Source organism: Aegilops tauschii, chromosome 3 (assembly GCF_002575655.3).
Source record: "Aegilops tauschii subsp. strangulata cultivar AL8/78 chromosome 3, Aet v6.0, whole genome shotgun sequence".
NCBI classification, from domain to species: domain Eukaryota; kingdom Viridiplantae; phylum Streptophyta; class Magnoliopsida; order Poales; family Poaceae; genus Aegilops; species Aegilops tauschii.
In genome coordinates, this window is record NC_053037.3 from 392188607 (window position 1) to 392260695 (window position 72089).

The window sequence follows — 72089 nt, forward strand, 5'->3', positions numbered from 1 at the left end:
TGCTTTGAGCAAGGAGATCGAAAATCGCAGCAAAATGAGCTTGAACTCGTGCTTGAGCTGGATGGTGATTTTTTTGGGAGGAAGAAGAAGTGTGTGGGTGCAGGAATAAGTGGAGGGGAGCCACCGTGGGCCCACGAGGCAGGGGGTGCGCCCTCCACTCTCGTGGCCAGGTGCTTGCCCCTCCTGCTGTGTTCTCAGTGCCAGGTATTCTCAAATATTCCAGAAAAAAAAATCATATTCCATTTTCAGGGCATTTGGAGAACTTTTATTTTCGGGGTATTTTTATATTGCACGAATAAATCAGAAAACAGACAAAAAAAAATACTATTTTTACTTTATTTCAACTAAATAACAGAAAGTAGAGAGAGGGTACAGAAGGTTGTGCCTTCTAGTTTCATCCATCTCATGCTCATCAAAAGGAATCCACTATTAACAAACTCATTCCGAATAACATGGAACCGGAGAAATTTCGAATAACACTATGTTACCTCAACGGGGATATGCACATCCCCTATAATAAGAATATCATATTTCTTCTTGACAGTAGGAAGAGGAAATTCAAAACCTCCAAAAATAATCGATGGAATTTTTCCAATAGAGTTGATACTATGAACTTGAGGTTGTTTCCTCGGAAAGTGTACCGTATGCTCATTTCCATTAACATGAAAAGTGACATTGCCTTTGTTGCAATCAATAACAGCCCCTGCAGTATTCAAAAAGGGTCTTCCAAGAATAATAGACATACTATCGTCCTCGGGGATATCAAGAATAACAAAGTCCGTTAAAATAGTAACGTTTGCAACCACAACAGGCACATCCTCACAAATACCGATAGGTATAGCAGTTGATTTATCAGCCATTTGCAAAGAGATTTCAGTAGGTGTCAACTTATTCAAATCAAGTCTACGATATAAAGAGAGAGGCATAACACTAACACCGGCTCCAAGATCACATAAAGTAGTTTTAACATAGTTTCTCCTAATGGAGCATGGTATAGTAGGTACTCCTGGATCTACAAGTTTCTTTGGTATTCCACCCTTAAAAGTATAATTAGCAAGCATGGTGGAAATCTCAGCTTCCGGTATCTTTCTTTTATTAGTAACAATATCTTTCATATACTTAGCATAAGGATTCATTTTGAGCATATCAGTTAATCGCATACGCAAAAAGATAGGTCTAATCATTTCAGATAAGCGCTCAAAATCCTCATCATCCTTTTTCTTGGATGGTTTGGGAGGAAAAGGCATGGGTTTCTGAACCCATGGTTCTCTTTCTTTACCGTGTTTCCTAGCAACAATGTCTCTCTTATCATAACGTTGATTCTTTGATTGTGGGTTATGAAGATCAACAGCAGGTTCAATTTCTACATCATGATCATTACTAGGTTGAGCATCATCATGAACACCAGATTGTGTTTCAGCATCAGAAATAGAAATATCATTGGGATTCTCAGGTGGTTCAGCAATAGGTTCACTAGAAGCATGCAAAGTCCTATCATTTTTCTTTTTCTTCTTTTTAGAAGGACTAGGTGCATCAATATTATTTCTCTAAGAATCTTGCTCAATTCTCTTAGGGTGGCCTTCAGGATACAAAGGTTCCTGAGTCATTCTACCAGTTCTAGTGGCCACTCTAACAGCATAATCATTATTCTTACTATTCAATTCATTGAGCAAATCATTTTGAGCTTTAAGTACTTGTTCTACTTGAGTGGTAACCATAGAAGCATGTTTAGTAATGAGTTTAAGTTCACCTTTAACTCTAGACATATAATCACCCAAATATTCAAGCGTATCGGAATTGTATTTCAACTGTCTACCAAAATAAGCATTGAAGTTTTCTTGTTTGATAATAAAATTATCAAACTCTTCTAAACATTGTCTAGCAGACTTATAGTGAGGAATATCACCTTCATCAAATCTATAGAGAGAATTTACCTTTACTACCTGTGTCGGGTTATCAAGACCATGAGTTTCTTCAATAGGTAATGGATTAAGATCATATGTTTCTTCAACAGGCGGTAGATTAAGACCATGTATTTCTTCAATAGGAGGTAAATTCTTAACATCTTCAGCTTTAATACCTTTTTCTTTCATAGATTTCTTTGCCTCTTGCATATCTTCAGGACTGAGAAATAGAACACCTCTATTCTTCGGAGTTGGTTTAGGAATAGGCTCAGGAGCTGGCTTAGGAAGTGTCCAATTATTTTCATTTGTCAACATATTATTCAATAGAATTTCAGCTTCATCTGGTGTTCTTTCCCTGAAATCAGAACCAGCACAACTATCCAGGTAATCTCTGGAAGCATCGGTTAGTCCATTATAAAAGATATCAAGTATTTCATTTTCCTTAAGAGGACGATCAGGCAAAGCATTATGTAATTGGAGAAGCCTCCCCCAAGCTTGTGGGAGACTCTCTTCTTCAATTTGCACAAAATTATATATTTCCCTTAAAGCAGCTTGTATCTTATGAGCAGGGAAATATTTAGCAGAGAAGTAATAAATCATATCCTGGGGACTACGCACACAACCAGGATCAAGAGAATTAAACCATATCTTAGCATCACGCTTTAATGAGAACGGAAATATTTTAAGGATATAAAGGTAGCGGGTTCTCTCATCATTAGTGAACAGGGTGGCTATATCATTTAATTTAGTAAGATGTGCCACAACAGTTTCAGATTCATAGCCATAAAAAGGATCAGATTCAACCAAAGTAATTATATCAGGATCAACAGAGAATTCATAATCCTTATCAGTAACACAGATAGGTGAAGTAGCAAAAGCAGGATCAGGTTTCATTCTAGCATTAAGAGATTGCTGCTTCCATTTAGCTAATAATTTCTTAACATCATACCTATCATTGCAAGCAAAAATTTCTTATCCATAACATAGCCCTCAGGCACAACAGGTAATTCATATTTATTAGGGGGAGAGTCTTCATCATCACTTTCATCAATATTATCGATAATTTCATTCTCTCTAGCCCTAGAAAGTTGTTCATCAAGAAATTCACCAAGTGGCACAGTAGTATCAAGCATAGAAGTAGTTTCATCATAAGTATCATGCATAGCAGAAGTGGCATCATCAATAACATGCGACATATTAGAACGAATAGCAGAATCAGGTTTAGGTGTCGCAAGCTTACTCAAAACAGAAGGTGAATCAAGTGCAGAGCTAGATGGCAGTTCCTTACCTCCCCTCGTAGTTGAGGGATAAATTGTTGTCTTAGTGTCTTTCAAGTTCTTCATAGTGACCAGCAGATATAAATCCCAAGTGACTCAAAGAATAGAGCTATGCTCCCCGACAACGGCGCCAGAAAATAGTCTTGATAACCCACAAGTATAGGAGATCGCAACAGTTTTCGAGGGTAGAGTATTCAACCCAAATTTATTGATTCGACACAAGGGGAGCCAAAGAATATTCTCAAGTATTAGCAGTTGAGTTGTCAATTCAACCACACCTGGATAACTTAGTATCTGCAGCAAAGTATTTAGTAGCAAAGTAATATGATAGTAGTGGTAACGGTAACAAAGGTAACGGCAGCAAAAGTAATATTTTTGGTGTTTTGTAGTGATTGTAACAGTAGCAACGGAAAAGTAAATAAGCGAAGAACAATATATGAAAAGATCATAGGCATTGGATTGGTGATGGAGAATTATGTCGGATGCGGTTCATCATGTAACAATCATAACATAGGGTGACACAGAACTAGCTCCAATTCATCAATGTAATGTAGGCATGTATTCCGAATATAGTCATACGTGCTTATGGAAAAGAACTTGCATGACATCTTTTGTCCTACCCTCCCGTGGCAGCAGGGTCCTAATGGAAACTAAGGGATATTAAGGCCTCCTTTTAATAGAGTACCGGACCAAAGCATTAACACATAGTGAATACATGAACTCCTCAAACTATGGTCATCACCGGGAGTGGTCCCGATTATTGTCACTTCGGGGTTGCCGGATCATAACACATAGTAGGTGACTATAGACTTGCAAGATAGGATCAAGAACTCACATATATTCATGAAAACATAATAGGTTCAGATATGAAATCATGGCACTCGGGCCCTAGTGACAAGCATTAAGCATAGCAAAGTCATAGCAACATCAATCTCAGAACATAGTGGATACTAGGGATCAAACCCTAACAAAACTAACTCGATTACATGATAGATCTCATCCAACCCATCACCGTCCAGCAAGCCTACGATGGAATTACTCACGCACGGCGGTGAGCATCATGAAATTGGTGATGGAGGATGGTTGATGATGACGACGGCGACGAATCCCCCTCTCCGGAGCCCCGAACGGACTCCAGATCAGCCCTCCCGAGAGGTTTTAGGGCTTGGCGGCGGCTCCGTATCGTAAAACGCGATGAATCCTTCTCTCTGATTTTTTCTCCCCGAAAGTGAATATATGGAGTTGGAGTTGAGGTCGGTGGAGCGTCAGGGGGCCCACGAGGTAGGGGGCGCCCCCCCACCCTCGTCGACAGGGTGTGGGCCCCCTGACATGGATTTTTCTTCCAATATTTTTGATATTTTCCAAATAGATTTTCCGTGGAGTTTCAGGTCATTCCGAGAACTTTTGTTTCTGCACATAAATAACACCATGGAAAGTCTGCTGAAAACAGCGTCAGTCCGGGTTAGTTCCATTCAAATCATGCAAGTTAGAGTCCAAAACAAGGGCAAAAGTGTTTGGAAAAGTAGATACGACGGAGACGTATCAGACTCTAAGTTTCAATCTGGATACATATTGAACGTGGGAGCAATTAGCTATAGTAGCTCCATGCAGAGCATTGTAGACATAGAAATTTGCAGAATACATACGGATCTGAATGTGACAGACCCTTTGACTAAACTTCTCTCACAAGCAAAACATGATCACACCTTATTACTCTTTGGGTCTTAATCACATGGTGATGTGAACTAGATTATTGACTCTAGTAAACCCTTTGGGTGTTGGTCACATGGCGATGTGAACTATAGGTGCTAATCACATTGCAATGTGAACTATAGGTGTTAATCATATGGCGATGTGAACTATGGGTGTTATTCACATGGCGATGTGAACTAGATTATTGACTCTAGTGCAAGTGGGAGACTGAAGGAATATGCCCTAGAGGCAATAATAAAGTTGTTATTTTATATTTCCTTATTCATGATAAAGGTTTATTATTCATGCTAGAATTGTATTGATCGGAAACCTAAATACATGTGTGAATACATAAACAAACACCGTGTCCCTAGTGCGCCTCTACTTGACTAGCTCGTTGATCAAAGATGGTTAAGGTTTCCTAACCATAGACATGAGTTGTCATTTGATAACGGGATCACATCATTAGGAGAATGATGTGATGGACAAGACCCATCCGTTAGCTTAGCATAATGATCGTTCATTTTTGTTGCTATTGCTTTCTTCATGTCAAATACATATTCCTTCGACTATGAGATTATGCAACTCCCGGATACTGGAGGAATGCCTTGTGTGCTATCAAACGTCACAACATAACTGGGTGATTATAAAGATGCTCTACAGGTATCTCCTAAGGTGTTTGTTGGGTTGGCATAGATCGAGATTAGGATTTGTCACTCCGAGTATCGGAGAGGTATCTCTGGGCCCTCTCTGTAATACACATCATAAGCTTGCAAGCAAACGACTAAGGAGTTAGTTACGAGGTGATGTATTACGGAACGAGTAAAGAGACTTGCCGGTAACGAGATTGAACTAGGTATGAAGATACCGACGATTGAATCTTGGGCAAGTAACATACCGATAGACAAAGGGAATTACGTATATTGTCATAAGGTTCGACCGATAAAGATCATCATAGAATATGTAGGAGCCAATATGGGCATCCAGGTTCCACTATTGGTTATTGACCGGAGAGGTGTCTTGGTCATGTCTATATAGTTCTCGAACCCGTAGGGTCCGCACCCTTAACGTTCGTTGACGATATAGTACTATATGAGTTATGTATGTTGATGACCGAATGTTGTTCGGAGTCTCGGATGAGATCACAGACATGACGAGGATCTCCGGATTGGTCCGGAGGTAAAGATTGATATATGGGATGGTATGGTTTGGCCAAGGGGTGAAGCCCACGGGGCTTTAGGTCGGTGCAAAAGTAGTTTTGCGGAGGCCAGGGGGCCAAACGCCGGAGACCCTGGCGTCTGGCAAATGGCGTCTGGGCCAGACGCCAAGGACCGTGGCGTCTGGTCCTGGAAGTCCGAGAAGGACTCTTCCTTGTGGGCAAAACCGACTTTGAGGAGGCTTTTACTCAAAGTTTCGACCCCAGGGCTCAACATATAAATAGAGGGGTAGGGCTAGCACCTGGAAAACATCAAGAAACACCAAGCCGTGTGCCGGCAACCCCGTCCCTCTAGTTTATCCTCCGTCGTAGTTTCCGTTGTGCTTGGTGCTGCGGAGGTTGTTCTTCACCAACACCGTCACCACGCCATCGTGCTGCCGGAACTCATCTAGTACTTCACCCCTCTTTTTGGATCAAGAAGGCGAGGATGTCATCGAGCTGAACAAGTGCTGAACGCGGAGGTGCCGTACGTTCGGTACTTGATCGGGACGGATCGTGAAGGTGTACGACTACATCAACCGCGTTGATAAACGCTTCCGCTTTGCGATCTTCAAGGGTATGAAGATGCTCTCCCCCTCTCGTTGCTATGCATCTCCTAGATAGATCTTGCATGAGCGTAGGAATTTTTTGAAATTGCATGCTACGTTCCCCAACAGCTGTAGCAAACTTGGCTGCGCACTAGTGATCAACAGGGAAAAGGAAAGAGCCAAACTTGTTGTCTGGGGGGTTTGTCTTAGGAAGGACTATAATCCTAGGGGTTATGAGGGGAATTGGACCACAAAACAATAGGGTTGCTTTGTAACTACATAATTGGTCCACAAACTTGATTTTGAAGTTGCACTCACTTGGAGTGACCCTTTGTAACTACATAATTGGTCCAGAAACTTGATTTTGAAGTTGCACTCACTTGGAGTAGCCACTTGAGCTGAAATTTTGTAGATCATGATGATTTGTACTGTGACACCCCCGATTTAACCGTACACTAATCATGCACGCAAACGTGTACGATCAAGATCAGGGACTCACGGGAAGATATCACAACACAACTCTAAAAACATAAATAAGTCATACAAGCATCATAATACAAGCCAGGGGCCTCGAGGGCTCGAATACAAGTGCTCGATCATAGACGAGTCAGCGGAAGCAACAATATCTGAGTATAGACATAAGTTAAACAAGTTTGCCTTAAGAAGGCTAGCACAAACTGGGATACAGATCGAAAGAGGCGCAGGCCTCCTGACTGGGATCCTCCTAAACTACTCTTGGTCGTCAGCGGCCTGCACGTAGTAGTAGGCACCTCCGGTGTAGTAGGAGTCGTCGTCGACGGTGACGTCTGGCTCCTGGGCTCCAGCATCTGGTTGCGACAACCGAGAGGAAATGAAAGGGGGAAAAGAGGGGGAAAAGCAACCATGAGTACTCATCCAAAGTACTCGCAAGCAAGGATCTTCACTACATATGCATGGGTATCTGTGTAAAGGGGCAATATCGGTGGACTGAACTGCAGAATGCCAGAATAAGAGGGGGATAGCTAGTCCTGTCGAAGACTACGCTTCTGGCAGCCTCCATCTTGCAGCATGTAGAAGAGAGTAGATGGTAAGTTCACCAAGTATCATCGCATAGCATAAATCCTGCCCGGCGATCCTCTCCTCGTCGCCCTGTGTGAGAGCGATCACCGGGTTATATCTGGCACTTGGAAGGGTGTGTTTTATTAAGTATCCGGTTCTAGTTTTCATAAGGTCAAGGTACAACTCCAAGTCATCCTGTTACCGAAGATCACAGCTATTCGAATAGATAAACTTCCCTGCAGGGGTGCACCACATAACCCAACACGCTCGATCCCATTTGGCCGGACACACTTTCCTGGGTCATGCCCGGCCTCGGAAGATCAACACGTCGCAGCCCCACCTAGGCACAACAGAGAGGTCAGCACACCGGTCTAAATCCTATGGCGCAGGGGTCTGGGCCCATCGCCCATTGCACACCTGCACGTTGCGTGGGCGGCCGGAAGCAGACCTAGCCTAGCAGGCGTTCCAGTCCAATCTGGCGTGCGCCGCTCAGTCGCTGACGTCAAGAAGGCTTCGGCTGATACCACGACGCCGAGTGCCCATAATTGTTCCCGCGTAGTTGGTTAGTGCGTATAGGCCAGTGGCCAGACTCAGATCAAATACCAAGATCTCGTTAAGCATGTTAAGTATTCGTGAATGCCGACCAGGGCCAGGCCCACCTCTCTCCTAGGTGGTCTCAACTTGCCCTGTCGCTCTGCCACAAAGTAACAGTCGGGGGCCGTCGGGAACCCAGGCCCACCTCTACCGGGATGGAGCCACCTGCCCCTTCAGCCCCCATCTCCGAACAGTATCATAAGTAATGTAACAGTACAAAGTATATATCATATGCCCGTGATCACCTCCCGAAGTGATTACGGCCCAGTAGTATAGCATGGCAGACGGACAAGAGTGTAGGGCCACTGATGGAATACTAGCATCCTATACTAAGCAGTAGGATAACAGGTAAGGGTAACAACTGTAGCAACAATGATAGGCTATGCATCAGAATAGGATTAACCAAAAGCAGTAACATGCTACACTACTCTAATGCAAGCAGTATAGAGAAGGAATAGGCGATATCTGGTGATCAAGGGGGGGGGGCTTGCCTGGAAGCTCAGCCGAGAAGGAGGGGTCGTCAACACCGTAGTCGTACTGGGTAGCACCGGCGTCGGTCTCGGGGTCTACCGGAGAAGAAGAGGGGGAAGAAACAGTAAATACGGAGCAAACAAAGCATCACACAAAATATAACAAGGCAATACGCGGTGCCAGGGGTAATCTAACGCAGGGATAGGTGATACCGGCGAAGGGGGGAAACATCCGGGAAAGTATCCCCGGTGTTTCGCGTTTTCGGGCAGATGAACCGGAGGGGGAAAGTTGCGTGTTTGCTATGCTAGGGATGTGTAGCGGACGAACGGGCTGCGTATCCGGAATCGTCTCGTCGTTCTGAGCAACTTTCGTGTATAAAGTATTTTCATCGAGTTACGGATTATTTTATATTAATTTTTAAAGTTTTAATTCAATTTAAAATATTTATGCATTTTATAAAACTGTATCTTCTACACCATAATTATCTATGTAATATTTAGTACAAACCGAACATTTTTATTTTAATGTTTGAAAACTTTTATTATTTACCAAATTTTGAATTTGAATCGGTTTCGAACTAACGCGAAATTAACAACAGTAATCGAGGTGACGTGGCATCATTTGCAAAGGTTACTGCAGCTTGATTATCCGGGTGTCACATGTACATATAAAGATGTTGTAAAAAATTCATACTAAATGGACATGCCAAAATGGTACTTGCTTCACAAACATCCTCACTGTCCAGAAACTTGCAATAATATTGGGGAGAAAATGGCTTGATGAAATGGTACCAAATTTTGTGGAGAAATGTTATTTGGGTAGGAGCATGATCTAGTAATTTCTCAGAATTAATGAAGCAATAAAAAATATACTTGCTTCACAAACTGAAAATATTAACAGAATCAAAGATTTGAAGTTGTGCTCACATAGATGATTGGATGGGGCTGAAAATTGGAGGAGGGTAATTATATGAGAACATGAAGAGGAATGCAAAATTTCAACTCATTTGGGAACTCCTAGCTAGTACTTCCTTCACAATGGCTCTGTTTGATAGAAACTTTGAAAAATTGCTGAGGAGGATTCACTAGGCAAATGGAGTTGAATTTTGGCATGAGGCAATCATTTGGACATGAAAGAATTCCCAAAAAGTTTGGGAGCAAACATGATAATATAAATGGCACTTCCTTCACAAAGTGCCACTTAGGACAAAAGTGAAGAAGTAATATTGGAGAATTATTTTTGAACTGGACAAGGAAAAGTTTGGGCATATTTGAACAATATATGACCCAAAGAAATTATGAGAATTATTTGGGAGTTTTGTGGAAGACAGAAATATAGGTTGCTTCACGACCTAGGGCAAATATAGTTATTCCTTTAATAGAAAAAGGAATATTCCTGAGAAAAAGAATTTTGAGGTTGAGCTAGAATGGAAATGACATGATCTTGGGAAGAATTTGGGAATGATAAACTACATGGGAGAAGAAGTGATGATGATTTCCTAGGTTTCAAGTCCACAGAACCACTCCAAAAAAAATTAGGGCAAAAACCAAATAAATCAAAAGAAAAAGAAAAGGGCCAAAAACCAGGGTGTTACATCGTCCTGACATCTCATTTGTTGTGTGAACTGAGCCGGTTTGTTTCCAATCCGGGAGATGTGCATTGGCATGCTGTTGAGTGAGTGATGCGTTACTTGCAAGGTACTACGAACTATGGAATTAACTATTCTGGGTACCCGACGGTACTTGAGGGGTATAGTGATTCGAATTGGATATCTGATGCTGATGAGATAAAAGCCACAAGTGGACATGTCTTCACACTTGGTGGTGGTGCTGTTTCCTGGAAGTCTTGCAAGCAGACGATCTTAACCAGATCGACTATGGAAGAAGAACTCACGGCATTAGACACATCATGCGTCGAAGCATAATGGCTTAGAGAGCTTTTGATGGATTTGCCGGTGGTTGATAAACCAGTGACGACTGTCCTTATGAACAGTGACAATCAAACAGTGATTGCCAAGGCTAAGAGTTCAAAGGACAACATGAAATCCACAAAGCACATAAGAAGAAGATTAAAATCTGTCAGAAAATCAAGAAACTCCGGAGTGATAGCGTTGGATTATATCCAGACGACTAAGAATATGGCAGGCCCTTTTATGAAAGGGCGATCACGGATTGTGATAGAAAATGCATCGAGGGAGATGGGTATGAGACCCACGTAAGTTGCCATGGGGGTAACCCAACCTATTTGATCGGAGATCCCGTGAATTAGGACCTGGGAAAACAATCCATCGGTCAACTGAGGAGAGTATCCTTAATAGACTCACTCCGTTGGAGATGCAGTAATACTCTCAATTCTGTAAGGCAGGCTGACTTTTGTCTTAATGTGTTCCAAAGCTTGTGTAAGCAAGATGCTAGCCTACAGAGCATTCTTTGGAGGAACACACCTATGTGAGCCCGACTGCTGGTCGCAGTCTATGAGATTGGGTAATCTCTAGGAAGCTCATGAGAAGGTACGGAGTATGACTAATAAGCTCCACCCGTGGGGTTTAGCCTTCGGCAGCCACGTATCAGCTGACAATAGGCGAAAATTCTGCACGCCAAACTGACAATTCAAGGCATAGTCCATTGTTCAGTTGTGAAGAAGTCTAATCCTATTGCTCTAGGTGGAAGTTCAACTTAACAGTCTCCACTGAAATTTCTGATATATCAAACATTGTTTGGAACCATTGACAAACTTATGTGCCTCGAGATCTGGTGGGGGATTGTTGAATCATAGATGGGCTTTAGGCTCATATGAACAATGATTCCTGGTTAATCTTGAGGCCCATGTATGATATGTCAGGTGGTGGGAAGTTTAGTCCCACCTTGCTAGTTGAGGAGAGTTGAGACCTCTTTATAAGGGTTGCTCTACCACTTGCCATTGGGAGCTTGGGAAGAGGAGTGGTACACGCGCGATCCTCCTCCTCCGCCGCCGCCCGCCTCGCCACGCCTCACCTCGTCACGACGTGCGCGCCGCGGGTTGCAGGAATGAGCCAAGCCGAAGCTTATTTTTGCCGCTCAGGAACAAATTAATTAATCCAGGATTAATTAACGAGTTGCTAACAGGTGGGCTATTGTCCGAGACGTTGGACTGTGGGATGGCTTGTGTTCCCGGGATTCGTCGACTCCGTTCGCGGGTGTGCGACCCTTCTCCGGGAACGACGACTCCCTTCCCGGGAGTGCGTCGACTCGGTCGTGGGCCTCCGCCCAGGCCCACGACTTTCTACCCGACGGACTATATAAGAAGCCTCTAGCCAGTGGAGTGACCTAGTTTGGTTCACTCACTCCCTCTCGCGTAACCTAGCCGACATCTACTGTTCCTCACTTTGTGCTACCTCCGGCGACCCCATCCCGACGACCGCGTGCACGGTTGGTCGGGAGAGCAGGTGCCTCCAAAACCCTATCGTTCGAGATCCTGCCCGGGAGAACGGCAATAAGGTTCTTGGGGAGCGTCTCGACGCGACTGCTCCCGATCCGTCCCAGCTCTGTCCGCCTCTACTTCCACTACTTCACCTGCATCGACACCATGGTCGTTTACTCGTACTTGTGCTAGCCGTATATGTGCTGCTCATACATGGTTCGCTTCTATGTTCTGCACGTGCTAGTATGCTTAGGTATCGCTATGATATGCATACCGTTTATGTCATGCTTACTGTTTACTCGTGGATTAGTCTAATTGGAAAAGTGCTAATATTTCCAACATAAACGAGGCGGCGATGCTCCTTACCGACGAGCGACGACCAAACAATGATGACCCAATCGACGAGGTGAAGGAAAAAGGGAGAAGGCGTCGCGGTGATCCTAACAAGGAGCCAAACTGATATGAGGGATAACCAGACACGACGACAACATCGTCTGGGGCAGCTGTCCGTGACAGCTCTCCGTGGAAGCGGCATAGCTCAATGGCGAGGTCATCATGACAATATTTCCTACAATTGAAGCGTGGGAAAGGTTAAAGGGGTAGAGAAAGAGCTACATGCACAAATAATTGGGCGTACTCACAACATGGGCCCAACAACGTCATCGGCTGCCACGACGGCGGTTCCCGTCGGAGGCGGGGAAGGATGGGTCGCTGGAACAAATTGGCGCGATGAAGGGCTCGGGAGGAGTGCGAGGGAGTATGCGAAACTTGAGACGTGATCGATTGCGCTCAGAGATGACTTGCTATCTCGAGGGAGCTCCTCTGCTGGCTTGGCGCCATGAGCGTGCGTTCTGTGGTGGAGCCGAGCCTCGCCACCTCATTTGAAGGAAATATGCCCTAGAGGCAATAATAAAGTTGTTATTTTATATTTACTTATTCATGATAAAGGTTTATTATTCATGCTAGAATTGTATTGATCGAAAACTTAAATGCATCTGTGAATACATAAACAAATACCGTGTCCCTAGTAAGCCTCTACTATACTAGCTCGTTGATCAAAGATGGTTATGGTTTCCTAACCATGGACATGTGTTGTCATTTGATAATGGGATCACATCATTAGGAGAATCATGTGATGGACAAGACCCACCCGTTAGCTTAGCATAATGATCACTCAGTTTTATTGTTATTGCTTTCTTCATGTCAAATACATATTCCTTCGACTATGAGATTATGCAACTCCCGGATACCAGAGGAATACCTTGTGTGCTATCAAATGTCACAACATAACTGGGTGATCATAAAGATGCTCTACATGTATCTCCGAAGGTGTTTGTTGAGTTGGCATAGATCGAGATTAGGATTTGTCACTCCGAGTATCGGAGAGGTATCTCTGGGCCCTCTCGGTAATACACATCATAAGCTTGCAAGCAAATGACTAAGGAGTTAGTTACGAGGTGATGTATTACGGAACAAGTAAAGAGACTTGCCGGTAATGAGATTGAACTAGGTATAGAGATATCGACGATTGAATCTCGGGCAAGTAACATACCGATGGACAAAGGGAATTACGTATGTTGTCATAATGGTTCGACCGAAAGATCTTCGTAGAATATGTAGGAGCCAATATGGGCATCCAGGTTCCGCTATTGGTTATTGACCGGAGAGGTGTCTCGGTCATGTCTACATAGTTCTTGAACCCGTAGGGTCCGCACGCTTAACGTTCGATGACAATATAGTATTATATGAGTTATGTGATTTGGTGACCGAATGTTGTTCGGAGTCCCGGATGAGATCACGGACATGACGAGGAGTCTCAAAATGGTCGAGAGGTAAAGATTGATATATAAGACGATGGTATTCGGACACCGGAAGTGTTTCGGAGGGTACCGGATACATATCGGATCACCGGAAGGGGTTCCGGGCACCCCCGACAAAAGATATGGGCCTTATGGGCCAAGAGGGGAAACGCACCGGCCACAAGGGACTGGTGTGCCCCCCATATGGGCCGGCCAAGGTGGAGAAGGAAAGGGGAAGGAGGAAAGGACAGAAAGGGAATAGGATTCCCCCTTCCTCCCCCCTCTTTCCTTCCCCCTCCGATATATATGGCAGGGGGGAGGGGGGCGCGGCTTGGGAGGAGCCCAAGTAGGATTCGGTCCTACTTGGGGCGCCTCCTAGCCTCTCCCCTCCCCTCCCATATATATATATATATATATATATATATATATATATATATATATATATATATATATATATGGGGGGGGGCGCCTAGCACACACGAGACAATTGTGTAGCCGTGTGTGGCGCCCCCTCCACCGTTTACAACCCCCGGTCATATTTTCGTAGTGCTTAGGCGAAGCCCTGCAAGGATCACTTCACCATCATCGTCACCACGCCATCGTGCTGATGGAACTCATCTACTACCGCGACGTCTTGCTGGATCAAGAAGGCGAGGGACGTCACCGAGCTGAACGTGTGCAGAACACGGAGGTGCCGTGCGTACGGTACTTGATCGGTTGAAGCGCGAAGAAGTTCGACTACATCAACTGCGTTGAGAAACGCTTCCGCTTACGGTCTACGAGGGTACGTAGACAAACTCTTCCCCTCATTGCTATTCATCTCCATGGATAGATCATTGCGTGTGCGTAGAATTTTTTTGTTTTCCATGCAACGATTCCCAATATCATTAACACTGTTGATAATCGCCATAGTGAATATGAAGAAGGGCGCTAGGCACATGAGGATTACGGTGGCAGCGTGACGCATTGCCGAACCGCAGTCGCCCAACATGCCACCCAACAGGAATCAGCTGCAGAACACTGATAGGTACACCAACAAGATGTCTTCCCACAGGTCCAGTACGTCGCCCGCCCACTCCCAGCCTGCCGTGGTATCTTCTCTTCATCCTCCTCGAATACCATGACGATTGCTTCTCATGCATTCTCTTTCTCTCCGCGGAGGAGAGAAGGAGTACCTCTTCTTGACGGTTTTCTACTAGAGCTATTGCGAACCAGAAGAAGGCTCATCATCATCCTGCGGCCTGGACCTCGTAGTCTTTGCCGAGGGGGTGAGGTTGTTGTAGAGGTTGGCGAGGGCCGATGCGCATATGGCGACCGACATGATGAGGCTGACGCCCACCGGAGGCTGCCAGCTCCTGGTGAGCCCGAGGTTGAGGCCGCACAACGCGTATTGCGAGAAGCAGGTGAGATGGAGCAGCAGGACGACGATCACCATGTGCTTTCTCTCGCTCTGCTTGACGGTGTCGCCCTTGCATTAGGTCTCCTGGAGTGCGGTCATGTTGCCGCCGTTTGGCCTCCGCCTCCTCATATGTCTCCTGCTCCCCCGTTCTCTTCCGTTAAAACCACCTTCATTTATCCCGAAAAACTATCCAATGGGCATATTTATTCAATTTTGTGTAATATTAATGTTAAAATAATATGGTTTTAAAGTTTAGAGGGATATATGATGCATGAGGGAGGATTGAAGTTTTTGTTTTGTTTGAGACATAGGGAGGATTTGAAGGTGAAAAATATATTTCCTCCCTAATAAAAAACACAGGTCCTTCCCAGCCCGTCCGGGCCCGGCCCGCTCGGTCCCCATCTCAAAACCCAACCCGCCCCGTCAGCCTGCGTGCGGCTCGCTCTCCTCCCCCTTCCTCCATCCGGAGCGGCAGCCAAATCCGAAGCAGAGCACCGGGAGCAACACCATGAGCCGCGCGCTCCTTTCCCACATCCTCCACCGCCCGCCTCTCCTCGCGTACGTGCACTCTCGTCCTTGTTCTCTCTCCCGCGCGCGCTCTGAACGCTTGGGCTCTCGGAGCTGACGTTGATGCCTTTTTTTTTAATCTCTCCTGCCGTTCGGGCTTCGCGCGCAGGTCGAGGAGTGGCGTCCGAGGAGGAGCGCTGCCTTCCCGCCTCCGCGCTCTCCGCCTCAACTGCAGCGCGGCTGAAGCCACCGCCTCGGTCGATGAGGCGCCTGCTCCCCCGGTGAGGAAGTAAGCCCCGCCCGCGCCTCTTTCCTCGCCCCTGTGCTGTTCGACGTAATGCGTCTGCTAGGCTCTGCTCCTCCGGTTCGTGTTCTTGTAGTTTTGTGCAGCGCAGGACTCCGGGGGCACACATGATTGCCTGCATTCGGTCGAAGGTTAGGTTACGCGGACGACGCTGCTTGAATTGTGAATGCAATGCTGGAGAGTGTGCTTCAGTTGTGCACCGCGGGTGTATGATGCAATGCTACATCACGATATACCAATGCATGCCCTTCCACATCTGTTGGAGGGTTGGAAATTCCTACGCATGACTTGCTAGAGTTGCTGTTGCCGACTGCAATTCCTGCAAACCGTACAGTGAATACCTGTTTTGGATGGAGCAAGCTGGCCATGCCAGTTAGGCTTCACTTCACTTTTCATCCCACCATAATCATTTTTGCAGTAATCATTTGGTTTTCTGTGCTTAACATGTGTGCATAATGTTAAGTTGAACAGACAAATCAGACATGTTCAATAAGCCAACGGCAAGTTTTCACACTAGCAATGCTGTAAGATTATATATGAATATCACTATTCATTCACTACTAAGAGATCCCTTTTAAGTTCTGCAAAAAAGGGAATTCTTTGACCTTTTTTGTGTCTATATACTACTTCCCCTATTGGGGTCTCATACCAGTATACAAATATCGTTGCAACTCTCTGCACAGCAATAAAATGTTCATATTATTGTTGTGTTAAAATATCCTGATGTTAAATTTGTCCATGTTGATATTTGTATAGCAAGGTCACATTTAGCCCTGATAAATCCATTTACTTGTTTCTTCTTTTCTAATTTAAACAACAATCTATGTGCCTACCCACTGCAGGAAAAGAGTAGTTTCTGGGGTACAGCCAACAGGAATGGTGCACCTTGGAAATTATATTGGCGCTATTAAGAACTGGGTTGCACTTCAGGTACTGCATATTTTAATTTGTAACTACATTGTTCTATCAAACTGCAGTGGAAGTGCTTTGGCTTTACTGTTAGTATCTCAAAAAGGAAAATTTCAAAGCAATGAAACCAGGAAATATTCATCAAACAATATAATCACAAGGCTGGTTCAGTTATGATATTCTTCCACCTTCATCTAGTTGAGATGTGTCAACAATACTATCCAGTGCTAAATTAATAATTCAATGTATCAATGTTTTACATCTTCTTACCTTTATTTTTTGATAATTCCTTGCAGGATTTGTATGAGACATTCTTTTTCATTGTGGACCTGCATGCGGTAAGCATCTCATGGCCACCCTACAACAAAAGCGCAATAAATTTGTCTATAGTATGTAGTTGGTTGTGAATAACCTATTAACATAAGCTAGCTATTGGGTATCGGCATTCCCTTTTCTAATTTATTCAGTGCTTAACTGGGATGCTTCATTTTACCTTGTATGGTTGGATACTCGCCTAACACAAGCTACAACTCGAAGATCTTTGTGTGATACCTGAGGTTCATCGCAACATCTAATCAGACAATATGAAGTACTCCCTTACAAGAAGTATAAAAAGCACAGCCTCTATGTTAACCAAGCAGTGTTAATGCTGTATATCTGAACTACAGAGTTCTCTTACAAGAACACAAGCAGCTGCATAATGTTCATGTTTGACTATTTTATAATGATTTTTTCAAGATTTATCTTCATGATTCATTTGGCTAGCTGTGCCTAGCTTAACATATGATAATTTATGTTTACCACTATGTTAAAAAATGTGCAGATTACTTTGCCATATGATGCACCAGAGCTATCTAAAGCTACAAGAAGCACCGCTGCAATTTATCTAGCATGCGGCATTGATAGCTCCAAGGTCTGCTTTGTATGCTTATGCTCCGTTTTGGTGTTCCTGCCAGCAGATAGCTTTCTGGTGCTGAATGTTTTATGATACTTTGTGTGTTTCCAGGCTTCTATTTTTGTACAGTCTCATGTCCGTGCCCATATTGAGCTGATGTGGCTGCTGAGTTCTTCAACTCCTATTGGTTGGCTGAATAAAATGATTCAATTCAAAGAGAAATCACGGAAGGCGGTGCGTCATTCGCTGTACGATAGCTTCACTGTCAACTTATGTTTTAGCTGAATACCTCATAAATCATCATAGTGCAGAAGGAATTTTAAAAGATGACAGTTCACTTCACAGATAGACATGTTTCCTATGTTGTGCAGATTATTTGGTAGTCGAGAAATAGCACCTTTGCAATTCAGGACTGATATGAATAACCTGCAGTTAAAAAAGATCTCTACACCAATAATATGCATTGATATATGTTCCCTTGTGATTTATAATATCCTACTGAGCAATGAAAGGAAGGGAAAACACTAAATCTAGTGCTCCTTACAGTATACCGATTAAGAATACTGGTGCTCGTTGTCCACTGATGTATGATCATATTTACATGACACCATTCTTGCGAGAGTAGCATGTAATGATGACTAAACCTTAAGTTATAACCTCTACACTTGAAGGATTCAATGCACTGTTGAATCAGGGGTAAATATTCTTCTTGTAATATGTTACTATTTTCTTTGATATGTCATATGGTGTGTCTTATAATTCGTTATCACGTGTTTCGTTTGGTCATCAAGATTGCTTACCTGACACCAAAGTTTTTCTGTACTTTGTCAAAATTGTTAGTTCTAGCACTACCAAGCATTAGTTCCATATTTTTAGTTATCAGATGAACCCAGGTTTTATTTTATGCATGTCAAACGAGTCCGTCTGCAACTTCCATCACGTTGTTAAATTTGTTAGATTTCATTAGAAATGTATTGCATTGCTCATGTTCTCTTAAATTACCAGGGTAATGAAAATGTTGGAGTGGCACTTTTGACGTACCCTGTTCTAATGGCTTCTGACATCCTTCTGTACCAGGTAAAGTTTGTTTGTGTCTTACCATTTTGTTATGTTAGTCCTAGTGTAAAAGCTCGCATTATTAGCATATAATTCAACTTCAACCTTTGTGCTTTTACACTGCATTCCTTGCATTGATCTCAACAATGGCTGGTTTGAATGGTTGCAGTCTGATTTGGTACCTGTTGGGGAAGATCAGACACAACATTTGGAATTAACTCGTGAAATTTCTGAACGTGTAAATAATCTATATGGTGGAAGAAAGTGGAAGAAATTGGGAGGGTGAGAAAGCTAAATTATTCCATACATCTTTTGCGATACCAGTAGCTGTCTCAGTATGATAATGTCATGTCTATGTGTTTGCAGGAGAGGTGGCTCATTATTTAAGGTGTGTGTAGTCATGCGTACACATGGTTTGGCATCACTTCAAGATACAACACCTTGAGCGAAGGGTGTTATGTACTTTTTCTTACGGAACTTTCTGGGTTATATGTTTAGGTTCCTGAAGCCCTTATCCCTCCAGCAGGGGCCCGTGTGATGTCCTTAACTGATGGTCTCTCCAAGGTATCATTTCTTCTAGTCTAAAGTTAATAATACAACACCTTGTATCACTTCTTACCTGGTCACGAACTAAAGTTAATACTTCTCTTATGGTTATTATACTGCTAGTCTAGATGCCTCCTTGATCACATACATAGTATTTGCAGAGCTGATTCGATGCACATATTCTAGTTACTTCCTCAATATGATGTACTCCCTCCGTTCGGAATTACTTGTCGCAGAAGTGGATGTATCTAGACATATTTTAGTTCTGGATACATCCATTTTCGAGACAAGTAATTCCGAACGGAGGGAGTATGTATATGTCTGTACTGTACTACTGACATTCTGTTTATTGACGATAGATGTCGAAGTCTGCTCCTTCAGATCTGTCTCGCATTAATCTTCTTGACCCAAAAGATGTAAGTTCAGTGTAATATGAATTCAATGTTCTGCTTTTGTGTTATTTTCTTTCATTAACTGACCGTGTTTATGTTTATAGGTTTATGCATTTTGATTTGTTCTGATAGATCTCTGACTCTTTGCAGGTGATTGTGAACAAAATCAAACGCTGCAAAACTGACTCGCTCCCTGGGTCTGTAGCCTCTCCTTCCCCCTCTCACCGCAATTTGAATTAATATAAAGCTGTTGGTAACGAATTCATGCCATTCAACTTGTACACTCCAGATTGGAATTCGACAACCCAGAGAGGCCGGAATGCAAAAATCTTCTCTCGGTCTACCAGATCATCACTGGAAAAACGAAAGAGGTCACTTTTGCATGCTTGAATAGTACACCTGCTTAGACAGAACATGAAACAGGGTCTCCTGCACATGGACCAACATCATGTTGTTGATAGAAAACATAATTTACCCATTTGGTTTTTGCAGGAAGTTGTTAGTGAATGCCAAGATATGAACTGGGGGACATTCAAGGCTACCCTTACGGATGCCTTAATTGATCATCTGCAGCCTATTCAGGTCTGATAATCTTTAATATTTGTGGGGTCTGATCATGTTCACCCTATCCAAGTATACTTGATCATTGTACTAGGGATGCAGGCATCGGGCGCCCGCATCATCCGCATCTGTCCACCAAAGAAATTAATACAGTCCGCATAACGCATCAGCCACTAAAGTAGTACGTGCTTTAGTTAATTCAATCTCCAGTGGACGGATGCGAAGATGTGGACGGTCCACACCCTAATTAGTTAACCAAATTATTCTCACTTGTATAACTAACTTAATCTTGCATATGCTCCCTGGTTATTATATTCATCTTTTCACCTTTCTGTAGGTTCGATACGAGGAGATCATGTCTGATCCAGGTTATTTGGATAGTATTCTGCTAGATGGGGCAGGGAAAGCTTCTGAGATAGCAGACGCCACCCTCAACAACGTCTACCAAGCCATGGGTTTTTTGCGCAGATAGCATATGTAGAACATTTCACAACTACGGGTACAATTTTTTATAACTGCACAATGCTAGTCTTGCACTTGTTGGCCTTTCTGCTAGTGGTACTGATAAACATTTTGTTTGATGATACTTGGATTAGCCTTTTGTTCCTGGTTGTTATGGACACTGTTAATAGATATTGAAAGGATTATTTACTGAAATATAATGTCCAAATACCATCTCTGGACAACTTTACAGTTATTTTCTCAAAGTTACATGTGTGGTTATGGTGATATAGCTTATGTGTGGAAAATTTGCACAAACTGTACGCTCTCTGCTAATTGAATCAACAGAGCAAAAAGCTTCATGAAAACCCTCCACTTAGGACTGACGCGGATTGGCTGATGACTCTAGCAACCCTGTGGATCTCATGCTGTACAGATTGCCAGGACTCAGAGGTATTTGCTTTCTTTGCTGTCTGAATGGCATCATCAACACCTGGATACGCTTCCGCTCCATAGTCGTTGTACAGTGAAGGTCCATAAATCTGCGAGATTTCTTTTCCGTAAGCACGATGGTATGTAATGAACCAACAACCGAAACCACAACAGCTTACCATGTGTTTGTACCATGGTCTCCCAGACAGTCCTTCCCTCTCTGTGAATGCCCGTTCGGTCATCATCAGCCGGTCATTCAGATCTCTTACCCTCAACGGGTTGTTTCGCCACGGCGACCAAAATTTCCATGTTTGCAGAGCCTAGTTACCAAGATGAACTTAGAAAGCAAGGGGTTATAACTATGACCCAGCAACAACAGACAGCAATACCTGAAGTTCAGAATCCACTTTCAGCACTGCTCTATTGAGCTGTTTGATCGACTTGTGGATGGGAGATAAGCTGACAGGCATTCCTAGTACTCTCTTATTTATATCCACCGCACCATTCTGCAAAAGAGAGAGCTACTGTCACGATCCTCCAAATTTATACACTCCTAATTGCTGACACAAGATGCTCAGTTATGAAGAAGTTGCTCCATGATTCATGGGAGAGTTCCGAAGGACATGTTACCTCAAGCTCTGTTACATAAGAGCTGTAGTTGAAGGGTAGGATCTCCTCATCTGAAAGCCCCAAAGCAACAAGCCCCCATATGCTTGCCACTACAAGAAGAGATGATTTTAGCTTGAGTTTTGGCTAGTGGGCTTATGCAAGTGTTTTGCAAATGCAACAAAATTTAGCACAACATATTTCGATAATCAACTCAACCGAAAGTATACACGACAGACACTTATTCACTTGGTATAGTTAAGATGTACGCTTCATACGTTTTAGCAATGTCCCATGATACTCCCTAACTTTTTGTGTTGTGCCTCCTGCTGGATAGGCACATACAAGTTCCTGTCTGCAATGGAAGTCCAGAAATGAGAATAGTGGGCAGAGGAGCGCATGGAGACCCATGTTAACATCGAGCTTGTCATCTTAGGGCTGGCACAACAAATTAAAGAGCAGCTCCGAAGACAAGTTGCTTGTGGAGAGGGGTGTAATGTCATGGGTAGACTTGAAGGAGGACGATGAGAATGTGATTTGCTAGGAAAGTGGCACATCTCTAACCGATCCCCAATAACAATTTTCAGATTATTGGGGATGGATGCTTTCGCAGATCCACAATAACCCCATCCCCAATTGCATATGGGCCTCACTTGTCAATGAGATATTTCTTTAGGAAGACAACCACGGAGAAACAGGGTATTGACACGGTGTTCGACGGTGGGCTCCATGGTATTGGGAAAGAGGCACTCCCCCTCTATATTGGGGGAGTTGAGGTGATTTATTGATGATCACCAATAAGATGGGACGGGATTGGTGATCTGTTGGAGTTGATTTTTTTCTAACTCCCTAAATACTACTCCCTCTGTTCCAAAACAGATGACTCAACTTTGTACTAACTTTAGTACAAAGTTAGTATAAAGTTGGATCATCTATTTTGGAACGGAGGGAGTACTACATTCGTTCTGGTTTATTGGTCCTCATTGTATTTCGTGCCAAATTTTGACCATAAATTTAACTAACAAAATGTCTATGCATGTCACCAAAAGTCACATCATTGAAAATTATGTTCAAATATGAATCCAACGATATAATTTTTGTTAACATGCATTAACATTTTGTTAGTTAAATCTTGTGTCAAAAATTGACACATGTTACAATAAGGACTAATAAACCAGGACGAAGGTGGTACATAGGATTGGGACAAAATTTAAGATTTATTGGAGATGCTCTTATATTCTTAGCGGTCAAGTCTGAGTTTTCCCTATAAAAGGCAAACCATATACCCCTCCGATCGGGTTTATTATGCCCATAAGCGGAGGGAGTGTGTCCGTTCTTATAGAGCTCCACCGATCGGGCTGCCAAAAGCGAAGTAACTTTTTGATCTTTGGTTCGTCTTGCGAAGCGTAATAAATTTCCAGCACAACGTGGGCTGTTAAATGGACATATTAGTACTTCTACTTTTTTTTATTGGACATGCATTTCCATGCAAACAACAGACGCGCGTGCAAGCGCTTTTGGCAGTTAATCGTGCGTGAAAACCGAAGAAGCAGCATCTATCCAGCGAATTAATTGATATGTCTTGGTACCTGTTATTTTTGGTTGGGGCTAATAAACCCTGAAGGAGGGAGTAGCTTTGCTAAGGCTGGTCATAGTGGGGAGTAACTTATACTACTGTCATGCATATGACACTAGTCTAAATAACTATCTTCATAGTGCAACATAGTACTAGTGTTATAGAGGACTTCATTTATTAGCTTGTAGACTCATCTTATCTTGGAAACCGCTATGTTACAGTAACATATTATGTTACCACTTCTCATTAACTATATGCCATATAAGCAAAATTTTCTTGGAATGCGCTATGTTACTAGCTAAGTTACTCCCCACTATGACTAGCCTAAGACTAATCACAATGGGAGTAACTTAACCAGTAACATCACACATTTCAATACAAGATTGCTTATGTGGCAGCTAATTAATGAGGAGAGAGGGGTTTGTGGTAACTTAGCTAGTTACTGTAACATCACACATTTTAATGCATAATGAGTCTATAGCCTAATAAATGAACTCTTTCATGATACCACTTATATGTTACTACCCACTATGGAGGTAGTATTATAGACCAGTAACATCGGCAAGTTACTACTCTATGTTACTCCCCACTGTGACCGATGGCTATAAGGACCCGCCATGTCATCTATAGCCATTATCTATATGCACTCATACAATAGTGTGGGCTATGAGGTTGGCTGTTACATTAGTACTTTTTCCATCTCCTCTCTATCTATTTCTTCACATTTATTTTATTTAGCGTATATAGCTAGGCTCTTGCATGAGAGCCCACTCCCCTTACTTTTTCACATCTTTTTCCTCCACATAAGCAAAAATGCCATGTAAGCGGGCTATAAGCTCACTATTATACATGCTCTAAGGTGCTCAGCACGGTGCATCATGAGTGGTGCAACCGCGTCCTCGAGCGCGACTTCCCTTGGTGCGCCCTCGGGCGTCGGCCACAGTGAGTTGGTCGATCTGGAGCACGGCACGACCCGGCTCTTGACGCAGCGTGGGCGTGGATTCGTCCATTCCCGGTGCAACGGCGACGCACAACCACTGTGTGGTGACTCCTCCCCGGCACTCGGTGAAGCGGCGTCTTCCGGTGCTGCCTCCCGCGGCACGGCTGCTGGCGGCAGCAGCGGCCAATGGCTCGTCCCCACGTGCCTTAGTAGCGGTCGACTGTGACGTCCTCGAGCACCAACACAGCGCGGCGCACGCCCCGACCACGGCGAGGTCTCCTCCGGTGAGGCCAACGGCCAGGCCGGCGGTGGCGGTTACCGAAATCCCCGTTGGGATGAAACCGCATGCGAGAGCAAATTGGAGAAATCTTATCCCTTTGCCATTTTTGCATTTAGATCTCTATAGTTGCAGGAATTAGTAAAACAGGCTGAATCAATGGACCAGGCCAATATTTGCACAAACTTCAATTTCAAAGATTTTGCAAATTGGTTCTGTTAACAGTGCTATTTACTAGCATTAATCCATTTTGGACCTTTTTTAGCATTTGTGCCTTCAAATAATGTAATCTCTGTTGAGTAATGTGTACTCCAGAATGAGATTGTGATGTAAATAATTTCCATGTCACGGCATGTTCAAATTATTTACCTTCACTATTTGCAGTTGAGATTTTTAATCTCTTGCAAAGTATACTCAATACCTTTATATTACTGTTTTTCTGATGAGTATAATGTATTTCGGAATCTTTTTAAAATGTATATTTTCTCCATGTTCGCCACATGTCGAGAATAATACGTTTATTTGCAATTCAGATTTTCAATTTCTTACAAGTACAGATGCAGAATTCAAGGTGATCTCTTCAAATTGATGTTTGGGATCACAAGGTAGTCATATAGATCTACTGCCTACGTAGATTATTGATGACTACTGATAAAAGGCTACATTTTGTCGTTTCAACATTATGATTCCTTTACAAAGTGCTCTCTCGTACATTTTACTAATTCATGACATACGACATTAGGAGTAGTATCTACTGATTTCATCAGATTATACTCCCTAGTGTTGCAAGATCTACTCCATTCTTGAAGATTATCTTCGAAGTGTCATACTTAGCAATTTGAGACTCACACTAATAGTTTCAAGCTAACTTCTTGAAATACCCATTAATTTTGCAAACTGATTACATCATGATCGCTCTTGCGTCTCGTGAGATGATGTGTGCAATACAAGACCACGGTATTTCACCTCTGGTCGCAATCACACTACTAACAGAAAAATATTGTCTTATACATCATAAGGCATTATATTGATTCAGATCTTTGCATCTGGTTATTCTGTATCAGCAATTTTTCGGACACAATGAAACTCAAGGGCAAAGATTTGAATCTCACTTCAACCTTCAACCCGACATCACCAACAGTGACGGGCCCTATGGGCACGGAGAACGTGAAGGTTGAATATGCCTGAACCTACATGTTTGGAGACTATGAATAGTCCCCCAGTCTCCTGAGTGATCAATATAATTAATGTCCATTTATGATGTGGTGATAACAACATAAGTATTGTTGTCATCAGACTAGCCATAGTGGGTAGTAACTTAGACTAGTAATATGCATATGTTACTAGTCTATGTTACTATCTCTATGATGAGGAGTAACATATGAGTGATATCATGTAACACTTCATTTATTAGGTTATAGACTCATCTTGCCTTGGTATGTGTGATGTTACTCATAGTACTAGTAACTAGCTATGTTATTACATGCCTCTCTTTCTTCATTAATTGATTGCCACATCATCTATTTTATCTAGATATATGTGATGTTACCACCTATGTTACTCCCACTGTGGGTAGTCTCATATATTGTATCAACACTTTGGTACAAATACATTTGTATGTATATATATATATATAACAGTGATTTTCTTGAGAATCTTCATGACTATATATAGAATTCTACGGGGTTCAGTCTAATGAAAGATGATTTGTGCCTTGTGGACGTATGCACCACAAACTCTATACTCAGGCAATTTGAGAGAAAGGAGATATCTTAAAATCGCTAGACGCGATGAGGTATTTGTTGGCTCAACTCGAGTCATATTTACTATTCCTATGGGTACTCGAGTAATGTCAGGATGCCTTATTGCTTTCCGTTTTAACTTGTACCCTACTAAACTATAGAGGTATCCGTCAAAATAGTTTCCATAGCGAAACTTATGATGACAACAAAGTGGACTAACTTTTTTTTACCATATGCAACAAATATGGCAAGCACATTCTCTATGTATTATTTGGGTTGTACTACACATACTACAAAACCCGTAGCACATGTTGCGTATGAGATAATTTTCCAAAATATCTTTTGCATGACAAATTTGGCATTCCCGGTTTGGTCATCATTGGCATTGGGTTGAAACCGAAACTATCAGCAATTCCAATGGTTTATGATTATTATGATGCTAAATTCTAATAATATTTGGATTTTGTGTGCACTACATGTGACACAGGGAGGCAAATTTTAAGGCTCGCACACCTTAAAGTGCATGCTGAACCACTCAGACTTCTTGAATGCATCAAGTCGAGGTAAGCGACTCTTCCCAACCATTGAGTAGACTATTCAGGTATTCCATGGTTCTAAAAGACATATCTACATGATGGTCTTAAGTGTGTGCTTTATTCACACAAAACCATCAACTCATTATCCTGACATCGATTTCAAGCAAATCGAATGGATAGCATTGCAGAATTCTGCTTGAGTGCCTTCTCTATGCACCCGGATTGAAGTTTAACAATTTGTCCTAATGTCTAGACTCAAAATGGCTCGGTAGAATCTCATCCAAAGAATTGAGCTCATTGCATGATCTTTACTTTGGAATTGCAACTTACCAACTTTATGTTGGAGTCATGCAGTCTTGCACGCTCATGACTAAACTGCATAATATTATTTCCCTCTATATTTGATACGTGGAAATCTACCAAGTATTTCTCATCTGCAGTAATTCGGTTGCATACCGATATCACCACCCGGCATACATCATTGTCCCCTCAACATATAGTTGGGATCTATGTGAGGAATAACTGTATTACCGTTAATACCTCAAGCCCCTCACATGGGGAGTTATTCAAGGCCAGTATGCTGATTCAATGACGAACATTTCCAGGCATTAGGGAGAGATTTCAATTACCATAAAGAATGCCAGAAAATTAGTGAAATGTTCAACACATTTCTGCCTCAAATCCACATACTCAAAGATCCGAACCATGCATTCAGAAGATTTGCAAAAGATTGCAAATAACATGCCAGATTCATTTATTGACTACAAAGGTGTCACACAATCCTGCAATCCTGCAAAATATGTCGAAAAGAGTCGAGATACCAACTAAAACCACTCAACTCCCCATTCAAAGCAACATGGGGAGAAGTACGACAATAGTACATCAGGATTCAGCTTCTTGCAAGCAAGGATATCAAGGCATCTGGATCAGTAAATGCAAGTCAACTTTACGTTGACAGACACCTGATGGGTAATATACACCCAGTGGATGGGAAACCTCCACCAACCCAGGTCATAATGCTCACAATGATCGAGACATCGGAATACCTGACTCAGTCGCATTGGGATATCGTGAGCAGTCACCATGGGTACGATATTTCCATCAACTATATATTGATATATAGATTCTGGAGAAACATATAACCGGAAGTCTACAATTGTCGACATACATTTCTCAACTAGATTGCAAAAACCTTTCACATGATTCAGATCCCAGACCATGGCCATGGCGAAGTGTGAACAACACTCGGACTAAACTCAAGCAAAGGGTATAATCTAGGTAGAAATAATCTTGCTCAATAAAGGGAAGGTATTCACATAAGAAATACCTACACCAGTTTTCTTCTGGAAACAAAATTGAGAACAACGAGGTGGTGAAACATAGAGCAAGTATTGTAGCACAAGGGTTCACGCAGATACCCAACTATTCTTCAGAGGTGGAATCTCTTTCCAATAACTTATATAACTGGCATTACAAAGTCATCTATCTATGCAGTTGATAGATGTAGTGATTACATATCTATGTGGATCACTAGATTCAGACCTACATGGTTCGGTTGGAATCTCACTTCTGAATCGAAATGCAATATGCAACATACATTGTGTAAAATCATTAAGTCACCATACGTCTTATTGTTGTCGGTACATTTGGTACAACCGACGTAGTGAGTTCCTCACAAGGATTACTCCTACATTGATGATTACCCATGCATGTTAAGCATGTGATCATCTAAATGACGGAATTTGAGATGAAGGATCTGGGTAAAACCTCGAGCACCTTCACTCATACATTATGGTACACTACTTTGTATATATCCAAACTATATTGGAAAAATTCATTGTGGACAAATCTTATGCATCCATAACTCGCATGGCTTCGTTCTCTAGACGTAGAGAAAGATCCATTAAAACCATGAGTTGATGGAAATGCGATATTGGGACACAGGTTTCATATCCTAGTGCCATTGGACTCACCAAACATAATTGGTTGGGGCTCAAGAATATCTTTCGATATCTCCAAGGCATAAAATATCTTGTCCTAGTTTTTCAGTTTCAGAGAAATGTGGACACCAATATCATTGAATAAGACCATCAGATCCCTACTATGTTAGATCGTAGACAAGGTTGGTGTTACTGCTAGGTGTAGTAGCCATCTCATGAGGGTCTTGGAAATACACCTCATGGCTACATTCACCTACCATTATCTCAAAGATAATGTTGATTGTGTTGCCCGGATGCAAATAAGTTACGTAATAAGCAACATCATTATATTGCATATCTTGCAAGTCAAATCACGTGACTGATTTGTTCACCAAGTCTCTGTCAACTTCTACTTTCCAGAAATATATTCATGGAATTGGTATGTGACGGCTTCGGAATTTGCAAGAATTAGGGGGAGTATCTTTCTGAATTGTTCATGTTCAATGCATCATATTATAGTCTTTTTCCCTTCATGAGTTTACTTTACATGTTTTCATAAACGTTTTTAATGAGATAATACCAACACAAGATCATATGCCATATTTTCTCTTTTCCCTACTAGGTTTTTTAGGAAAGTATATACGACATGTTTATTGTTCTCCCAACTCTATGGTTCTCACATATTGAGTTAAAGGAGACGATAACTATTGTATGTTGCATCAGTTTCTTCTTCTTTTCTCCACCGGGTTTGCAGGAGTTTTAGCAACATATCAAACATATATATCCTCACCTTTTCCCACAGGGTTTTGGAGGAGTTTTCAAGATGATAACACTTACACTAAAAGATATGGATTAGGGGGAGTGTTAGGATTTAATTAACCCTATTAATCCCTACTTATCCTAACAAAGGTGGTTGCCTCATGTCCCTTCGGACGCACCCCTTCGGGGCCTATATAGGACGGCAGTTTGGGACACCTAGGTGTCCAGCCTTCTTACCTCTGCACCGTTAGATTGCATTTAGATGCATGTTGTTATATGGATATTGAAATTAATGGATATACTTATTTGGAAACAATGATAACGCTAATCATAAATGGGTATTATTAGCCCACGCCATACATGGTAACATATTTCTGGCCATGCAAAAATAAATGACATACATTTCATCCTTCCTTGTATATAATTAGGAGAGAGGAAAGCTTGAAAATAATGCCTCATGATTATATAGTAAACAGTGTAAATGTCCATATACTTGGGTACATGAACATTTTATTTTTGTACGTATATGATTTGAGGTATGTCCATATACTTGGATACCTACAATATTTTCGTACGGTTTACATAGCCGGGTATATACAAGTACAAAAACATTCGGGTGTACTACTGATCTATGTCGAACTAACATTTTCCGGTTTGTCGCACATTTCAAATTTTTAGCCTGGTATGTATATATATATATATATATATATATACGTATTTTACTTTGGGCATACAGTTCGACTAGATACCTACAACATCTTCGTACCATTTACATAACGGGGTATATACATGTACAGAAACATTGGGTATACTATTGATGTATGTGGAACTAACATTTTCCGGTATGCTGTATATCTCAAATTTTTAGTCGGGTATATACATATTTTACTTTGGATATCACGTTTTCCGATATATCGTATATCTCAAATTTTTAGAAACGTAACATTTCTGTTGTCCGAGGTATCTAGAGTACATACATGTATCCTCTTATTAAAAATAATGTAGGTACCTAAAATATATTATGTATTCTCAAGTACCTAAAAATTAGTGTATCATTTTCGAGTATGTATCGTCCAAAGTATATCAATTTTGTTTATGTCTACAAAGCATGCGTATAGTGAAAAAGGGTATGCGGGTATGATATCTTAGCTCCACATACACACGGGAAAAATCATGTGTGTGTATTAGCACACAATGTGCATAAACTAAAAAGAATCGTGTGTGGGTATTTGTACGCACGAAAAAATCATCTGTGGGTATCAACATGCATCATATTCTCGTAAAAGTAAAATAATAATTTAGGTCACATTTTATATTATTTGGTCACCTTAATTTGTATAGAAACATTAGGCGTTAAAAAAGTGTGACCCAGCCTTATATTATTTGGTCGTATCTGATACCTTAAAAATCAGAGCATACATACATACCCTCTTTGTTTGGAAAGAATCATTGCTAGGAAATCAATAGTATATTTTTTTTGGAAAGCATTGATGGTCGTAGTGCATGCAAACAAATTTGGAAAGTCAGTTTGTGGTGTATTGTACATCATGCACTACGAATATGAGTTGCCTTATAATGGGCCTAGGTGCCCCGTACAATTTACCTATATATACAGCTAACATAAAGATCCCCTGACCCTCGCTCATCGGAGCCATAAATCCAACTTTGGCATGTTCATCGGTCTTAAGACCGCTAGTAATTTTAGCATAGGTTCGTTGCTATGGGGTACCTGCGACATGCCTGCGGAACATGGGATCTCCATACTTCTCCATCCATGTGAAGTCATCATACACGCTATGGTACACTGCGTATTCTGCAAACAAGTAGCACGCTTATTCGACTTGATCTAGTAAAAGAATTCACAATCATTCAAGTGCAAATAACATAACATTTCAGGAATGTAACTTAATGAACATAGGCAGATAAAAAACATAAAACAAACCTGACCAAATAGACATTTGGACTGAAGGAATACCAATATGTTGAACAAAGGCAGAATAATCTGATCCTCCACCTCCTAACCTTCCAATCTTAATAAATAAGTGTGTCATCAGAAATCTTAAACTTGCATCTAGTATAGCAGAAGCATCACACGCCTGAACTTAGAAAAATGGAAACATAACTATGTCTAAACTATACATAATATTCCTTGTACATGTGCAATGCTCAGAAAACTGACAACAAATTTGTGTGACAAGCTTTAGCTAACATTAAGTGCTTACCAGAGAACCATCAGAAGCCATCCACATGTCATACAGACTTTCTGTTCCATTATCGGGATTTTGAACCTTCCTCGAAAAGAAAGAAAACACAGAATATTAAGAGAAATAGAAAACCCTCATCACTAATCTCACTTTTTTGTTTTTATTAGTTTGGGGTCTAAAGGCTTTGTTGTTGTTGTTAGACATTCCTGATTGTAGTTTTTGGCAACAATTCCATTACACAATAAACTATTCCTTCTTTCAAATCATCAAATGTATCAATTATAAGGAATGACAAAACGAGCAGAGCACAGGCCGGAGAGAAAGGAATTTACTGATTGTGAATTAGTTGCTCGATTGTCCCCTAGGCATAATTGCACGAGCCATGCATTTCAAGTCGCTTGTAGTTTTTGGCAACGTACGAGTTATGGCTTGCAATTGGTGCCTAAGAGCATCTACAGCCGGACCTCTTAAACTCGTCTCATACGTTCGGGCGGGCCACCCGGTCATTGACCAGTCACATTTTTTTGACCCAGACAGACGCCTCAAACGGGCCTCAAACGCCCGGGCTGACCGGCACCCCATATCCAGCGGAAATATGGGGCGGATATGGGGGCGTTCGGGCACGCCCGCCATGTCAGACTGACGAATGGGTCCCAACCAGAAACACCCTCAAACCCAGCGGTCCGAATCTCATCTCCTCAGTCGGACCGGTGGCGCCGCGTGGCGCAGCTCTGATGGGCTGTGTAGTGCATTGTCTGGCTATTTAAGTCGATCGGCGGCACCGAAACCCTACCATCTATCCACATTTTTCTCCTGTCCGCCGTCGCCGCCACTTTCCACTCCACCCGTCCGCCTAGTAGCCATGCCCCCACGCTGCCGGGTGAGGAGCGAGCCATTTCGGACTCCGGAGCGCCGGCTCGAGCAGATCCGGGCTAGGCGCGAAGCCCGGATCACCGCGGGGCTACCTCTGGATGCAGTGGATTCGGAGGAGGAGTTGGAGGAGGACTTTGAGGAGGAGGGGGGTGAGTCGGAGGAGGAGGATGTGGGGGACGTTGGCGACGGGGATCTCAGGCCATCCTCGATTTCCTTCGACCGGAGTCGGCTGCGGAGGCAAGGCGCCGTCACCGGCAGGAGATGGAGGTGCAAGAGGCCGCAGAGGAGGCGGAGATGCTCGCCTACATGGATGAGGTCGAGCAGGAGGAGGATGAGCCGGAGCCCTCCTACCCGCCCATCCAGCCGGCGCCCGGCACCGTCGTCGTGGACATCTCCAACGACGAAGGGTAGCTAGGGTAATACGTAGATGTAGTACGTAGGATTTTTTTTGCATGCTTTGAATGGATCTAGGGGATGAAATATGAGAGAGATGGATGCAAAGTGGCTAATTTGAGGCATGCCCGGTCAGTGCCCGCGGACGCGCCCGGGCGCGTCCGCGGGCGTTTGAGAGGCCGGATTTGCCAAGTCCGGCTATAGATGCTCTAACTAAGCCAAAACATAGAGCAAGTTGGTATATATACTAAACTCGCCAAAGTTTGCCATATTTTATTCTTTTTGCCAAATTTGCGTAAGGTTAGATCATCAAAATTGGAACCACTTTGGTTAGTCTAAAGGGAATTTGTGCCACAGTTTTCTAGGTTATTGACATGTGGGACCAAATAGATGCCTAAGTCAAGGTGTGGAAAATTGTGGTTATGAACGAAACAGGCCTTGGCCAAACTGTAACTTGCCAAAAGGACCTCCAGATCTTCTCACGTAAATGCTATGGCATCATGGAAGAAAGTGGCCCATGGCGGTTGGATCTGAACCAAACGTTACTGTATATTTTTGCTGTTGACTGAAATGACATGTCTGTTTCAATTATTATAGTCTCTCCATTCCAAAATACTCCCTCCGTTCCGAATTACTTGTCATAGATATGGATGTATCTAGATGTATTTTAGTTCTAGATACATTCATTTCTGCAACGAGTAATTTGGAACGGAGGGAGTAAGTGACTCAACTTTGTACTAAGTTTATACTAAAATTAGTACAAAATTAAATCACTTGCGTTGAGACGGAGGGAGTACCTTTTTACTCGCTTGCTTAAGCAATTCATCAAGTTGAGGAGTGGCTGACGCGTCAAGTCCAGATCCAGACACCCCAACATCTACATTCAGGTAAGCAACAGTTCTCGAAGTTAGCATTGCCCTGTTCTCTTCAACCCATTCTGTGGATCCGATCTGCAATTTTGCAAGGAAATTAGTATGAAAAGGACAGGTGAACTGCTTGATAATAGTCAAAGGGAGAGAGAGAAAGAGAGAGAGAGAGATAGATAGAGAGAGAGATAGAGAGAGACCAATCCGTACTCTTCGGCATCCCAATTACACAAAATGATGGTCCGGCGAGGTCTCCAACCCTTGGTTTGTAGCTTAGACAACCTTTCAGCTAGCTACATTCAACTTAAGTTAACAAGCCAATGTGTTGCACCAAAGTAGGCTACACCAAAGGGGTGGCATAGAGTAACTGAATATGTCATACCTCAAGCAAGGCTGCCGTTCCGCTGTTCGGGTCAGCTGCCCCAAATGTCCACGCATCGCGATGGTTGCCAAGAATAACATATCTGTATGTGCATGATAATTATTACTCCCTCCATAAAGAAATATAAAAGCGTTTACATCACTAAAGTAGTGATCTAACCGCTCTTATATTTGTTTACAAAGGGAGTACTGGATATGTAGTTATTCATATTGCAAAGGCCGGGTGTAAATCTTTTAAGTAATAAAAAGCGCCCCTTTTCGAAAAATTGTAGTTATCTATGTACTGAATCTCTTACATGCAAAATCATCAGTGGTAATAAACAGTTGAAACCTAAGATAGTTCTTAGTGTCTGTTTCAAAATTGTAATCCAAGATATCTCTAATTAACTACTGATGAAATGTAGCTGAATTTCTATGATTCAATTATAACATTGTATATACCCCTGTACCAAGATATATTTCGATACGGAGGGAGTAGTTACAAGTTTGTTGAAATTTCGTTATCAAGGGTATTCATGTGGCCTATGGCCCGGATTTGGACTCGGTCATTTGGAGTTGAGTCAGAGGGCACACTGTTGCCAACAGTAGGGGGTTTGGTGGGCACTGAAGTGGAATTCCCATTGAAGTGAAAGTGTATGGCAAAAATGGTGAGCGGTTTGGCCATTTGGGGATATTGACCACAAAAAGGAGAAACGTGGAGAGTTTCGTTTACCTGTCTGGTTCTTCTTTCCCTTCGATCACCGAAATAACATTCTGAATAGTAGCTAGCGTCTCATTCCCCTGGAAAGAAACAAACAGGCATCACTCAAGTCAGGAAGTGGAACCAAAAAGAGCATAGGCAGATCTCATCTCCTTGGCAGCAACTTACTGTGTAGGACAGATTGAGCACCGCCGGCCCGGGCCCGAGGTGGTAAACCGGCGCGCCCTCGCCGCCTTGCCAATCCTCCGGCGCGACATCCCCGCCGACAAGCCGTAGTATCTCCTCCCCGTCCCTTCCCGACACCGGCAGCGCCGGTATCCCCGGCATGTCGTCCGTGGCCATCGCCTCCGCGACGCTCACGCGCTCGCACCCTTCGGACGACGCCCACATCGGCGTCGTGGGGTCCCCCACCCCCTTGAACGTGCTCCCCACCTGCACGCCGGTCGGCGGCATCCACGGCCCATCCGGGAAGGCCTTCCCCGGCGTGTAGTCCTTGGGGTCGGTGAATATCACAGCCGCCGCCGCGCCAGCGTCACGGGCGTTCTTCACGATGTCGCCCCGGTACACCTTGCCATAGCGCGCGAGGGCGACCTTCCCGGTGACGTTTACGCCGCGGGAGGCGAGGTAGGCGTAGTCCTCCGTGCGGCCGTAGTTGGCGTAGACCACCTCGGTGGCGGCCGAGCCGGACGCGGCGTAGGCGAGGAAGGTGGGGACGACCTCCGCCGAGGCCGCGGCGTAGGGGTCGCCGGGGTAGGTGTCCTGCACCAACGCGAAGGCGGTGGTGTCGCGGCCTGGCGCGGAGAGGGAGAGCGAGCGGCGGACGGGGTAGGAAAGGAGGACTTCGTAGGGCGTGACGCGGGTGGGGAAGGAGAGGGAGGAGAGCGTGGAGACGACGTGGTCGGCGGCGAGCGCGTTGGCCTCGGTGCCCGCGAGGTGAGGGCGGACGGTGAGCGCGCGCAGGTGCGCGGCGGCGGTGTCGTTGGAGCCCAGTGAGAGGAAGAGGGACTGGTAGTACGACGGGGCGGGCTCGACGAGGAGGTGGTAGTAGGCGGCGAACAAGGCGCCGACGAGGAGAGGGAGCGGGTGGAGCCTCGCGGTCGCCCGGGGAGGAAGAGGAGGGGTGGCGGGGATGAGCGGGGCACGCAAGCAGGAGTCGTCGTGGCCGAGCGGAGGCGGCATGGCGGCGGCGTCCGGCGTCGGCACTGGCGAGGCGGGGTAGTCAGTCCGGTAGTGCCTGGCCCTGGCGTGTGGTGGTGCGGCGGGGGAGCCGGAGCGGAGTGGGTAGTAGAGTAGACGCAGGGAACGGTAGCGTTTCTCCCTGTCTTCCGCTGACATCTGGGTCCCGGTGCGATGTTTACGTTTTATACGTTATATATCAAACGTTCCTTCCAGCGTAACATGCGGCTAGCCATCCAGCGTTCCTTCTCCATCCAGCGGCTACCAGCGACCAAAGTGAAAAAAGCTACTCACACTTTGCAGTTTTAGCCTGAACAGTCAACAACCGAGAGCTGAAAAGTGATTTATATGAGTTGTTTTTTTAACAGGAACAACTAGACTCGGGATATCGAAGAACTGAAAACTGAACAATTTAGTAACACTTGTCATTACAATTTACAAGTAACTAGTATAGAAATTCTGTAGCCAAATATGTTTAAATATACGCATGTTTTGCAATTTTTTTATTTAGGTCCACACGAAAAATGCGTTGGATACCGTTGGACACACCGGTCGACCCAAACGAAAATGCGGACACGCCTGTCTGCTCAGCCGACCCAAATGAACAAAAAAACAAAATCCGTGCCCATTTACGTCACTGGCCCAAACAGACTCCCATTTTGCCTGGGTTCTGTCCGTTTGGGTCGGCCAAGCGGACGTATTTGTCTGCTTTTTTCATTTGGGTCAGTCGGGCATGGCGGGGTGCAGGGAGGGACGAGGCGAGGCCGGGCGAGGTGGTCCGGCGTGGCAAAAGCGCGCTAAGCGGCAGAGAGCCGGACCCGACGAACGCGATGTGCGCGGGCACGGTGATGTGGTCCGGTTGGGCGATGAGGGTGACGAGCGCGTCGGAGCCTGAGGTGGTCGAGCGGGCGGCGAGCGCATCGGAGCCTGAGGTGGTCGAGCGGGACGGTGAGTGCGTCGGAGTTGTGCACCGCGAGGCGTGCCTCGAGTCAACGCAGAGGCGGACTAACCTTGAGCGGCGCCTGAGGGAGGTCCGTCGCACCTGGCCTTGAGTGGCGCCGGAGGGCAGTGCTGTTGCGCCTGGAGCTAGCTATAAAATAAGGAGAGAGAAATGTGGGTGGGTGACAAGTGGGCAAGGCCCGGACACAAATAACGAGCTGGACATAGAAAACGTCCGGTTTGTGTTCGCCTCCGATCCAATGCGTTTCAAATTTAAGACGAAAATAGGTCCAAGTGGACACAAAACAAACACAAAATAAAAATGAGTCTCTCTATTGGGTTGTGTTTTTATCCACGCAGATCCAAACAGCCACGTGCACACAAAATGGATCACCGTATTGGAGTTCCTCTAACAACCCCTCATCCCCTTTTTTCACTTTGGTCGCTTATTGACGTGAACGAGCCCGCCTAGTCTTTTTCACCGCGTCGTCCCCGTTGCTCTGAAATGGCTAAGTGCTGGCCTTTTTCGCTTTGCTCGCTGACGGCCGTTGGATAGAGAAGGAACGCTGGATGGCTAGCCGCATGTTACCCCGTGACTGCCAAAAGGCATGTCACCTGATCCTAGTCCATATCTTTGGCTGTCCTTGGTACTAGAGCTGCAAAGAGTCGAATTGAAGCGAGCTGAAGTTCGCTCAGCTCAATTATATTAAATTTTGGACGAGCTCAAACTAAGTGACACTCAAGATTAAGTTGTAGAACATGATTTGTGCCTAGCTTGTAACGATCTCGAGCTAAATGAGATGGTAAAAATTATAAGCCTATGATGATTATTCCAACTAGATAAGAACACAACACGACATAATTTTGTATGGCTATCTCATCGTCTTGATCTCTCGGGTGAACTGGCAATAGATGGTGGTCTTCGTAGACCAAAAACAAGAAAACAAAGGTGCATATGCTGGGAACTTTCGCCAAAATTAAAAGAATATTTAAGACATAATCGATCATGCATCATAATTATGCCTAAATCTTCTCTGCAATTAATTAAACTTCCATATTTGCTCATAAATACTCTCTCCATTCCTTTATATAAGGTGCATTTGTTTTTTATAAAATTTCACAATGTAAGGTGCATTTCTTTTAATTTCTCATAATTCCTTTATTAGCCCTTCAGAAAAAGGGAAAGAATCTCTCTCCTGATTGTCTATATCTCTCCTGTAGCAAAAGAAGGAAATTATCTCTCTGTCGATTGCATGTATCTTTTACTTTCCTGGACTAACTTATTTACTTGCCACTAACCAACAAATTTGTCAAGGGTAATTTCGTCCTAACATGTCTATAATTCCGTGCCTTGGTCACCGTGCCAAAAATAATACACCTTACATAAAGGAACAGAGGGAGTAAATTGAAAGAAAATCATGGACAACATCCATGGTAACAAATTATCTTATTTAAACTTAATGTATGGCATGATCATTTAACATAATGATATTTTGTCGAGATATCAAGCTAAAATCCAGTGAGCCAATATTTGCTCAAGATCGGCTCGTTTCTCGGTCAAGCTACATAAAGTATTCAAACTCAGCTTGTTTCCTTTTTAGTCGGTCTCGAATCAAGACAAAAAACGAGTCGATCTCGAGTGGCTCACGAGCCTCGAGCTTTTCTTGCAACCCTACTTGGTACAGCGTGGCGTGTGCTTCATCGAATAATCTTTTTTTAGACGAGATTCGTTGACTAATCGTGTAATATGTTTTCGACCTATTATCCGTAGTCACTGGCCTAAAGTTGCAAGGACATTAAACATCACTGAACGCTCAATATTCGCCTTTCGCTTCAGCAGTTTTCTAGATGAGACTCATCTGTCTATTTACCATGTATGACACTACTTTTCAAATGTTTTCGATGTTGCATGTGAAACTTGATGCTGTTGTGTAATGGCGTAGCTATATGCCTATATGGTGTATCTGAGTACTGAAGCTATCTGATGTAATTCAATTATGAAATCCTGGTTGCTGTAATACAAATATGAAATATATGGTGTGTTTTATAAGAAATGTCAATTTGATTACTAAATGGATTATCAATAATAGACCAATTAGCTTGCTTATTGGGGTTTTCTATTATAGACGATTTCTCAGACAACACCGTGGGCGATGAACTCAAAAAACCCACACGGTTTCTAGAAAGTAGGCATGTTCGATAAGAATTACACACGATTTCGGCTAGAAAACTGTTTGCGTTAGGCCACCTTGCACACATGTTTACACATAAAAAATTGTGAGTGATATACATACGAATGAAAATGTTTTTCTGGGATTCACTGTGTGGGATATACATACGAACGGAAACTATTAGGCCTGTATAATTGTCTCCCATGCCTCGCCCGATTGCACACGAGCTCATTTTGCCTCGTGTGTATGACCGGAGGACCTATCCCCGACGGTTTCTGGGTTGTGTGGGAAGGACCCCCTTATCGCACACACTCGCCACGCGACGGTTTAAAACTCCGTCGCGGAAAGGGGTTAAAAACCGTTTGTATATGATGTCTTTGCACCAGTGATCGGTAAGCGGTAAATGAGAAGATTTATCGGAATATCGGTCGTTATCTTGAACAGAGGATCCTAATATGATAGGTATTCAAGAGAGATATAATAAAAACTTTCATATAGATCATTGAATATGGTAAGTTTGATTCCTTGCAATAGTTTTACGATATTAAGATGGTAATATGTGGGAGGTATGTAACACCCCAGTGTCATGCAACAGTAACCCTCTGTAATTAAACTAATCATTTTTCCAAACAGTGCTTAATCACCATTGTTCAATATCCCATTTGAAATTCCAGTCAATTCAAATTCAAGTGAAGTTTGAAGTTGCTCAAAAGTTGCTGAAAAAATGTTCATCATTTGTCAAAAATTCCATAACAATTATTTGTTAAGGAACACAACATCACTTTTGTGCAAAGATGAGCATTACCAATTATAACAGCACAAATTCAGCATTTTTAAATGCTATCCTATTTATGGAAAATACCAAATGAATTCTTCTGGTCTCCAAAATATTTGTGGCACTGTCTATAATCACCAGGGATTTAATGGGACACCTCCCAAATTTTTCCTAAGTGAAATAGTTGACCAAATAATTCCCTTTCTATCTCTATTAAATAAACAAAAGATTATATAAAAAAAGAGAAAGAGCACAGGCCACTGTGCACCGGGCCAAGTGCACAGTGCCTGGCCCGAGCCAACTGGCCCAGCTAGGCCGGCCCACTCCCCCTCCCCGGTCGCTTCCTGTTCCTCCGACCGGGCGGGACAGCGCGTGCCCGTCGCCGCCCAGCCACCTTGCCGGCAACGCCCGGCGGGGGGATAAGGGGCAGCCCCGACGCCTCGGTCCTCTCACCTGTGCCCCACTCACTCCTCCGCTTTCCTCTGTCGCCCCACTCCTCTCTGGGCTCTCCCCAGATCCCCTTTCCCTCCACCTCCATGACACGCTCGTCGCCGGCCACTTCGCCCCGCCCCGACCATCGACGCCCCCGCACCTCGTCGACACGTCTATGAGATCCACCGTCGCCCTCTCCATCGACTGGTGCCGCCCGTTGTTGCTCCTCAGCTCTGCATCGCGAGATCGCCGTCGTCTTCTTCGTCTTCGGTTGCTGGCGAGCTCCGTCGAGTCCGGCCGCCCTCTGCTGCTACTAATCCTCCAAGGGCCACCGTGTGTGCCGCTCGGTGAGCCCCTCTTCCTTCCCCATTTCTCTAGTCGCCGATGAGCTCGTGGCCGTCGCCACAACCGCCGTCATCCTTGCCCGAGCACATCACCGTGCTCCTGGTGCTTCCAGGAACGCAATGCGCGCGCGCACGCATCCTACCGTGCCCCTAGCCCTATCCCCGACGAGCGCCCGAATGCATCGCCGCGGATCTCGTCGCCGGCGAGACTCCGGTGACCTTTTGGTCACGGGCTAGTGCCCAATGTGCTTGCCGCACTACATAGAGCACGCCTAGCCCTTCCGTTCGAGCTGCTTCACGCCGTAGTGCCGATTCCGTCGAGCACCCATATGCGCCGCTACCTCTGCTCGTCGCCGGCGCTGATTCCGGCCAAGTCCGATTGTGCTACCGCCACCACTCGACGCGCGGCACCGTGAGCGTTTGAACGCTGGTGAAAACGCGCGTTTTGGCACTCTGTAGCGAAAATCCGAGCCTCTCCGGCGAACTCGCCGCCAAGGAGAGCTCGTCGGCGCAACTCCGGCGCCGGTCGCCAACGTGGCACACCTGGGGCCACCCCTGGGTCACTGCCAGCGGGCCCCGTTGACTGGGTTGACCCAGTCAACGTGCTGACTGGGCAGCCCAGTGCCGCTGACATGTGGGCCCCGTGTTATTCAAGCAGGTTTTATAAATAAATAAAATGTTAATTATATTTAATCACTAGTTAGTCACTGAATAATGGGGCCCACACCCCTAATTAACCCTGTTAGATTAGTTTAATCCACTGTTAAGCTAATAGAGGCTGACATGTGGGTCCCAGTGGCCCCACTGGTCAGGTTTGACCTGGTCAGCCGCTCTGTTGACTGATGACATCATCAACCTATCATGCTCACGTCATATTCCATTTCTGTTAATATAAATAATTTTAGTATATGTTTTAAACTTGCAAAAATCATAGTAATTAAACCGTAGCTCCGATGAAAATGTTTTCTACATGAAAGTTGCTCAGAAAAACGAGACGAATTCGAATACGCGGTCCGTTCATCTGTCACATGCCCCTAGCATGCTGAACATGGAACATTCCCCCTTCGATCATCTGTTTGACACAGGACTGGAACCGGGAAAACATTCTCGGTTGAATTCCCCCTTCACCTATATCGTGCAGTACTATGTTAGGTCGACCCTAGTTCTGCTTTTCGTCATGTCATGCTCAGTGGTACCTCTGTTTGCTCTATATTTACTGTTTCTCCCCCCTCTTCTCTCCGGTAGACCCCGAGACCGATGATGCCCCTGTGATCGACTACGTAACCGACGACACTTCTCCCTTTTCAGCTGAGCTTCCAGGCAAGCCCCCCCTTTGATCATCCCGATATCGCCCATTCCATTCTCTCATGCTTGCATTAGATTTTGCTACTGTTATTGTTTGCTCCTATTCTGATGCATAGCCTACTTTTGTAACCTGCTTATTGTTACCTTACCTGCTTATCCTAAACTGCTTAGTATAGGTTGGTTAGTGATCCACCAGTGACCCCCACCTTGTCCCAGTTGCCCCGCTTTATGTTCGAAGACCCGATCAACGGGATCGAAGACCAGGCCCCGGACCGCACATCACCCCCCCTTAGTTGTACGACTCTGCAGAGTTACTATCTAGTGCCGAGGGTGACACCTCATCAGCACTTCTGATGTTAATCCTGTAGTGTAGCTATTTGGTCGTGGTCATCGAGGGTGGTTCCTCCTTAACCACTTTCGATACGACTCTGTCGTGCAACCCCTCAAGTGTGAACCTCGAGGGTGGTTCCTCCTACGTTCACCTTGATGAGTACATCGAGTGGAATCCATCGAGGGTGGTTCCTCGGGGTTTCCCCTTGGTGTTTGGACACACGGATACTTGGACTTTACAACTGTTACTTGGAAAGGCGGGTCGACCCTGAGGGGTGCCCGCGAGTGATGTGGAGACGGGTTGACCTGGAGGGTACCCGAGAGTTGAATACGAGGCGTGGCCGGGCATTCTTAGCCCTTGCCGCAAGTCCTCGAGACGGGGCGACGGGGTCACATCTTTCGTGAGTCTCTGCTCGTGACCGCACTACCAACACAATAACGGTTTGGATATTTGATCTGAGGGGCCTCTGGCCTGATAGCACTAACCATCATGTGGGCATAGTATGGGCGTTCTGCGTCGTATGCATCAGCCGCAGCTTAATAGACGTCATGCGACTGAGCGGCGGGCGCCGGGTTGGACTGGTAAGCACCTGCCTTTTAAGGAGGTAGCTAGGTCTGCTCACCGGCCGCGTTCGCAACGTGTAGGAGTTCTCGGGGCGATGGCCCAAGACCCCTGGGGGCATAGGTTTAGTCCAGCGTGATGACCTCTCTATTTAGCCTAGGTCGGGTTGCGGCGTATTGTTTGGCCGAGGCCGGGCATGACCCAGGAAAGTGTGTCCGGCTAGAGTTAATCGAGCGTGGTGGGTAATTTGGTGCACCCCTGCAGGGACGAAAACATGTATCGATAGCCTGTCCTACGGTAACGGACACTCGGAGTTGTATCCCGATCGATACAGCTAGAACTTGATGCTGAGGCATGTAATGGAAATGATGGCTCCGGGATTGTTTTCTCGCAGGGAGTCGAGGAAGTGATCTCTGGGCCGTAATGTTACAACATACTTGCTATTATTATACCATGACACTCTTATCTCTTCTGATGCTGCAAGATGCTTGGAGCTGCTAGTCTTCGATAGGCTAGGCTTTCCCCTTCTCTTCTGGCATTCTGCAGTTCAGTCCACATATACTACCCATTTCATTAACACCGATGCATATGTAGTGTAGATCCTTGCTTGCGAGTACTTTGTATGAGTACTCACGGTTGCTTTGATCCCCTTTTTCCACCTCTTTCCATTCTTCTCGGATGCTCCAACCAGATGGTGGAGCCCAGGAGCCACACGCCACCTTCGACGACTACTACTACTACTACCACGAGGGTGCTTACTACTACGTGGAGGCCGCCGACGACCAGGAGTAGTTAGGAGGCTCCCAGACAGGAGGCCTTGCCTTTTCGATCGATGTTGCTTTTGTGCTAGCCTTCTTAAGGCAGACTTGTCTAACCTATGTCTGTACTCAGATATTGTTGCTTCCGCTGACCCTTGTGTATTCGAGCCCTCGAGGCCCATGGCTTGTAATATAAAGCTTGTATTATTTTAATTTGTGTCTAGAGTTGTGTTGTGATATCTTCCCGTGAGTCCTTGATCTTGATCGTACACATTTGCATGTATGATTAGTGTATGATTAAATCGAGGGTGTCACAAGTTGGTATCGGAGCCGACTGCCTGTAGGAATCCCCCTTTCCAACTCCTTGGCCGAAGTTGAGTCTAGTCACTACAAAACTTTTACTAACATGGCCGTGAGGCTTACGGGCCCACGTCGCCATATGGGTGGTATTAGGATCTTTTACTCCTCGTCTATACTCTGGGACTCTGATCTCTCTTCCATCCGGGTTAAACGATTTTGCTAACTCTAACTCTAGGTTCTCGTAACTAATTCCTCCGGAGAGCCCCTTTTTTACAGATGATCGCCTGCTGCACTAGAAGATTCTGAAGATACTCTACGATGTTCTCTTGAGACTTTGTGCCCATCGCTTTTGCAATTCCCTACCACCGATATATCCTTATACGATCATTCCCTGTTGCTCTTGTTATTACAAGATACCCCGAAATACTCTCCGTTGCCTCGAGAATCCTTTGAGCTTACTGCTTTGCAGTTCTTTACCACATGAATACCCCTACGGATAATTCCTCGCACTTGTCGAGTATCCGTTCATCCCCAGTTATACGTATGCGTCACAAGATTCTTTGAAAGACTATTCAATCTTCCGAGAATCCTCTTCAAACTATTGCTCTGCAAATTCTTGTATGCTTGCATTATGGATGCTTCCCATATGTCTAGCAATATTCATCAGTATCCTTTGACACCGTCATTTTGTTCTTATTGATTCAACATGTGAGCGAATGTGCACAATCATCAGTTGATCCTTTCAAATGATCTTTCCGGCTCAGACGTCTTTTTGAACATTAGCTGGTTCTCGACCAATCAATTGCCGACGATTGTAACCCTAAGTCTATACAACTTATCCGTCCTTTATCAGAGAATTTGCTTCTGATCCCTTGATTTGGAAATCATAATTTCTTTGCATTTAAGCATCGAATTATTCAGATGCTTCTATAATCCAATGCCTTTGCATTCTTTCCTTCTTCTGGTTGAGTACTGATACTCACATCAGATCCATTGAGGACCGCTGAATCCTTTGTTGGATTATTATCCGGCAGTGTCCTTCATATTCAAAATTTTGTGCGCTCTTCCCCTGATACATATTGCCTTTGGTAAATTGTATTCTCTGCTTTGTCAACCATGCTCTGCTTCCGAGCTTGAGTTAATTACCTCTGAAGTTTTTGCAAATCTTCCTAAGATGCCCCAACGGGTTAAACAGTGCTTTCCCTAATTTGTTTGAACCCGAAAATTCCTATGGGTCATACTCGACTGGTGTTACGCCGGACTTTTTTCTACACTACAACTTTGTCAAAAGCGGGAAGTAAATGAGAGTTTATGCATTGAAGAAGTGGGAGTTGACCTTGAACTTTGTGTTCATGCCCATAGACACGATGTAGATCTTATCATGGAAGCTTCTCTTATAATCAAATGTTCCCTTGGTATAAGCTCATCTTGCATCTATAAATTGATTCTTTGCAATCGTGGTTCCGACCATATTTTCCCCTTGATTCCATTTCCCGGACAAGTTAAAATACTTGTCTTCTGCAGATCATTTCATTTGTCCAACCTCTATTTTGATCTACCTCGAGTATTGCCCCCTGTTATCTCAAGGATGTTGTGTCATTGCACTACCTCTTGTGAATTCTCATTGGAATGATACTCCATCACATCATTCCTAGCCTAATCGGCTATATCATCATCGAGCTAATTTTAACTATGCTACCCGGTTCTTGTTCCTGGAGCACAACTTTCGAACGACGAGGTAAGCTTACGCCGATCTTCCTCATCTGATCATTTCACCTTAAACAACAAGCTTGATTTCGAGCTTGTGTCGCATCCATGGTTCCAATAACCTTTCGCTTCATCATTCCTTTTGCTTGATGTCATCACTGTTCGATGGCCTCTTCATAGTACCTCGACAAAATATGTCGTGATCCCCATCAATATACTGACCTGTTTCAGGATATCAATCGAATTCATGATGAGAAATACCATCCTCACCCCTCGATGATTGTGTTATCATCGACAACGTCCTTGACTTCCTGCCAACACAGACCTGATTGTGTTTGGTTATACCTTATGTTCCGAGATAATCTTGGAAATGTTCCTTTGAAGCTCTTATGATCTACAGACCCAATCCTTAATTGAAACACCATATCAGTGCTATCTCGAAGCATGACTGTGGTATTCCGAATATCAACACAAACATTTGAAGAGAAATGCTAAATGCTTCTTGATCTATTATCCAAACACCGTTATATGGGTAACATCCTAATTCTTTGCTCGCCCCTTTATCTAAATACTTTTGCACTTAATGTCCTATCATGTATATCATGCTTCGCTTTTCTTTAGGAAGGATATATTCCCAATTCTTGTGTGAAACACATTTTTACTTTCCATTGGTTGTTTAACCTTTCTTGTGGTCTATATGACCTAAGCAATATTAAGTCTCTTCCTATGAAAACACCTTGGTCTACAACTCTGTCAGTGTGACCCTGTTATTATTGTTGATGACATTCCGGTAACCACCGATGGACGAGAAATTTGCCTAATGGTCCGCCTCGTTCGAACGAGCAGGAAAATGGTTCTCTTTGTCCCTCACCCTGTTGGGGAACGTAGCAGAAATACAAAATTTTCTACGCATCACCAAGATCAATCTATGGAGTTTACTAGCAATGAGAGGGAAGGAGTGCATCTACATACCCTTGTAGATCGCGAGCGGAAGCGTTCAAGAGAACGGGGTTGATGGAGTCGTACTCGTCATGATCCAAATCACCGATGATCCTAGCGCCGAACGGACGACACCTCCGCGTTCAACACACGTACGGTTGGCGACGTCTCCTCCTTCTTGATCCAGCAAGGGGGAAGGAGAGGTTGATGGAGATCCAGCAGCACGACGGCGTGGTGGTGGAAGTAGCGGGATTCCAACAGGGCTTCGCCAAGCGCTGCGGGAGGAGGGAGATGTGTCACGGGAGGGAGAGGGAGGCGCCAGGGCTTAGGTTATGCTGCCCTCCCTTCCCCCCACTATATATAGGGCCAAGGGAGAGGGGGGGGGGGCGCAGCCTTGGCCCTTCCTCCAAGGAAGGGTGCGGCCAGGGAGGAGTCCATCCTCCCCAAGGCACCTCGGAGGTGCCTTCCCCCTTTAGGACTCTCCCTTTATCTTATCTCTTGGCGCATGGGCCTCTTGGGGCTGGTTCCCTTGGCCCATATAGGCCAAGGCGCACACCCCACAGCCCATGTGCCCCCCCCGGGGCAGGTGGACCCCCGGACCCCTTTCGGCACTCCCGGTACAATACCAATAATGCGCGAAACTTTTCCGGCGACCAAAACAAGACTTCCCATATATAAATCTTTACCTCCGGACCATTTCGGAACTCCTCGTGACGTCCGGGATCTCATCCGGGACTCCGAACAACTTTCGGGTTACCGCATACTAATATCTCTATAACCCTAGCGTCATCGAACGTTAAGTGTGTAGACCCTATGGGTTCGGGAGACATGCAGACATGACCGAGACGACTCTCTGGTCAATAACCAACAGCGGGATCTGGATACCCATGTTGGCTCCCACATGCTCCTCCATGATCTCATCGGATGAACCACGATGTCGAGGATTCAATCAATCCCGTATACAATTCCCTTTGTCTATCGGTATGTTACTTGCCCGAGATTCGATCGTCGGTATCCCGATACCTTGTTCAATCTCGTTACCGGCAAGTCTCTTTACTCGTTCCGTAACACATCATCCCGTGATCAACTCCTTGGTCACATTGTGCACATTATGATGATGTCCTACCGAGTGGGCTCAGAGATACCTCTCCGTTTACACGGAGTGACAAATCCCAGTCTCGATTCATGCCAACCCAACAGACACTTTCGGAGATACCTGTAGTGCACCTTTATAGCCACCCAGTTACGTTGTGACGTTTGGTACACCCAAAGCATTCCTACGGTATCCGGGAGTTGCACAATCTCATGGTCTAAGGAAATGATACTTGACATTAGAAAAGCTCTTAGCAAACGAACTACACGATCTTGTGCTAGGCTTAGGATTGGGTCTTGTCCATCACATCATTCTCCTAATGATGTGAACCCGTTATCAACGACATCCAATGTCCATGGTCAGGAAACCGTAACCATCTATTGATCAACGAGCTAGTCAACTAGAGGCTTACTAGGGACATGGTGTTGTCTATGTATCCACACATGTATCTGAGTTTCCTATCAATACAATTTTAGCATGAATAATAAACGATTATCATGAACAAGGAAATATAATAATAACCAATTTATTATTGCCTCTAGGGCATATTTCCAACATTGGTACCAACGTTGATGCCAACATAACTGACATGCTATCCTATGACATGCCTTGCTATCATATCCGTGCAAGATGTCGCCGCTCTCCCTACTCTGAACACATAAGGTGGGCCCATAACCCACAGTTTCACAGGATCGAAACCTGACTCTTCTGTACAACCTTGATTTCGAAATATTCTTTGCACCTGGCTTCGTATGTAATTCACGAGCTAACTTCCTTACCATGATTCATTCTGGTATCAGAGGCAACATCATTCCTCATTGCTCTGAACCCCTTCATCACCTGTTATAGGCATCAGCTTGATGCCTACCTGGTTGAAACTTGTTGAACCTCCTTATAGCACTCTCGATTTGTTTCCTGGTGCTTCTAAACTCTCCTTCCTTGAGATAATTACCGGATGCCAATCCTTTCAGACATCCGTCCTTTTAGTTTCCCCCCTTATACCCTATTCGTAAGTACGACGGAGTTTCCGAAGAAAGGACGAGGACTTCATCATGATGCCCTGATGCAGTGAATTGAAGACATCAACGTTATGGTTCAACCTCTTCGATGAGAGCATCAAGAAAAGAAGATCCGTTAGAATTTCGTAACCAATCCTTTTCCCCTTGCTCCACCTCTTAATCTCGGGATGAGATTTCTTGTAGTGGAGGAGATTTGTAACACCCCCAGTGTCATGCAACAGTAACCCTCTGTGATTAAACTAATCATTTTTTCAAACAGTGCTTAATCACCTTTGTTCAATATCCCATTTGAAATTCCAGTCAATTCAAATTCAAGTGAAGTTTGAAGTTGCTCAAAAGTTGCTGGAAAAATGTTCATAATTTGTCAAAAATTCCATAACAATTATTTGTTAAGGAACACAACATCACTTTTGTGCAAAGATGAGCCTTAGCAATTATAACAACACCAATTCAACATTTTTAAATGCTATCCTATTTATGAAAAATACCAAATGAATCCTTCTGGTCTCCAAAATATTTGCGGCACTGTCTATAATCACCAGGGATTTAATGGGACACCTCCCAAATTTTTCCTAAGTGAAATAGTTGACCAAATAATTCCATTTCTATCTCTGTTAAATAAACAAAAGATCATATAAAAAAAGAGAAAGAGCACAGGCCACTGTGCACTGGGCCAAGAGCACAGTGCCTGGCCCGAGCCAACTGGCCCAGCTAGGCCGGCCCACTCCCAATCCCTGGTCGCTTCCTGTTCCTCTGCTGCTACTAATCCTCCAAGGGCCACCATGTGTGCCGCTCGGTGAGCTCCTCTTCCTTCCCCATTTCTCTAGTCGCTCTCGCACGCTTGCTAGCTACTTCCTCCGCAGCGACCGAACGCGCCGACGCCGACGAGCTCGTGGCCGTCGCCACAGCCGCCGTCATGCTCGCCCGAGCACAACACCGTGCTCCTGGTGCTTCCAGCAACGCAACGCGCGCGCGCACGCATCCTACCGTGCCCTCTAGCCCTATCCCCGACGAGCGCCCGAATGCATCGCCGCGGATCTCATCCCCAGCGAGTCTCCGGTGACCTTTTGGTCATGGGCTAGTGCCCAACGTGCTTGCCGCACTGCATAGAGCACGCCTAGCCCTTCCGTTCGAGCTGCTTCACGCCGTAGCGCCGTTTCCGTCGAGCACCCATACGCGTCGCAGCCTCTGCTCGTCACCGACGCCGATTCCGGCCAAGTCCGGTTGCACTACCACCACCACTCGACGCGCGGCACCGTCAGCGTTCGAACGCAGGTGAAAGCGCGCGTTTTGGCGCTCTGTAGCGAAAATCCGAGCCTCTCCGGCGAACTCGCAGCCGCGGAGAGCTCGCCGGCGCAACTCCGGCACCAGTCGCTAACGTGGCACACCTGGGGCCACCCCTGGGTCACCGCCCGCAGGCCCCGTTGACTGGGTTGACCCAGTCAACATGCTGACTGGGCAGCCCAGTGCCACTGACACGTGGGCCCCGCTTTATTTAAGCAGGTTTTATAAATAAATAAAATGTTAATTAATCTGTTAATTAGATTTAATCACTAGTTAGTCACTGAATAATGGGGCCCACACCCCTAATTAACCCTGTTAGATTAGTTTAATCCACTATTAAGCTAATAGAGGCTGACATGTGGGTCCTAGTGGCCCCACTGGTCAGGTTTGACCTGGTCAGCCGCTCTGTTGACTGATGACGTCATCAACCTGTCATGCTCATGTCATATTCCATTTCTGTTAATATAAATAATTTCAGAATATGTTTTAAACTTGCAAAAATCATAGTAATTAAACCGTAGCTCCGATGAAAATGTTTTCTACACGGCGGTCCGTTCATCTGTCACATGCCCCAAGCATGCTGAACATGGAACATTCCCCCTCCGATCATCTGTTTGACACAGGACTGGAACCGGGAAAACATTCTCGGTTGAATTCCCCCTTCACCTATATCGTGCAGTACTACGTTAGGTCGACCCTAGTTCTGCTTTTCGTCATGTCATGCTTAGTGGTACCTCTGTTTGCTCTGTATTTACTGTTTCTCCCCCCTCTTCTCTCCGGTAGACCCCGAGACCGATGATGCCCCTGTGATCGACTACGTAACCGACGACACTTCTCCCTTTTCAGCAGAGCTTCCAGGAAAGCCCCCCCTTTGATCATCCCGATATCGCCCATTCCATTCTCTCATGCTTGCATTAGATTTTGCTACTGTTATTGTTTGCTCCTATTCTGATGCATAGCCTACTTTTGTAACCTGCTTATTGTTACCTTACCTGCTTATCCTAAACTGCTTAGTATAGGTTGGTTAGTGATCCACCAGTGACCCCCACCTTGTCCCAGTTGCCCCGCTTTATGTTCGAAGACCCGATCAACGGGATCGAAGACCAGGCCCCGGACCGCACATCACCCCCCTTAGTTGTACGACTCTGCAGAGTTACTATCTAGTGCCGAGGGTGACACCTCATCAGCACTTCTGATGTTAATCCTGTAGTGTAGCTATTTGGTCGTGGTCATCGAGGGTGGTTCCTCCTTAACCACTTTCGATACGGCTCTGTCGTGCAACCCCTCAAGTGTGAACCTCGAGGGTGGTTCCTCCTACGTTCACCTTGATGAGTACATCGAGTGGAATCCATCGAGGGTGGTTCCTCGGGGTTTCCCCTTGGTGTTTGGACACACGGATACTTGGACTTTACAACTGTTACTTGGAAAGGCGGGTCGACCCTGAGGGGTGCCCGCGAGTGATGTGGAGACGGGTTGACCTGGAGGGTACCCGAGAGTTGAATACGAGGCGTGGCCGGGCATTCTTAGCCCTTGCCGCAAGTCCTCGAGACGGGGCGACGGGGTCACATCTTTCGTGAGTCTCTGCTCGTGACCGCACTACCAACACAATAATGGTTTGGATATTTGATCTGAGGGGCCTCTGGCCTGATAGCACTAACCATCACGTGGGCATAGTATAGGCATTCTGCGTCGTATGCATCAGCCGCGGCTTAATAGACGTCATGCGACTGAGCGGCGCGCGCCGGGTTGGACTGGTAAGCACCTGCCTTTTTAAGGAGGTAGCTAGGTCTGCTCACCGGCCACGTTCGCAACGTGCAGGAGTTCTCGGGGTGATGGCCCAAGACCCATGGGGGCATAGGTTTAGTCCGGCGTGCTGACCTCTCTATCTAGCCTAGGTCGGGTTGCGGCGTATTGTTTGGCCGAGGCCGGGCATGACCCAGGAAAGTGTGTCCGGCCGGAGTTAATCGAGCGTGGTGGGTAAGTTGGTGCACCCCTGCAGGGAAGAAAACATGTATCGATAGCCTGTCCTATGGTAACGGACACTCAGAGTTGTATCCCGATCGATACAACTAGAACTTGATGCTGAGGCATGTAATGGAAATGATGGCTCCGGGATTGTTTTGTCGCAGGGAGTCGAGGAAGTGATCTCTGGGCGCTAATGTTACAACATACTTGCTATTATTATACCATGCCACTCTTATCTCTTCTGATGCTGCAAGATGCTTGGAGCTGCTTGAAGATGCTAGTCTTCGATAGGCTAGGCTTTCCCCTTCTCTTCTGGCATTCTGTAGTTCAGTCCACATATACTACCCATTTCATTAACACCGATGCATATGTAGTGTAGATCCTTTCTTGCGAGTACTTTGGATGAGTACTCACGGTTGCTTTGATCCCCTTTTTCCACCTCTTTCCATTCTTCTCGGATGCTGCAACCAGATGGTGGAGCCCAGGTGAAAGTGCAACTATCCCTGGGTGGTTTTGGTAATTCCTTACAACATATAGCTCATTGAGCTAATGCTATTTCAAGATAAATATTTCAGGAAAGCTCAATGATTGGCATGGCATGGATTAGAAAGTGGACCCCTCACAATTCTAAGGACAAAAGGATTGGCTCAAGCTCAAAGCACAAGACTCTACATTTTTCATTTTAGTGATCCAAGATCACATTGAGTCCATAGGAAAAGCCAATACTATCAAGAGGGGGTGAGGTGTTGCTTAATGAGTTTCTTGGGAGCCTCCGTCAAGATTGTGGAGTTGAACCAAGGAGTTTGTAAGGGCAAGGAGATCGCCTAATTCGTGAAGATCTACCCGAGTGAGGCAAGTCCTTCGTGGGCGACGGCCATGGTGGGATAGACAAGGTTGCTTCTTCGTAGAGCCTTCGTGGGTGGAGCCCTCCGTGGACTCGCGCAACCGTTACCCTTCGTGGGTTGAAGTCTCCATCAACGTGGATGTACGATAGCACCACCTATCTGAACCACGGATAAAAAATCTCCGTGTCAACATTGCGTTTGCTCTCCCAAACTCCTCCCTTTATCTTCATATGCAATTGTTTTACTTTCCGCTGCTATAATCTTAGAATTGCATGTGTAGGTTGATTACTTGACTTGTGCAAAGTTGCTAAAATATGCCAAGAACTAAAATTGGGAAAAGGCCAGATTTTTATTTGGTCAAGTAGTCTAATCACACCCCTCTAGACATACTTTCGATCCTACACCAGGAGCCACATGCCACCTTCGACGACGACTACTACTACCACGAGGGTGCTTACTACTACATGGAGGCCGCTGATGACCAGGAGTAGTTAGGAGGCTCCCAGACAGGAGGCCTTGCCTTTTTGATCGATGTTGCTTTTGTGCTAGCCTTCTTAAGGCAGACTTGGCTAACCTATGTCTGTACTCAGATATTGTTGCTTCCGCTGACCCTTGTGTATTCGAGCTTATGTATTCGAGCCCTCGAGGCCCATGGCTTGTAATATAAAGCTTGTATTATTTTAATTTGTGTCTAGAGTTGTGTTGTGATATCTTCCCGTGAGTCCTTGATCTTGATCGTACACATTTGCGTGTATGATTAGTGTACGATTGAATCGAGGGCGTCACAAGGTACTAGTGAATGATTGTGGTTTAGTAAGAATATTGGTGTTATGGTTTGTGATTCCTGGAGCATGCATGTATAATCTCTAGTTATTCTAAGAAGTTTGAGCATGATTTATTATTGATTGTCTTCCTTATGAGTGGTGATTGGGGACAAGCGATGGTCTTTCCCTACAAATCTATCCCCTAGGGGCATGCGTAGTAGTACTTTGCTTCGAGGGCTAATAAACTTTTTGGATAATGTTTTTTGGCAGGCTTGTGGGCCCGTGGCAACTCCGGCAACCCTAACTCCAACTCCATAAGTACATATTCATCTAGAAAAAAATCAGAGAGAAAGAATCATTGCATATTATGATACAGAGCCGCCGCCACCTCATGTTCTTCATCGGGAGGGCTGATATGGAGTCCGTTCTGGGCTCCGGAGAGGGGGATTCGACGCCGTCGTCATCATCAACCATCCCCCATAAACAATTCCATGATGCTCACCGCCGGGAGTGAGTAATTCCTTCGTAGGCTTGCTGGACGGTGATGGGTTGGATGAGATTTGTTATGTAATCGAGTTAGTATTGTTAGGGCTTGATCCCTAGTATCCACTATGTTCTGAGATTGATGTTGTTATGACTTTGCTATGCTTAATGCTTGTCACTAGGACCCAAGTGCACTACAAAAAAAAGACACATCCGTGACATTATGGGCCGAACGAAAATCTTTTCTGTCATACTTATGACACTTCTATGACGATAATTGTGACAAAACACGGTATCATCATAGATGTGGTGGGGTCCTACTTCTATGACAAAAAATCATGACAGAAAATGGGCTTTTCATCCTGGGCGGGCCGGAGCCGCAGCTGCATGACATTCTTTGGGCCGTCCATGATGGAAAAAACTGTGGTAGAAGCGAGGGCGCGGAAAATATCGGGGAGTCCCCGGTTACGGTGGGTGGTCGGGGGCCGAGCGATGCACGTTTCTCTCGTACGTACGCGCGTGTGTGCGAGGCGTTGGGCTCTAACTGAACCCGAGCGATTGCACAGCAGGCTACGCGTTACTGAACCCGAGCGATCGATCGATGGCTGTTAACTGAACCCGATCGAGTGATTCCTGCGCTACTGCTGCTAACTGAAGCCGATCAATGCTGCCTCTGGATGAACAGTGAGCATTGCGCGCAGGGGGGGGGGTGGATGAACAGGACCCCGTGGCGTTGCCTCTGGATGAACAGTGAGCGTTGCTGGGGGGTTTGGATGAACAGTTCCCGGTGGGGGTGGATGAATAGGACCCCGATCGTTCGAGCCGGTTGGGGTTGGATGAACAGGACCCCGTGGAGGGCAGGATGAACAGGACCACCCCGAGGATGAACAGTAGACGGTGGAGGGCAGGATGAACAGTAGCCCGTGGAGGGGTGGTTGAACAGGAGCCCGTGGAGAGGGCTGGTTGAACAGTAGCCGATGGAGTAGCGCGCGGTGGAGGCTGGATGAACAGGAGCCCGTGGATGAACAATCGCAGGTGGAGGTTGGAGGAGGTCGACGGTGGATGAACAGTAGCCCGTGGAGGCTGGAGGCGGTCGACGGTGGAGATGAACAGTATCCCGTGGAGTCCCGTTTTGCGGTACGCCACATCCCTCCCGATGAACAGGACCCCCGGCTCGACCGTAGCGCTCCAACACAAGTCCGTTTCCTTCGTTTTGCGGTACGCCACACCCCTCCCGATCAACAGGACCCCCGTTTCGACCGTACGAGGTCCGTTTCCTCCATTTTGCGGTACGCCAGACCCCTCCCGACGAACAGGATCCCGTTTCGAACGTGGCCGGTCGAACACAAGGCCGTTTCCTCCGTTCTGCGGTATGCCAGGCCTCGTTTCCATCGGCTGTTCCGTCCAAGCCCTCCCGATGAACACGACGACGCATTCCGTTCCAACCCAGCCGGTTGGCTCCCCATGAACACGACGATGACGCTGTTTCTCCGTTCCGACCCAGCCATGTACACAAGCCCTGGTCGTTCGTATGCGCGAGTAGGCGTTCGAGACCCTGCCCGTATGTACGTACGTGGTCGTATTTTCTTTCTTGCACACTGGCCGCTGTACGTACGTGTACATGCTACGTGCGCGCCTCTACTACGACATGTGCGCGCCTCTACATCGACCAGTATGTACATACACGTTCGCGACCAGAATGACAACGCTACGTACGCTTCGACCAGGTGGGTCCCGAGTGTCAGGCACTTCCTTGCCTGCGAAGATGTAGCTGGTGGGTCCCAGCAGTCAGGGGGGCGAATCGTTTTTTTGCCCGGACGCACTTCCATGCGTGCGAAGATGTAGCTGGTGGGTCCCAGCAGTCAGGGGGAAATGTTTTTTTCGTGAAATACGGTGGCCCGTCCGGTGGGTCCCCGCTGTTAGGTGGAGGAATAATTATTTTGCGCGTAATAAGGAGGCACTTCCTTGCTGGGGCTATGGACCGAGCTGTCAGCCTCTCCACGTACAGTCCACGTCCGATGGAAGCTGTTCCTTGACCACGTTGACCACGCCACGCCGAGAGCACCAGGGCGGTGGACGACGGCAAGGCCTAGGAAGGGGACGACGCGGAGCCGGGGAAGACGCGGCAGTGGATGCCCATACGTAGAGGAGTACGAGGGTTCACTGGTTCGCTGCGGTGTGAGGCTGCCGTCGCCGCAGAATAACAGGGGGTGTGGGTGAGTAGAGGGATGACCTGGCCAGCGGTGGGAATAGTAGGGGGCGGTGAGGCCTCCGCGGCAGCACAGCCGGCCACGGGAGGTAGGAGCATGCGGCACGACCGGCACTGCTTTGGGCGGCTGGAGCAACAAGACCAGAGGTTGAAGAAGCACTACGGCCGTTGGATGGACATCGTACGGTCACTGGAGCTAGAATCGTTCATATTGACTAAGTTGACAAAGCACTCCGTCCCAGTCAACTTACTAGGCCCACAAGTCAGCCTCCCACCAAGGTGGGTCCCAACCAGCAGGGGGAGTATTCATTTTTTTGTGCGTAATAAGGAAGCACTTCCGGTGGGTCCGAGCTGACAGCGGGGGGAATGTTTTTTTCGCGCAATACGGTGGCCCGTCCGATGGGTCCCAGTAGTCAGGGGGGAAACATTTTTTTCGCGAAATACGGTGGCCCATTCGGTGGGCACCTGCTGGCAGGTGGAGGAATCATTATTTTACGCATAATAAGGAGGCACTTCCTTGCTGTCGTCGTGGACCCAGCTGTCAGCCTCTCCATGTATAGTCCACGTCCGATGGAAGCCGTTCCTTGACCACGTTGACCATGCAGCGCCGAGAGCACCAGGGCGGTGGACGACGGCGAGGCCTAGGAAGGGGACGACGCGGAGCCGGGGAAGACGCGGCAATGGAAGCCCGCACGGAGAGGAGTACGAGGGTTCACTGGTTTGGCTGCGGTGTGAGGCTGCCGTCGCCACAGAATAACAGGGGGTGTGGGTGAGTAGAGGGATGGCCTGGCCAGCGGCGGGAATAGTAGGGGGCGGTGAGGCCTCCGCGGCAGCACAGCCGGCCACGGGAGGTAGGAGCATGCGGCATGACCGGCGCTGCTTTGGGCGGCTAGAGCAACAAGACCTTAGGTTGAAGAAGCACTATGGCCGTTGGATGGACATCGTACGGTCACTGGAGCTAGAATCGTTCATATTGACTAAGTTGACAAAGCACTCCGTCCCCGTCAACTTAGTAGGCCCACAAGTCAGCCTCCCACCAAGGTGGGTCCCAACTAGCAGGGGGAGTATTCATTTTTTTGTGCATAATAAGGAGGCACCTCCGGTGGGTCCGAGCTGACAGCGGGGGAAATCTTTTTTTCACGAAATACGGTGACCCGTCCGGTGGGTCCCAGCACTCAGGGGGGAAACGTTTTTTTTTCACAAAATACGGCGGCCCGTCCGGTGGGTCCCTGCTGTTAGGTGGAGGAATCATTATTTTCCGTGTAATAAGGAGGCACTTCTTTGCTGCGGCTGTGGACCCAACTGTCAGCCTCTCCACGTACAGTACACTTCTAATGGAAGTCGTTCCTTGACCACGTTGACCACGCCGCGTTCCGTTGCATGCATGCGTCCATGGGCATGGTGCGTCCCCACTGTCAGCCTCTCACGTACAGTCATGTTCCGATGACTCTCGGTTGTTGACCACGTTGACCATACCGTGCCGAGCGCACCAAAGGCCGGTGGACGACGGCGAGGCCCCAGACTGGAACAACCCGGATATGGGGAAGACGGGGCAGTGGAGTCGCAGATGGAGAGGAGTGGGAAACTTGACTGGTTCGGGTGCGCGGCAGCACAGCCGCGGTGCCGCCCACGGGAGACAGGAGCAAGAACAGAGGTTGAAGAAGGAGCACGGTTGTTGGATTAACATCCAACGGTCCAGCTGCTAGAATCATTTGTTGATTAAGTTGACAAAGCCATGCGTACACGTCCGCTTAGCAGGCCCACAAGTCAGCCACCAAATCTGACGGGTCCCAGCTGTCAACGGGAGGAATAATTTTTTTCACATAACAAGGGGGCACTTCCTTCCGTGCGAAGATACAGCCGGTGGGTCCCAGCTGTCAGGTGGAGGAAACATTTTTTTCAGCTTAATAAGGAGGAACTTTCCTTGCATGCGACCATGGACCTCGTGGGTCCGAGCCGTCAGGCTCTCCACGTACAATCCTCTTCCGACGACTCTCGTTTGTTGACCACGCCGCACCGAGCGCAGCGAGGCGGTGGACAACGGCGAGGCCCCGGACGGGAACGACTCGGAGATGGGAAGACGCGGCAGTGGAGTCGCAGATTGAGTGGAGGAGAAGGGTTATAACTAGTTCTGGTGCGGCGTGGGTGTGACACCCCAAATTTTTGACCTTGTTTTATTAATTAAATTTTTTCCAGGAAATTAAACTTTCCCATTTGTCTAGATTTACCTTTTGATATTGTGGGTTTTTACCTCAAGTGGGAACTTTCCAAAAGTATTATTGGACTTGTATACTCTCTCTATGAAACAATTCCTTATCAGTGGATTTAATTGCAAGATTTGCTTTTCCCTGAGCTTTATTCTTTTAAAATGATTTTTCATGAATTTGGAGTCTCTGTTGCACTGCAACCATTTGATTAGTGCATTTAAAAATTTCACCAAAATTTGGGGATGTCATGTGATGTTTCCACATCACTTTTATGCAAAAATAGCTTTTGGTTATTGGAGATTTTGAGCTCTACATCAACTTTTCAAATCTGGTCCAGTAGGTATTTTTGCACTGCAACCTATTTAAATATTCCTTTAAAAATTCTTCCTAGTGTTTGGAGATGTCAGTAGATGCATATAATTCAACTTTATACTAAAACCCAGTGATGTTCTTTGAAAAATTTGAGTGAATCAACCCCTTTTTCATTCTGGTCCAGTTTGGTGATTTGTACTGCAACCCTATTTTATTTTTGCTCTAGTGCCCATGAGCTTTTTCCTGCTTGTAGCCCTCCCTACAAAACCCTTAAGTCCAGGAGAGTGGACCCATTGGAGGATTTTAAGTGCATGCAATGAGACCTTTTTCTTTCTGTCCAAAACTGAAGTTTTGCAAAACTTGCACTAGCAAGTTTCTGGTTTTGCCCAAATGATCTTGCCTTCATCACCTACATCCAGGGAGACCCTGATTTGGAGTTTTTGGCCACTCCAAGAGTTGCCTAGATGCACTTAGCATTCTGTCGAACACTTGGTGTGCACAGTCAGTTTTGACATGAGTTTTAGTTTGCACTGTGTACTTGATCCACTGACCCAGCAACCTTGTCCACTAAGATCCTAACTACTCCAAGCCTAGGTCTGCTACCTACCAGCCTCACCCAAGCCCTGTGGCGCGCATTGGCATTTGGCCGAACAGTTGGCGTGCGCGCTCTGGGCACGCCCAGGGCGCACGTTTTGCACGCGCGCGCACCGAGCCGCCGCGTCGCACTGCCGCCCTCGCCGCGTCCCGCCCCTGGCCCTTGCACGCCTGCAGAGCCACGCCCTGCCCTCGCCCCCTCGCCAGAACCCTCCAAGCCACCCCTGGCGCCCTACAGCGCCGCGGTCAGGGCTCCCTTGGCGGCACACCGGCGTCGGCAGTGAGCTCCTGCCACGGACGGCGCCGCCCAAGCCACCCGCGCGCGCCAGCTGCCCCTTGGAGCAGCTCGAGCTTATCCTGGAGCCCGTCGGCACGCGCTCGTCGCCGCCACGTCGCCCTGCGGCTACAGAACGACGGTCGTTGACGTTCTTATCCACGGCCGCCGCGGGACCAGCCTCGAACGCCTATTTAAGGAGGCCCCCGAACTCCTCCGGGCACTCATGCGATCTCAGGCAATCCCCCTAGTGCTCCCCTAGCCGCGGATTGACCGGATGAGGTCATCTCCCCCACCTCCGGCAGGTTCGGCCGCCGCCTTCCTCCGGTCCCGCTAGTCGCCAGCAAGGCCTCCCCAGCTCATCTAGCACCACCATCCCACTCCCCTCGACCTCACGGTGCCGCCCAGCCTCTCAAACGCGACCAAGAACCACCGGAGCCCAAACCCCCATTCACTCCCGAAGCCTCCTCCGCCGCGGAGCCCACCGCCGGCGACTCCCTCCGTCCCCACCTGCCTAGCGCACACCGGAAGGACCGCCCTAGGCTGACGGATCCATCCCCGCCCTCAGGACCCCGCGGAGAGGCGCCGTTCATCGATGGCGATCGCCGGAGCCCTGCCTCCGTTCGGGCAGAGGCAGAGGAGGGAGACGAGAATAGTCAAACCTGACCAGTGGCCCCCCTGGACCCACTGTCAGTGACCCAGCCCCCGCCGACGTGTGTTTTAAGTGGAGGCGTATTTCGCAAGATACGTCTTCGCTAAACAGAAAGCGTAAGCCCCTACAAAAACGTTTTCTTTTCTGTTTTTATTAAAAACAGAACTTTGACTGGCTATATCTTTTAAAATAAAACTCCAAATGAGTTGATTCCTTTTCCTACCTCTCTCAAATTTCATCTAGTTTATTTTAAGATTTATTTCAAAAATATTTGGGACAGCTTTTTGTACTGTTTTTGAAACATTTGTTATTTGAATATTTTTTTCAAAATAGGAGATGGAGAGAGAAGAAAACTTTCAAAAAGTGCACCCCCTTGCACACTCTTGAAGGCAAGCATTCTGAACTCTGGCATAATATTTTTGTGAGGTGTTTTGATACGGTTACAACACCACTTTGACTTGGAGCATACGTTATTTTTATGTAATGATAAAGTCACACGCATGAGTGCATATTGGAGATGCTTTACTGTTAGAATGGATATGCTGGTAATAGTGATAATCCTCGCAAGCTTTTCATGCATACTGGCAGGAAGCCGGGAAAGTCGTGGTCTTGGGTAGACACGAGCTTGTCCCCAGACGAGTGTGTCCGGTATGGCATGATGAGGTTTGATGAGCGGTGATTCTGTCTGTTAATGGAGATATATTGGTTATGCTAATCATTCGGAGAATACTTGGACCTCCTGAGTCTGCCGTAGGTCGAGTCTTGTTCAGTAACTTCCCCTACTTGTTTTGTACTACCACTTGTCCCTGCCGCAGGTAGGGTACGGTTCAGTAAGTTGTCAACCCCTTACCAAGGCACACACCGTACAGAGAGGCCATGGTGGAAGATACCGGATGCATCCGGTAGGCATGCCACCTGGTCCGGGGGCATGGGTGTTTCCGGTTGGGACCGAGAGGGGGGCACCCCTTAGAGCGCGCGATATAAATTTGATCCCATGCTACGTCGAGGTTGTAGCCTCCCCACTTAGAGTTTTGCTTGACAGGTGTCGTGGGTGATTCCAGACACCGGTAAGTTAAGCTGGTGTGTGCAGGTCAGGCGTGTTTTCAACTAAAAGGCCGTAGGCGAAATTAGTCCCGATGGACTAATTAAATCCGTTACTCGTGGGTAAAGAGTACCCCTCTGCAGAGGTTATATCTATTCGGATAGCCATGTCCATGGGTAAGGACTACAGCCTGAGATGGGTCTAGTGACGGTTTTCGGATGGAGAAACGACTAAACTAGAGCATAGTGACGGTCTTCGGAGGGAGAAACGGCTATACTAGAACATTGATTATGACCTATGACATATGAGGATTATGTTTATTATTATTATGGACTAACCACTTACATTATTTGAATTATTAAGTATCCCTGGGACGGTTCTACCTCCTGGATACTCACTGCGATTATTATTTATAAGCCCTTTATGTGGCGTCGCTCAGACGCCCGACCGCGGCATGTTTGTTATTTATTTATCCTTTATAAGCCCTTTATGTGGCGTCGCTCAGACGCCCGACTGCGGCATGTTTGTCATTTATTATTATTATTTATAAGCCCTTTATGTGGCGTCGCTCAGACGCCCGACCGTGGCATGTTTGTTATTTATTTATCCTTTATAAGCCCTTTATGTGGCGTCGCTCAGACGCCCGACTGCGGCATGTTTGTCTTTTTATTATTATTTATAAGCCCTTTACGTGGCGTCGCTCAGACGCCCGACTGCGGCATGTTTGTCATTTATTTATTATTCATAAGCCCTTTATGTGGTGTCGCTCAGACGCCCGACTGTGGTATGCTTGTTATTTTGTTTTATTCATAAGCCCTTTATGTGGTGTCGCCCAGACGCCCGACTGAGGCATGATTTATCTTATTATCCTTTCGAGGCATCGCTCCAGACACTCGATCTGTGCATTCTATAACCCTACTCCCGTAATTGCATATTCATAGTTTAACCGCATGCGTGCATCATGGATTTCGCATTTTTCATGACAGACGTTATGGTCAAAGAATATATTTCGGAGCATGATTATCCCTTATTATATTATACCCGTGTTCATAATGTTTTGCGAGTACATTCAAGCGTACTCACTGGCTTGTCCCTGGCTATTGTCTTGGCCAGATTTCTCGCATGGAGATAAGCATTGCGAAGACAGCCCCGGAACCTACGCAATGATGATGGCAGCCTCGCGAAGATAGGAGTTATCCTGGTCAGCTGTTCTTGTGGGAAATGGAGTCCCATAGACGCAGATGAACCACAAACCGCTCCCGCCATCAACCACTAGAAACCAAGTGTTGTACTCATAGGCCACAATGGTCTTGTACTACATATTTTGTACCTTGTTTGGAATTCTTGTATCAAGTTGGTGCCTCATCAGCTAACAGTAATCCTGGGGCTGGTGAGCATAAAGGCCATTTTCTGGGGAATTAATATCCCGAAAAAACGGTCCTAACAGTGGGGCTGCAGTCGGTGGAGAATAACAGGAGGTGTGGAGGGGTGGAGGGATAGCCTGGCCGGCGGTGGGGTAGCGCTTCGCAGCGATGCGTGCTAAGCAGAGCCGCTAGCCGCCGGAGGCCGGACCAGGCGGTCCCGGCGACGCTGGAGGAAGAAGACGAGAGATTGAAGGTGCATGCCGACCAAGTTGACAACGCCCTGTGTAGGCTTCGACCTATTGGCCCACATGTCAGCCTGCAAAAATGTGGCATATATTTAACCCATGTTTTCTAGAATGTACAGTCCATTTGCTGGGCTGGGTGAACAAATAATTTCACGTCAATGCGGCCCATTTATATTATCTAAGAAATCCCAGCCCATTTGCACTTCCTTCAAATACACGAATTAGCTGGGCTCGTTATATATATAATGTTATGTTAGAAGGAGCAATTAATATCAAAAATAAACCGGAGAGGCACATTTTTTATATACATAATTAACAAATTAGCGAGTTATTGCTCAAAATAAAAATGAGCGCGTTATTATTACATTGGTCCTTAAAATCTTCGCAAGCTTTTGTACGCAATCACAAGGATTTTCCTTGCCTGTGAGTCAAAAACAACCAGGATTTTCCTTGCCAACTTCTGTTAAACATTTACTTTTATAAGTTAATAACACGTGGGATGTTTTCATAATGTATATATAAGTCGCTATAAAATATACGATAATAGTAATAATATAAATATATATAATGTGGTTAAAAAATACATTGGGCTGCCGATCTTTAAGAAAAAGCCCATAGGCCGGTATGGACCTCAAAAAATAAGTTGAAACCACTGTCACCCGTATGTCGTGGGCTACGCATGTTAAAATACAAAACCTAGGCCTAGCTGATACTTGTTCGCCCTCTGGAAAAAAATGATACCAGATCCCCGAGCGAACTGGATTATAGAGGGGGCCGGCGGCACGACTGAAGAAGCACATCAGGAGAGATTTTTGTTCTTCAGTGGATGGCTCTCGATGGCGTTTTTTTACTTGCCTCTGCACCATACAAATTTTATTTTTAGCCTCCCAGTCCGTGGTGGACCAGTAGCCCATTTGCTGGGCGGGCCAACCTACAGAAACCAGCACTCGATTTTCATCAAGCCGCAAAAACAACGCAGTACTATGTTTGTTTTGAGGCCGAAAACATTACGGCAGGGGTTGAGCGGGGGAGGGGGCAAGACAGAGCAAAAAGATTAAAAAGAGCTGATGCGCCGTTACTACCCTAACAAAGCAGGTGCAATTCTTCTCGGGAAGAAGGTGTGCCGTTGACACCCACACGTCACATACCCCACAGTAGGCATACTAACAAGTTCACGCACAAGCACAAAGAAAAGGTAAACATTCATATCAAACTCAGGTTCACAGGACATGTTCATATTCATAGCCAACATTCACTATCAACAACTCAAAAGATTCATATATACACAAGTTCAGCATGTCTATGGATCCAAATGATTGATAGATCACACAACAATATTCATAGATAATTCACAAAAAGATTCAGATATACAAATGTTCAGTATGTTTATGCATCCAAATGATTGAGAACACAACCAAGATGATCCATGGACGAACATTAATTACCTAGGGTACAGACTGGTAAATGGTGTTCAGTCAGAGGTACTTCTTGCTAAAATTAATGCTTGTACGAGTAAACTTTCGAGTACATAAGAGGCAGGACAGACAATCTGAACTTTGCTTGTAGGTTTATCCTCAAATAGTGGCCTCGTGCCGAGGGAGGTTTGAGCAACTTGGCCACTACTTTCATCCAACTAGTTTACTGGCTCATCTTGGTCCTGTACCTCGCCAAAATTCTACATTGCAGATTGGTAAATGGTGTTCAGTCGGAGGTACTTCTTGCTAAAATTAATGCTTCTACGAGTAAACTTTCGAGTACATAAGAGGCAGCACAGACAATCTGAACTTTGCTTGTAGGTTTATCCTCAAATAGTGGCCTCGTGCTGAGGGAGGTTTGAGCAACTTGGACACTACTTTCATCCAACTAGTTTACTCGCTCATCTTGGTCCTGTATCTCGCCAAAATTCTACATTGCAGACGAGAAAGGAGGCGGTTGAGAAAATGAACCACCCAACTTTTTGTGCAGTTCAACTGAAATGGAGCATCCCTGGCGTGCAGACTGATTAAGTGCCAGATGAATATACGCGTCAACCAACTTGTCTGGAATCTTTAGACTCCATGCCATACAGGTCGCTACCATATGTGCAGATAACCAAAAGGCACAAGTTGGGACCAAAGACTGGGCTGCGTTTTTTTGGGCTATGCGCCAAGCAATATTTTTGGCGTTCACTCTCCTAATACTTGGAGTTTGACAATTGGTTGACGCCGGTTGATACTCGAATGAATATCGACACTTCTTCTTGTCAACATCGATGCTTGTCTGAGTGAACTTTGGAGTACATAGCAGCATCATAAGTACCTGTCCATCTGATCTTTTTGTGCAGTTCTACTGAAATCACCCGATGTAATGATTTGCCTGCGAGTTCAGGCTCCATGTTACTCCTTTATGAAATCGGCAAACTGTAGCACAATACCAAATTACCAATACATATGACAAGCACAATAATCAGTATAAAGACCAGTACCAACCTGTGTGAGGTAGCATATCAATTACTATTTCCTTTGACTGGAAGCCGAGATAAGCCAAGCGACTGACAGCAAAGGAAGAATGCAAGCCGAGATTAGCGACTAACAGGAAAGGAAGGAAGCTGTCGAGGTAATGAAGCACCCAAAGTTTTTGTGCAGTTCCACCAAAATCGAGCATCCCTGTTGGCACATATATTGAGAGAGTGAGATTACTGTAATAGTGGGACTAGTTGATGAAACATACACTAACAAATAGAAGCACCCTCATTATCTTAATGGGTAAAGTTAGCATTCCCTCCCTGCTTCACCACATGATTCACCTCATAGACAAACATACACACGTACATGATTCAGCATAGGGTGCTACTAAAGATTTGTTTAACTCCGACAGGAAAATTAGGCAGCAATAAATTAGTGGTACTTAAGTACTCCTAATTAATTAAGTGAGACAGCAGAAGTGGAAGGGCTCCCTGGAGGATCGTCTCACATGTAAGGTAGTCGTTGCCGGAGCCCTTGAATGGCCTCGACTGAGGCCTCTGGCTTCAGCAAGATCGCCTTGGCACTGTTTACTCTTCTTCTTCTTCCTCTTCATGCTCTATTTCTCAGTCTCCTCACCAGTTGGTGAAACCAAGTACATGATTGGCCTTCTATTTCAGAATTGGTTTTGTCAGTGAGGGAGTACAAGTGTACTAGTAAAAAATAGCATTATTTTCTCATGGTAGTCGCAAAATAGAGATGAACACATGCATTAAATATCATTCTTACCTAAAGGAAGGTTATGGTGCCAATATGGATGATGAGGATTGGAACACAGATCTCCCTTTGTGCAGTTCCACCGAAATGAACCAACTGTTCCATTCTGACATTCCAGTTAAACAGCACAAAAGTCACTTCTTTTAAGAAGAGTTTTGTGCTGTGCACCAAAAGGTCACAATAGCAACCAGGTGAAATGGATATCCCTGTTTGCACAAAAAGCAATAGAGGAAACAGTCAGAGTCTCAAACAATTACAGGCAAAAACATTGGCTAAACTTGTCATGGCTTATAACAGTGGCATGGCTTCATTTTTACCAGGGGCATTAGATTAAGAACAACTAAATATTTGGTATAAGGGCATGGGACAGTGGGTGCACTAGCAGTCCAACACCATGTACCTAAACAGGGGCATAAAGTGGTGATTCATAGTTTGTTGCCCCGAGAAACAAACATCCAAGAAACATATCTGGGTTGGTCCCATTTTTGTTCACTCTAGCCACCTACTACTATGTGTGGATAGCAAATCTAGTCCTGGTCATACCACTGTGTATAGCGTTACCCCTATATTTCCCTTTTCGACCAAGAGACCGGTTGGATGACCAGTCTGTCTACTTTCACCCCCTTTCCTTCCTGTTTGTACCAAGTCCGATGTACTACATACTAAATTCCCCCACCCCCACTTTATTTCTTGTTTGAACCAAGTACAAGATTCGAATCCATGAAGTAGCTTTACCTCTAACAATAGAAGAAAAAATAGGTGACGTTGGACCATACGATCGAGGGGGGCTGAGAGGTAGAAAATGATGCACATGCAGCGATGTAGCGAGCTGGGGAAGTAGAGCTAAGGCAGTTTCGAAGGAAGATATACCTGAAGGTCGTCAGGATGTGGATAGGTGGGTGGCGGGAGGCCGGATCTGCCCACACTAGGGCAACGACGAAGGGATCGAAGGACCTCTCGCGCCGGCGCTCGGCCAGAGATAACGGTGCGGCCGACAGTGGGTATCCTCCCTCGCTCTCGACGACGGCCTAAACGCTGCCCCTCCTCCCCTTCACTGGCGGAGGGGGATACGTCCGGATCTGTAACCAGCAGTGAGGATAGAAAGACATTGTTTTTTGAAGGGAGAAAGATAGTGTTACCACCCCTATCTTGTTTAGATCCGGAGAGGATGAGAGTGTGTGAATAGAGAAACCCTAGCAAGCAAGCGCGGAGGCTCCGGCCTATATATACGTAGTGGGGTAGTTTTCCTTTTTCACTCCATCAAAACAATCGTTTAAAATTGTGTACTACGTGCCAGGTCACCATTTTTTAGTTGTTGATTGTTTTTTGAGATAGCTACCCGCTTGTTCCAAGTGGTGTTACGGTGTGCTAGGTCGCACTTTATTTTTTGAGGGTGCCAGGTCGCACTTTGTATCGTTCAAGTCTGGTACAAGTCCCTCCATTAAATGAACAACCACCCCCTCGTAAAAATTGTGAACAAGCCCACGACTAAAATTATCGGAAACGTGGGTTGCCCCAACATGCATTATTATTTATATTTTCTACTCCCCCCGTTCCTAAATATAAGTCTTTTTTATTAGCCACACCTAAGACAAGATTTTTTTATTAGCAGTGAACCCCACATGTCATAGACACAAAAAGTGTGGCAAGATTCCCTTAGGCAAGGCAAAGTGTGTCTAACAATTTGAGCAACTCAAGTTAGGCAAGTGTGGCAAGTGTGGGAAAAATAATGTGGCAACATAAGACAAACATAGTCACAATCCAAACAGCCCCGTAATTTTTTGTGGCATGCATAAAAATTTGGTTAGTTAAATTTATAGTCAAAATTTGGCAAGGTGCATCAAATCAACACATGCAAGTATCAAAAGGGAGGTCACGGCATGCATGCATGCGCTGTACTCCCTCCGTTTCCAAATATAAGTCTTTTTAGAGATTGCAACAAGTGACTACATACGAAGCAAAATATGTCTACATACATCCATAGTAGTCCATTTGAAATGTGTAAAAATACTTATATCAAGTGCAATGCTTTGATGTGTCGCGTCAACTCGTACAAGACCGAGAAGTTTGATTACTACAACGCCCCCTCCCTCGCGCATGAGCGTGGTGGCTGGCAGGACTAGTAGGAGCTTTCGCTACACGCTTCTTGACGGCGGCGAACTTGCGGATGGAGTTGACCATCATGTCGTCCATGAGAGAGGCGAAGCCGGCATCGGCGAGGGCTACGACGCCGGTGGTCGCCGGCACCGTCTGAAAACGCTGCACGGTGCGGGGTCGCAGGTCGGCGCGTTGGACGATTTGGCACAGCCGACTGCCGCTCGCGACCATCGCCTCCATAGGTGCATCTGGCTTCTGGTCACTTGGTCTTGGATTGGAGTGAGCAGTGTTGCGCAGTGATTGAGAAAGAACATTTATTGTCAATCTAACCTTGCCATCCATAGACCTCTTTGGTTTAGAGTTAGTTCAGGGTTAGAATCTAACTCTAACCTTTAACTGAGTTAGTAGAGTTCTCCTCGTCTCGGTTCATCGCCATCATACTTTCCCCATTTTTGTGTTTTCAGTATCCTGTGAATCAAAGAGGCGCTTAGACTGGTTTAGGTCCGGTAGTTTTTTATAAACGTGTTATGTCCAAAATTTAATGAACGTGCTCCGGTTTCTACAAAAATAATCTGGTTTCATGTAGTAATTCATTCATTAATTTATTCTTCTGCGGGGGGTTTGCATGTAATTCGTGAGGTCTGAAATGTAAAGTACCCCGGCATATGCTCCGAGTCGTGCATGCACTACGACCCAGATCCTCTCTGTCCCACATGTCGGCGAAAGGGTGCATGTGGAAATAGCCTAGGAGTACATATAGGAGGATGAATGCGTGAAAAAATATGTACGGTGAAGCATAGCTGCGGTTCGAAAAGGAGACCTAAAGTGATGACAGGTATAGGTTGCACGCACCCAACTAGTCGTAGTACTAGACAAACGATTGCTTTTTCCCTAAAAAAAGAGGTACGAGTGCTCAGTACTCCTATTCTATCAACGCGAGTCCCATCTGACAACAACGTCTGTGCTACAGCTAGCTCTTCTCCCTCGTTTCTCTCTTCTAGTAATTCTAAACTCAGCCGACGCCCGGTGGGCGGGGTGGGGATTTGCCGATGGTCGGTTTGCTCAACTGCAGCCCCACCTCACAGTGAAAACGTTACTACTGGAATAAAAATGCCATATACTCCTATACTAATAAAACATTAAGGCCACGAGGCGATGCAGTGCTGGTTACAGGAGGCAAGAAGAAGAGATGCATCGAACATCGGCTAAGTAGCAGCGGCTTTCGTGGCCAGGTCGACGTGCTTCTGAACAATGGCGTCCAAAGATTCCAGCCGCTGGAAGAAGGCCAACGTCTTTCTGTCCTCGCTGGCCTTGTAGTGGCCTATGTAGACGATTTCCTCGTAGACATGGATGTGCAGGTCGACGGTTTCTTGCATGGCGAGGCGCTGCGCGACGAGCGCGGCCTCGAGGTGCACATTCTTCATCGCGACCTCCGGCAACTGCAGGGCCACCAGGGCTTGAAAGAGTTCGTCACCATGGAGGCCGATGAGGGTGGCAGGCAATGAGGAGCCTGGGCGCCCGGGCTGGAGCAATACGGCAAGGTCGTCCGCGCGCTTCTTGACGGCGGCGAACTTGCGGATGGAGTTGACCATCATGTCGTCCATGCGTGAGGCGAAGCCGGCATCTGCGAGGGCTACGACGCCGACGGTCGCCAGCACCGTCTGGAAATGCTGCGCGGTGCGGGGTCGCAGGCCGGCGCCTTGGATGATTTGGCACAGCCGACTGCCGCTCGCGTCCATCGCCTCCATAGGTGCTTCGGGCTTCTAGTCACTTGATCTTGGATTGGAGTGAGCAGTGTTGCACAGAGACTAAGGAGTAGATGGATTGGAGTGGTGGGGTGCCTTTATATGAGAATCCAAACTCTGTTGCATTCACATCGTGCTGGCTCTATTCTGCTTCTCCAATTAATTCCCTCTGCTCCTTAAAAAAAATTAATTCCCTCTGCATGTAGAGTAATTTGAGGATGCATCATTGACCGTTCAACGTCTCGGGAACCGCTACCCTCTCCCTCCTTGGCATTCAAGCACCTATGGAGGCGACTGCCGCTCGCGTCTATCGTGTCTCAGGAGACGTTCCCGTCGACGATGAGGTGCCTATGGTGACTTCGTAAATTTCAAGATGATAGTACTAGTATACTCTATATTTTTTTTTGCAATTTAGTATACTCAATATTGTGCATCGCGACCAAGGCCGAGATGAAAACGAGAGAACTACGTGTTTATTTACGGTGTAGATTCACTCATTTTGCTCCATATGTACTCCGTCTCGGTGTAGTCTAGTCACTTGTTGAAATATCAAGAAAGGCAATCACTCCTTTCTGGTTTACAGGGCTATACTAGCAAGTACTTACTACAATAGTGGGCTCACATAGCAATTTTGTCTCATGCAAGAGCCTGGCTATATGCGTGCTCCAAGGTTCGCAACTGCCACGTTCGGGTTGCACTTGGCTCTTCGCCTCTTCGAGAAGATGAACAATGATGTTACTACTACTGCTTCTACAATATCGAATCCACTGCTGCATGTCCATCCACCGCGAGCAGGAGGGATAGCTTGTTGTAGTACTATATAAGCAAAAGCCTGTCCTCGTCTGTGAGCCACCGCGCGCATGGGCGAGGGAGAAGGCATGTAGTAGTAAAATCAAGTTTCTCCTCGTTGTATGAGTTGACGCGACACATCATAGCACTGCCCCCACATGGTTGCCTCTAAACTTGGCTGAAAGACCCGTAGTGTAAAATACTCCATTTGCTGCAACCTCTAACATTTACCCCACCACAAATTAAAATATATATTCCTGTCTTGACCAGATGAGTGTGCAAACTAGAATCACCAGGATGACAGGTAGGGCTAGAAGATAATATTAATCAAAAAAATATAGCATGGAGCCGACCCCAACGATTTTAAGCTTACAGGCATGGTACACGCTATCCTAGACTACTCTACACATGAAACTGCCACACGAGCGTCTGGGCTGCGCTTGGCTCTTCGCCTCTTCGGGAAGTCGAACAAAATGATGGAGTACTACTGCAGTGGAGGAGTACTACAATATGCTTCTGGCCATCTGACACCGATTGAACTGCTGCATGTCCACCGCGTACGGGAGGGAGAGTGTGTAGCGAACGAAAGCTTCTCCTAGTCCTGCCAGCGACCACGCTCATGGGCGAGGGAGGGACGCAGCTTCATTGACTTACTGCTCCTGCCTTTGCGTCCATGACAGGTGGGCCCAAGAGGTCGGTGGCCCACCTGTCATGCAGCCAAAGGCAGGTGCGGTTAAGGCGAGAGGGCGTTGTAGTAATCAAACTTATCGGTCTTGTACGAGTTGACGCGACACATCAAAGCACTGCACTCGATATATTTCAATAATTTGTGTTTACCGATGCATTAATTACAATGCATGCATGCATGCCGTGACTCTCCTTTTGATACTTGCATGTGTTGATTTAATGCACCTTGAAGTAGTATGAATATGTGACGGTAAAGCTTTGTAATGCCCCGGCCCTAGCAAAGCGAGAGATGGTTGTGCACGAGGAGGGCGAGATCATGCAGACGGAACAGG

The 72089-nt window shown here is 45.8% G+C and overlaps 2 protein-coding genes across 2 annotated transcripts; one reads left to right on the forward strand and one right to left on the reverse strand.

The window, feature by feature from the left end:
- Positions 1–15707: 15707 nt before the first annotated feature.
- LOC109775217 (tryptophan--tRNA ligase, chloroplastic/mitochondrial) lies at positions 15708–21183 on the forward strand. The gene is made up of 15 exons (XM_020333965.4): positions 15708–15874; positions 15993–16112; positions 16970–17057; positions 17333–17374; positions 17860–17949; positions 18043–18165; positions 18937–19008; positions 19157–19269; positions 19354–19375; positions 19486–19551; positions 19893–19949; positions 20076–20122; positions 20215–20296; positions 20418–20507; positions 20824–21183. Exons 1-15 carry the CDS (start codon positions 15825–15827, stop codon positions 20956–20958), a joined length of 1197 nt encoding a protein of 398 aa, XP_020189554.1. The 5' UTR covers positions 15708–15824; the 3' UTR covers positions 20959–21183.
- Positions 21116–36481, reverse strand: LOC109775216 (probable glutamate carboxypeptidase LAMP1). Its single transcript, XM_073510652.1, has 12 exons — positions 35300–36481; positions 35144–35211; positions 34433–34514; positions 34251–34343; positions 33982–34134; positions 31937–32002; positions 31657–31744; positions 31444–31527; positions 21990–22078; positions 21749–21865; positions 21539–21679; positions 21116–21469 (listed from the first exon to the last, which is right to left on the reverse strand). The coding sequence occupies exons 1-12, from the start codon at positions 36464–36466 to the stop codon at positions 21287–21289; spliced, it is 2331 nt and encodes a 776-aa protein (XP_073366753.1). The 5' UTR covers positions 36467–36481; the 3' UTR covers positions 21116–21286.
- Between the last annotated feature and the right edge of the window lie 35608 nt (positions 36482–72089).

What these genes read in the sequence shown, in the direction of transcription:
- LOC109775217 (XM_020333965.4), top strand. Translation starts at nt 15,825, where the DNA reads ATGAGCCGCGCGCTCCTTTCCCACATCCTCCACCGCCCGCCTCTCCTC. An exon ending in CCTGCTCCCCCGGTGAGGAA is followed by an intron (nt 16,113 to 16,969) that starts GTAAGCCCCGCC and finishes TACCCACTGCAG; the next exon opens with GAAAAGAGTAGTTTCTGGGG. An exon ending in CTGACATCCTTCTGTACCAG is followed by an intron (nt 19,009 to 19,156) that starts GTAAAGTTTGTT and finishes GAATGGTTGCAG; the next exon opens with TCTGATTTGGTACCTGTTGG.
- LOC109775216 (XM_073510652.1), bottom strand. Translation starts at nt 36,466, where the DNA reads ATGTCAGCGGAAGACAGGGAGAAACGCTACCGTTCCCTGCGTCTACTC. An exon ending in TTAAGCAAGCGAGTAAAAAG is followed by an intron (nt 32,003 to 33,981) that starts GTACTCCCTCCG and finishes TTTTCGAGGAAG; the next exon opens with GTTCAAAATCCCGATAATGG. An exon ending in TGGCTTCTGATGGTTCTCTG is followed by an intron (nt 31,745 to 31,936) that starts GTAAGCACTTAA and finishes TTATTTATTAAG; the next exon opens with ATTGGAAGGTTAGGAGGTGG.